The following is a 72,089-nucleotide window of genomic DNA, read 5'->3' on the forward strand; positions in this document are numbered from 1 at the left end:
CCATGGGGCAGGCTTTGTCCAGGATTTCATGAGGTGACACTCCCCATGTTCAGGGTTTGATTCCATCGGTCTCTGTGAGACTGGCCGTGACAGCAGGTAGAGATTTTCACACAATTGTTGATTGTGGAAATGAGCGAAGATATTTTAGCTGCTATAAATCCATTTATAATTTTTAAATTAAACGGTTGGGGTGTTTTTTTTCTGGATTTTTTTGAAGGACATTAAGATGTAGTCCAAACATCGAATGGATTTTTTTTGTCACCTCCTCGCCCTGCCCCCCCCCCATCCCGCCTCACCCTGCCCCCCCTCCCGCCTCGCCCTGCCCCCCCTTCCTGCCTCGCCCTGCGCCCCCCTCCCACCTCGCCCTGCCCCCCCCTCCCGCCTCGCCCTGCCCCATCTTGTTCTGCACCCACCCCCCCCCCACCTTGTCCTCCCTCACCCCCCTCTCCCTGCTCACTATTCCCCTCTGTGTCACGGAGTAGGATTTCTGGCTGTCTCTCTGGGTTTGTTTCCCATGCGGGTGGACCCATGGAACTGGATCATCAACAACAACAACCTACGTTTCACATTGAAGACCAGGCAGCGAGAGAGAGGAGACTTTCTCCTTTCAGTAGAGGCTGGAATGATGACTCAGAACCTCAAAGGGAAAATTGCCTCTGAATCCCGTGGTCAGATCATTTTTTATGATGCAAGGATTGGTTTTGCCCTTTAGTGCATGATGCGGAATGAGGGAGGGGACGTACCCGGGATTGGACTGGGATCATTCAGTTCCAAAGGGAATTTAAAGCCCAGTCTGACACTGATGAGTGCAGGTTTAGGGCATAGAGATGGGAGCGATCATGCCGAGACTGCAGGGAGACCGACTAACACAATCCTGTCTAGAATGTACCAAAGTGAAACTCTGACAAGGCTGAGCTTCTACTGATGAGCTGTGACCAACACAGCTAGCACAGGGAAGGTGGGATTAGCCTGGCATGGACACAATGGGCCAAATGGTCTCCATCTGGGCTGTAGACCTTCCACCATTTCTAAGCAATGGACAAAGAAAAGTAGGAATAGGAATCAGTACGCTTCCCTCAATGCTTAACATTAAATAAAAAAACTTCATCAAAAGACTCAACATCATAAATAATTCTGTCTGTTCTTGATGCATTTCAGACATTTACTCTTTACAATTATGTCTTTTAATTAAAAGAAAAGTTTGAATTTCCTGATCTGAGTGGACTATCCCCTTGTAGGGATTTAGTTCCACAGAAACCAACTGCTCAAATGACAGTCCACCATCAGCGGTGACTATGGACCAGATATTTGATCCAGAAATTTCCTGTCCTCGCTCAAATCCAACTGATTATTCCCCGTCCCCTGCCTCCGCCCCCTGCCGCACAATTCTGAGATTGGAGGGTGAACAAATGATATTCTGGGCCACCGGAGATCAGATCCCTGAGCCCAGAGCAAGTCAGTGAGGCTACACCCTTGTTCCCTTTGTGTAACTTGTCTCACAACACCAGGTTGTGATGAAGGAGCAGCGCACCGAAAGCTCGTGATTCCAAACAAACCTATTGGACTTTAAGCTGGTGTTGTGAGACTTCTTACTGTGCCCACCCCAGTCCAACGCCGGCATCTCCACATCTTTGTGTAACTTGGCAATATTGTAATTGGTGATGATCAGCATGCCTTTCAAACGCTTTAATCTGATTAACTGAGCCCTCACCGGCAGCTGTCAATCCTCCACGACTATTGGCTTGTGTTCAATAATCCTGGTGTGTTTTTTGCTTCAGACATCTCTCCTTACACCCAAGTCAAACTGTTATTGAAAGCAATTGTTTGGAAACACTTAGTGTTTCAGTGCCAGCTTGTGAAGATAGCTGAATAATATTTCAGTGTCCAGATACTGAACCAGGCTGCTTCTTATTTTTATTCTTTCACAGGATGTGGGCATCACTGGCTAGATCAGCATTTATTGCCCATCCCTAATTGCCCTTGAGAAGGTGGTAGTGAGCCACCGCCTTGAATCGCTGCAGTCCCTGAGGTGTAGGTCCACTCACAGTGCTGTTGGGAGGGAGTTCCAGGATTTTGACCCAGCGACAGCGAAGTTCCAAATAAGGGTGGTATGGGGTTTGGAGGGGAACTTGCAGATGATGATGTGTCCATGCATCTGCTGCCCTTGTCCTTCTAGGTGGTAGAAGTCGTGGATTTGGAAGGAGCCTTGGTGAGTTGCTGCATTGCATCTTGGCCAGCACTGCTGCTACTGTGTAGACGGTGTAGGGAGTGGCTGTTAGTGGTGGATTGAGTGCCAATCAAGTCGACTGCTTTGTCATCATAGAATCCCACAGTGCAGAAGGAGGACATTCAGCCCATTGAGTCTACACTGACTCTCGACAGAGCACCTTACCCAGTCCAAACCCATCCCTGTAACTCCATACACTTACCCCGCTAATCTTTGGACCCTAAGGGGCAATTTGATTTGATTTATTATTGTCACATGTAGTAGCATACAGTGAAAAGTGTTGTTTCTTGTGCGCTATACAGACAAAGCATACGGTTCATTGAGAAGGAAACGAGAGAGTGCAGAATCAGTATTACGGTTATAGTTAGAGTGTAGAGAAAGATCAACTTAATGCAAGGCAGGTCCATTCAAAAGTCTGATGGCAGCAGGGAAGAACCTGTTCTTGAGTTGGTAGGTACGTGACTTCAGGCTTTTGTATCTTTTTCCGAAAGGAAGAAGGTGGAAGAGAGAATGTCCGGGGTGCGTGGGGTCCTTAATTATGTTGGCTGCTTTGCCGAGGCAGCGGGAAGTGTAGACAGAGTCGATGAATGGGAGGCTGGTTTAGCATGGCCGATCCACCTAACCTGTATTGGATTGTGGGAGGAAACTGGAGCACCCGGAGGAAACCCACGCAGACACGGGAGAACGTGCAAACTCCACACAGACAGACACCCAAGGTTGGAATCAAACCCGGGTCCCTGGCGCTGTGAGGCAGCAGTGCTAACCACTGTACCGCCCTGGATGGTATTAAGCTTCTTGAGTGTTGTTGTGCATTCATCCAGGCAAGTGGAGAGAATTTCATCACACTCCTGACTTGTGCCTTGTAGATGGTGGACAGGCTTTGGGGAGTCAGGACGTGAGTTACTCACCACAGGATTCCTAGTCTCTCTCCTGCTCTTTTAGCCACTATATTTCAATGGTTGGTGCAGTTCCATTTCTGGGTCAATGGTGGATGTTGATAGGGGGTGGAGTGCAGGGCTCAGTGTAGAGGTGCTGCTGTGTCATCATTTCTCTTTCTCTGCCAGGATCTGCCTAGGTGAGGATTAGACTAGTTCGATGCTGCCTCTATAGGGGATTTGTATACAAACCTATAATGAGCAGCTGGTTCTCACCCAGACCCACAACATGATGCAATAGCGTTGTTCTAAATTGATGCCTCCCACATCAAGCATTTCACAGGTGATTCCGGTCAAACAGATAAACATCGATCTTCCTCTTCACACTCCCCAGTGAACTCCCCCAGGTCAGGTACAGCACGGGGAAAGATACAGAGTAAAGTTCCCTCTACACTGTCCTCCATCAAACGCTCCCAGGACAGGTAGAGCATGGGGTTAGATACAGTATAAAGCTCTCTCTACACTGTCCCCATCAAACATTCCCAGGACAGGTAGAGCATGGGGTTAGATACAGAGTAAAGCTCCCTCTACACTATCCCCATCAAACATTCCCAGGATAGATACAGCACGGGATTAGATACACAGTAAAGCTCTCTCTACACTATCCCCATCAAACACTCCCAGGGCAGGTACAGCACGGGGTTAGATACACAGTAAAGCTCTCTCTACACTGTCCCCATCAAACACTCTCAGGACAGGTACAGCACAGGGTTAGATACAGAGTAAAGCTCCCTCTACACTGTCCCCATCAAACATTCCCAGGACAGGTACAGCGCGGGGTTAGATACACAGTAAAACTCTCTCTACACTGTCCCCATCGAACCCTCCCAGGACAGGTAAAGCACAGGGTTAGAAACAGAGTAAAGCTCCCTCTACACTGTCCCCATCAAACACTCCCAGGACAGGTACAGCATGAGGTTAGATACACGGTAAAGCTCCCTCTACACTGTCCCCATCAAACACTCCCAGGACAGGTACAGCATGGGGTTAGATGGAGCGTAAAGCTCTCTCTACACTGTACCCATCAAACACTCCCAGCATAGGTACAGCACGGAGTTAGGTAAATGGATATTTCATTCTATCTGACGAATTGCATTAAGGTGACTATCGTTTCCATCTCCACAGGAATTGTACAGATGTACAGATATGGATTGTGGATGTACAGATGTTGATTGTGAAGAATAGTTCAGGACAGATGTCAGAAAACATAGGGAGTGACCAGCAGCTGGATGGGGCTAGCAGGCAGGGCAGATTGGTCTCAGACAGAGCTTGATGCGGTGATGAGGAAAGGGTTTGGGATGGAATAATGGAAATATCAATGGATTTGAACCTCCCATTTCCCCTGCCAAATCCTGCAGCCAATCTGAGCATGCTTGACGATTATGGTTCGATATTTGTCAGAGTAGTGAGGGAGCCCATACCCACCGAGCAACAACTACCCTTGAGAATGTGGTGGTGTCTTGAACTCGCTCTCCTATTGGTCATTTCAGAGCACAGTTAGGAGACGGCCAATCATGGGCAGATCAGACTGGATAAGGAAGACAGATTTCCTTCTTAAAGGTCACTGGATAAACCAACTGAGATTTCACAACAATTTGGTAGTTTTATGGCCACCATTCCTGATCTTAACATTTTACTCAATGTTTATTCAATTATCTGAATTTTAATACTCCAGTTGCCAAGGTTGGATTTAAACTTTCGTCTCCAGATTTTTTGTCCGAGCCTCCGGATTATGGTACTCGTCTAGTCAGAGAATCATTGGGCGGGATTTTACAGCCTCTCTCGGACAAGACCGGAAATTCCCGAGGTCAACGAAGATTTCCGTTGTCGGACCCTCGCCCACTCCGATTCCATGGCGGGCAAGATGGTAGAGCACTAGCCTTTTATGTCGCCAACTGTCTAAATCCATTCAGTCGAGGAGTTTGATCCTTGTTATAAATCCAGGTAGATCAATCTCCCCGTACCTCACAGCACAGGGACCCAGGTTCGATTCCAGCCTCGGTGGCTGTCTGTGCCGAGTTTACACATTCTCCCCGTGTCTGCGTGGGTTTCCTCCGGGATCTCTGGTTTCCTGCCACAGTCCAAAAGATGTTTGGATTGGGTGGATTGACCATGCTAAATGTGCAGGGTTATGGGGATAGAGCAGGGTGGTGGGCCTGGCTGAGATACTCTCTCTGAGAGTCGGTGCAGATACAATGGGCCAAATGGCTTCCTTCTTGCACTGACGGGATTCTATGATTGGTCTGATCAATAAACTCTAAAGCCACTTGTGAGCCATATTCTGTTAGCTGAGAAAGTGTGTGTTTCTTGCCAGTTGTCTGATTTGAAATTAGATTCTGGAGTGAAATGGAAAATGATCCCTCTCGACTCTTCACATTTTATTTAAAAATATCACATGTGTCGCACATTGTTCTATTTTTAGCAGGATCGAGTTCTGGACACTCCGGGTTTCTGTTACTGGTTCAGTGGGAACAAATCCAAAGCCCGACAAGACACTTCCCTGAACACCATTGGCAATGGTTTCCTGTAACTTGCTGGTTAGACTGTGGCTGCACCAATCCCTGGCCCCTCGCTCCTTGGCCTTCTGCTAATCATAGAATCCTACAGTGCAGAAGGAGGCCATTTGGCCCATCGAGTCTGCACCGACCACAATCCCACCCAGGCCCTATCCCCATAACCCCATGCATTTACCCTCGCTAGTCCCCCTGACACTAAAGGGTAATTTAGCATGACCAATCCAACTAACCTGCACATCTTTGGACTGTGGGAGGAAACCAGAGCACCCGGAGGAAACCCACGCAGACACGGGGAGAAAGTGCAAACTCCACACAGTGACCCAAGCTGGGAATCAAACCCAGGTCCCTGGCGCTGTGAGGCAGCAGTGCCAACCACTCTGCTACCCTGCAGTGGGCATGCCTGCTTCTCCTCCCAGTTGTGGATTACCTGCTTGTGAAGCAGGCATGCCCACTGCAATACAGCCAGCCTCGCTGAGGTGGCACTTCCTGCTTCTGCCCTGTACTCAGCTGCCCACCAACCCCAACCAAGTTGACTGAGATAGGAAATTCTTGAGTGCAGAGGAGCACAGGAAAGAGTCTGAACCTTCAAACGACAAAAGAAATTCAGCATGGTGCAAAGGTGTCCTAACCTTTAGAGCACTAACAAACTATATGGAGTGTGTTTTGTTGATGAGTCTAGGGTTAATTCATAACCTTTATGTTTAATTGAAGAAAATACCTAATTTCCTCAAAGGAGCCACGTGGTTAATAGTTTTGAACTTTATTTTTCAAATGAATGTTCTCCCTTATCGCATGGGAGGAAAATTGTTCTGGGATTCTCTGATGTTAATTGGTCCCAGCAGGTTTTCTGGCTCGGTTGCCACACACCTACCTCTGGACCAGAAACTCTGTGTTCAAGTCCAATACAGAAAGAAGTCTAACAACACCAGGTTAAAGTCCAACAGGACTTTTGGACCTGTTGTCCTGTTAGACTTTAACCTGGTGTTGTTAGACTTCTTACTGTGTTTACCCCAGTCCAATGCCGGCATCTCCACTTCAAGTCCAAGGCCAGGACTTGTTGGTCATTGGAACGAATGTTCATATTGAGGTTCAACGGGTTGAGAATCAGCCCAGAAATTCTTCCCCCAATATCCCTCCAAAAAGGAAAACTAGTTTGGGTGTGAAGATGTGCTGAACAAAATAGTTCCCCCACTCTCCACTGTGGAATCGCCTCCCTTAATCTCTCTCTTTCCCTTAAGAAAGTCTTCAAACATCTTTTCCCAAAGGTAGGGACTCTAAAACTAGAGGGCATAGGTTTAAGGTGAGAGGGGAGAGATACAAAAGGGTCCAGAGGGGCAATGTGTGAAACACAGAGGATGGTGAGTGTCTGGAACGAACTGCCAGAGGTAGCAGTAGAGGTTGGTATCTTTTAAAAAGCATGATGTGGAGATGCTGGCGTTGGACTGGGGTAAACACAGTAAGAAGTCTCACAACACCAGGTTAAAGTCCAACAGGTTTGTTTGGAATCATGAGCTTTTGGAATGCTGCCCCTTCTTCAGATGAGTCCTGAAGGAGCAGGTGCACTGAAAGCTTGTAATTCCAAATAAACCTGTTAAACTTTAACCTGGTGTTTTAAAAAGCATTTAGACCGTTACATGGGTATAGAGGGATATGGGCCAAAGGGGGGCAATTGGGCAGCACGGTAGCACAGTGGTTAGCACTGCTGCTTCACAGCTCCAGGGACCCGGGTTCAAATCCCGGCTCGGGTCGCTGTCTATGTGGAGTTTGCACATTCTCCCCGTGTCTGCGTGGATTTCCTCCGGGTACTCCGGTTTCCTCCCACAGTCCCAAAGATGTATAAGACCATAAGACCATAAGACATAGGAGCGGAAGTAAGGCCATTCGGCCCATCGAGTCCACTCCACCATTCAATCATGGTTGATTTCAACTCCATTTACCCGCTCTCTCCCCATAGCCCTTAATTCCTCGAGAAATCAAGAATTTATCAATTTCTGTCTTGAAGACGCTCAACGTCTCGGCCTCCACAGCCCTCTGTGGCAATGAATTCCACAGACCCACCACTCTCTGGCTGAAGAAATTTCTCCTCATCTCTGTTCTAAAGTGACTCCCTTTTATTCTAAGGCTGTGCCCCCGCGTCCTAGTCTCCCCTGTTAATGGAAACAACTTCCCTACATCCATCCTATCTAAGCCGTTCATTATCTTGTAAGTTTCTATCAGATCTCCCCTCAACCTCCTAAACTCCAATGAATATAATCCCACGATCCTCAGACGTTCATCGTATGTCAGGCCTACCATTCCTGGGATCATCCGTGTGAATCTCCGCTGGACCCGCTCCAGTGCCAGTATGTCCTTCCTGAGGTGTGGGGCCCAAAATTGCTCACAGTACTCCAAATGGGGCCTAACCAGTGCTTTATAAAGCCTCAGAAGTACATCCCTGCTTTTGTATTCCAAGCCTCTTGAGATAAATGACAACATTACATTTGCTTTCTTAATTACGGACTCAACCTGCAAGTTTACCTTTAGAGAATCCTGGACTAGGACTCCCAAGTCCCTTTGCACTTTAGCATTATGAATTTTGTCACCGTTTAGAAAATAGTCCATGCCTCTATTCTTTTTTCCAAAGTGTACGACCTCGCACTTGCCCACGTTGAATTTCATCAGCCACTTCTTGGACCACTCTCCTAAACTGTCTAAATCTTTCTGCAGCCTCCCCACCTCCTCAATACTACCTGCCCCTCCACCTATCTTTGTATCATCGGCAAACTTGGCCAGAATGCTCCCAGTCCCGTCATCTAGATCGTTAGGTTGACTGGCCATTCTAAATTGCCCCTTCGTGTCCCGGGATGCATAGGTTAGTGGGTAAATATATGTGGATAGGGCCTGGGTGGGATTGTGGTTGGTGCAGACTCGATGGGCCGAATGGCCTCTTTCTGCACTGTAGGATTCCATGAATTGGGACTAGTTTAATGGTAAAAACTGGACGGCATGGACAAGTTGGGCCGAAGGGCCTGTTTCCATGCTGGAAACATCTATGACCCTAAACTTATCAAACTTTTGACCATCTGCCCTAATATTGTTTTATGTAGCTAGCCTCTAAATTTGCTTTCTAATGCTCCTATGAGGCACCTTTGGATGTTTTACGTTAAGGCTGCTTTATGAGTACAATTTATTGAAAATATATGTTTGATGTTTCTGCAGTTCCGTACTTGGTAAAAGAAGTGTGTAATTGAACCATGCAGATTGTCAATAAATTGAAGCTGTTACAAACTTGCTGGGTAGAGGTGAGTGTAGCGATTCCGATGTTGGAATGGCTTATAAAGTCAATTCAGGACTGAGAAAGTGAGGTAATCTTGCCAGTTTATAAATCATGGATGTAACTGCACTTAAAATAGTGTGCACAGTTGTGTTTGCTACTGTACTAAAAGGATATTGCTGCAATTGGAAGGATACTAAAGGCACTGATCAGACTGATTGAGAGGATAGCGGGATTAGATTGTAAGGAGTCATTAGAATCAAGGTTAGTTCACACCAACAGAGACTGGTATTCTTACAACAAGAACATGCATTTATATAACAACCTCAACATAGTAAAATGTCCCAGACTGCCTCACAGGATTTTGATTCTGATTTGATTTATTATTGTCACATGTATTAGTATACAGTATTGTTTCTTGTGCACTTTACAGACGAAACATACCGCACATAGAGAAGGAAAGGAGAGGGTGCAGAATGTAGTGTTACAGTCATAGCTAGGGTGTAGAGAAAGATCAACTTAATATAAGATGGTCCATTCAAAAGTCTGATGGCAGCAGGGAAGATGATATTCTTGAGTCGGTTGGTATGTGATCTCAGACTTTTGTATCTTTTTCCCGACAGAAGAAGGTGGAAGAGAGAATGCCTGGGGTGCGTGGGGTCCTTGATTATGGTGGCTACTTTCCCGAGGCAGCGGGAAGTGTAGACAGTGTTTTATCAAACAAAAATTGAAATTGAGCCACACAGGACTTTGAGGACTGATAATCAAACTGATGGTCAAAGAGTTAGGTTTGTCCATTCTGATGGAAGGTCATTGACCTGAATCATTAGCTCTGTTTTTCTCGCTACAGATGCTGCCTGACCTGCTGAGTATTTCCAGCATTTTCTGTTTCAGATTTCAAGCATCTTATTTTGCTTTTGTACAGGGCTCTTAAGGAGCTTCTTAAAGGTGAAGAGGGAGATGGAGGAGATTGTAGATTAATGCAAATCGTGCTAAAAGAGCAGGGCTGGGGGGTTGCAGAGATCTCGGAGGGTTACAGAGCCGGAGGAGGTTACAGAGATGGGGAGAAGGCGTGAGACTATGAAGGGCTTTGAAAACGAGGATGAGAATTTTGAGATTGAAGAGGACAGTGGAAGTCAGTGAGCCCTGGGACGATGTGAGAATGGGACTTGACCTGAGTTAGGAAAAGAGCAGTAGAGTTTTGGATTCGTTTACAGTTTGGAGAGATGGGAGTCTGGCCTGACCTTTGCCCCAGCTGATGCGTGAGGTATTACAAGATATTCTGAGTCCCTGTTACTCAAAATACAGTAATTCACCACTGAGCCTGGTCTGGGAGTGTCCTCCAGTACATTACACTGCAAACAGCTAAACTCCAGTTCCATTTAAGTTCCACAGAGGTGTGGCTGTGGGGGGAATTGAGTGAGTGTGGTTGTGAAGAAGTGTTTGGTTAACTGGTGATCCCTAATGGAAGTACGTTTCTGTTAGCTAATGGTCTGAGGCTAAATAATATTGTGTATCTCTGCCACTTCCCAATACCTGCTGTAAGACCAGAGTCTGCAGTGAGACAGATACAAAGCAAGGTGACTCCAATGACACTAAACCCACTCGCACGGAGACACTAAAAGATGAAATGAATCAGCAATTCAAACAGTAACTCTTTTTTTATCGTTTTAATTCTGTATTTGTGAAGGGCAATAAAAATGAATTAAGACATGATCCGGTAATGCTGCAAATTGTCTGGACAGTCAGGGTCTCCTGTTAAAGCTTACAGACTGTACATTTTGTTATACATCTCTGTAACCTCTACAACACTCCAAAGTCTCTGCGCCCTTCCAATTCCTGTCTCTTGCACATCCTTGATTTTAATCGCTTCGCAATTTGTGTCCGTGATTTCAGCTGCTGAGTCCCTAAACTCTGGAATTCCCTCCCCGAACCTCTCGGCTTCTCCCTCCCTGAACCTTAAAGATGCTTCTTGAAGCCTTTGTCTGACCAAGCCTTTGGTCATCTGCCCTAAGTATCCTAGTTTCAAATGATGTTCACCCCTGTCGAGCACCTTGGCTGGGTAAGGATGCTCAGTGCAAGTTGTTTTTGTAGAATCTTCTCAATAATCTTCCTTTCATTGCAGAATTGCTTTGGGTTTTTTTAGGAGTCAGCTTGTCACTGAGTAGCCACACCTACCTCTGGGTCAAGAAATCATGGATTCAATTCCCAGTTTAGTGACTTCAGAGCAAAATCAAAATATCCGTGCAATGTAATCAGACAACATTCCTCATGGTCAGATTGCCTCGGGTCTTTGTTCAAAGACATTGGTCATGGACACTCATCATGGCGAATTGAGGACAATCACCCAGAAAGTGAGAGACTCCGGATAATTCATACATCTTTTGTACAATTTCATTCCCATTCTCTCCCTCAAATAACATGGAAATCACAGCAGGTCAGTCATAGAATCCCTACAGTGGCCCATTGAGCCTACACTGATGACAATCCCAGCCAGGACCAATCCCTGTAACCCATAAATTTACCCTGCTGATCTCCCTGACACTTGTGGACAATCTACTTGGAGCCTCTTGGAGTACTGTGCTCAGTTCTGGTCGCCTCATCACAGGAAGGATGTGGAAAAGATTGAAAGGGTGCAGAGGAGATTTACAAGGATGTTGCCTGGATTGAGTGGCATGCCTTATGAGGATAGGCTGAGGGAGCTCGGTCTTTTCTCCTTGGAGAGACGTAGGATGAGAGGAGACCTAATAGAGGTGTATAAGATGCTGAGAGGCATAGATCGGGTGGACTCTCAGAGGCTTTTTCCCAGGGTGGAAATGGCTGCTACGAGAGGACACAGGTTTAAGGTGCTGGGGGGTAGGTACAGGGGAAATGTTAGGGGGAAGTTTTTCACACAGAGGGTGGTGGGCGAGTGGAATCGGCTGCCGTCAGTGGTGGTGGAGGCAAACTCAATAGGGTCTTTTAAGAGACTCCTGGATGAGTACATGGGACTTAATAGGATGGAGGGTTATAGGTAGGCCTAAAAGGTAGGGATATGTTCGGCACAACTTGTGGGGCCGAAGGCCTATTTTGTGCTGTAGTTTTCTATGTTTCTATCTAGCATGGCCAATCAACCGAACCCGCTCATCTTTTGGATTGTGGGAGGAAACCGGAGCACCCGGAGGAAACTCATGCAGACACGGGGAGAACGTGTAAACTCCACACAGACAATGACCTGAGGCCGAAATTGAACCCGTGTCCCTGACGTTATGCAGCAGCAGTGCTAACCACTGAGTCACCGTGCCGTCCCTAAAAGGAACTGGACAGGGTGGCACAGTGCTTAGCACTGCTGCCTCACCGCGCCAGGCACCTGGGTTCGATTCCCAGCTTGGGTCACTGTCTGTGTGGAGTTTGCACATTCTCCTTGTGTCTGCGTGGGTTTCCTCCAGGTGCTCCGGCTTCTTCCCACAGTCCAAAGATGTGCGGGTTAGGTGGATTGGCCATGGTAAATTGACCTTAGTGGCAAGGGGTTTGGCAGGGTAAATATGTGGGGTTACGGGGATAGGGCCTGGGTAGTTGGTTCAGACTCGATGATCCGAATGGCCTCTGTAGGGATTCTATGATTCTGTTTCCTCCGGGTGCTCCGGTTTCCTCTCTGTCCAAAGATGCGTGTGTTAGGTGCATTGGCCATGCTAAATTGCCTCTTAGTGTCACAGGATGCATAGGTTGGAAGGATTAGCGGGGTGTGTATGTGGGGTTAGGGGGATAGGGCCTGGGTGGGATTGTTGTCGGTGCAGACTCGATGGGCCGAATGGCCTCCTTCTGCACTGTAGGGATTCTATGAGATGTTTGAGCTGTACTCTTTGTTGTTCCCTCAAAGGGTGGTCTGTTTTCCCACTCTGTTAGCCAGGCAACGTGTTTTGCTGTTTTTAACCTGAACTTTGTGTCAGGCGAGACTGGAAGTACCAGACCTCGTGTGCGTGCGTAACAGCAACGGGTCACAAGCACCATTCTCATTCTATTCATTTGCCGCTTTGATTTGCTTCAGAACCTGTAGCACAGGGAATTTGTACTGTGATCGTCTGAAACAAGACAGTGCTATTGATCACACAGCTGTCAGGCCTGTCTGCAATGGCTGGACATCCTGGAGCTAACTGCCCATTAAGCCGAACGATATTGCAATCAATAACTTGCTTAAGGACCAGTCTTGGGAATATTACCAAATGGACAGTCAGATGTGGACAATTTTCCCAGCCCCTGGATCGAGCACTCCTCTCCTCGATGAGGACAAAAGAACAAATGAAAGCAATTCTTCCAACTGATGCTTTATCCTAAACCCATCACAAACTCCAGCTCTGGTCTGTATAGTGGCTCCTGCCCTCACACTTGCTTGTGTTCCTCTTACTGTATTCCTGCAACACCAGTTTGTGACTTGGGGTGGGGGGAGGTTTGAGGAAATCAACAGAAAAAATGGACCACAAAATCTAAACAAGTCAGGAGATTAATGGAATACTCTCCACTTGCCTGGATGGGTGCAGCTCCAACAACACTCAATTCGACACCATCCAGGACCAAGCAGCCTGCTTGATTGCTACCTCTTCCACAAACATTCATTCCCTCTATCACCGATAATAGTTACAGCTGTGTGTACCATGTACAAGATACACTGCAGGATCTCACCAAGGGTCCTTCGGCAGCACCTTCCAAACCCCCGCTACCATCCAGAAGGACAAGGGCAGCAGATACCTGGGAACACCACCATCTGAAAGTTTCGCTCCAAACCACTCATTATCCTGACTTGAAAATATCATAGAATCATAGAAACCCTACAATACAAAAAGAGGCCATTTGGCCCATCGAGTCTGCACCGACCACAATCCCACCCAGGCCCTACCCCCATATCCCTATATATTTACCTACTAATCCCTCTAATCAACACATCTCAGGACACTAAGGGCAATTTTTAGCATGACCAATCAACCTAACCCGCACATCTTTGGACTGTGGGAGGAAACCGGAGCACCTGGAGGAAACCCATGCAGACACGAGGAGAATGTGCAAACTCCACACAGACAGTGACCCAAGCCGGGAATCGAACCCAGGTCCCTGGAGCTGTGAAGCAGCAGTGCTAACCACTGTGCTACCGTGCCGCCCTTAGAATATATCGCCGTTTCTTCACTGTCGCTGGGTCAAAATCCTGGAACTGCCTCACTAACAGCACTTTGGATGTACCTACAGCATAGGGACTGCAGCGGTTCAAGAAGGCAGCTCACCACCACCTTCTCAAGGGGCAATTGGGGATGGACAATAAATGGTTGTCTAGCCAGCAACGTCCAGTTATAAAAACATTCAGTCGCTTGGTTGCACAGAACTTGGGTATTGCTTAAAGAGAGACATTGCTGAGGTTTTTCATCTTGCACTCATCATGACAAGTGCAAGAATGTAGGGGCGATTCTTCCAGCGGAGACTGTGTAGCGGGTTTCCTGCCGGGCACCTCAACCTCAGCTCATCTCCAGTTGCTGGATTTCTGGGTCGGGGCTGCCAATGGGAGAGAGATCGGGACTGCCGGGGTGGGTGTGGGGGTCAGAGCCTGGAGATTTCCAGGAGGCCAGTGATCGGCGTTGGGGGGGGAGGGAGGGATTGGAGGGGCAGTGTTCCGGGGCTGGCCACCGATCGAGTTGGCCAGCGATCGGGAGGCCGGCAGTGTGGGGCTAGTGTGCATGCGCCGATCTCTGCTCTGACAGATCGGCGCACGCGCAGTGGCCCGCTCAGCGCTATGCTGCCGGCCTCTCCAGCGGGAATCAGCCCCGCCTGCAGCTATTCATTGTGATTCACGCTAGGGTTCTCTGTGATGCACAGAGTGTGGGAGATTCATTTTGAAAATCCCACTGAAAAAAAAGCAGCGGGATTTACTCCAGTTTTTCTGCGAATTCGGCACCTGGAACTTTTTGGGGAGAATTCCATCCGTCAAATTTCAAACAATGACAACAATTTATACAGTAAGAAGTTTAACAACACCAGGTTAAAGTCCAACAGGTTTATTTGGTAGCAAAAGCCAAATAAACCTGTTGGACTTTAACCTGGTGTTGTTAAACTTCTTACTGTGTTTACCCCAGTCCAACGCCGGCATCTCCACATCATAACAATTTATACCACAGGTGAAAAGGTGCTGATTAGTTGTCTCTTTTTCTCCTGTAGTGTAAATTGTTGGAATCATTTGAAATTTGGCAAATGAACTTTTCCAAAAGCAGCAGATATAGGAAGTTCCCTGAAGACGGAGTTCGATGTGTCCACAGCCTCCCCACCTGGAGCACCATGTTTCACTGTCGATACTGCTCCTCGGCAAGGATGTATTAGCCTTGGAGTGGATACATTTCATATTCATGAAAATGATACAGGGGCTAAAATTGTTAAACTGAGAAAACTTTGTGTAGACTACTCCCTTTGCATATAGACTACGCTTGTATTCTCTTGAGCTGAGGTGGTTGAGGGGTGATGTAATTGAGGTGTTTACAATGCTAAACAGGCATGGAATAGATAGAGAGAAATTACTTCCTCTGAGGGAAGCGGCACGGTGGCACAGTGGGTTAGCACTGCTACCTCACAGCGCTAGGGACCCAGGTTCGATTCCCAGCTTGGGTCACTGTCCACTCAGAGTCTGCACATTCTCCCCATGTCTGTGTGGGTTTCCTCCGGGTGCTCTGGTTTCCTCCCACAGTCTGAAAAACGTGCCAGTTAGGTGCATTGGCTATGCTAAATTTTCCCTTGGTGTACCCGAACAGGTGCCGGAGTGTGGCGACTAGGGGATTTTTACAGTAACTTCATTGCAGTGTTAATGTAACCCTCTTTGTGACACTAATAAATAAACTTTGAACTTAGTCTTGGCCACAAATTTAAAATCCTGTTTAAACTGGAGCTAGCCCACTCTGGGATGAAATTAAACATAGAAGATCGGAACAAGACGAGGCCATTCAGCCCATCGAGCCTGTTCCACCATTCATTACGATCATGGCTGATCGTCCAAATCAATAGCCTAATCCTGCTTTCTCCCCATAACCTTTGAAACCATTCGCCCCAAGTGCTATATCCAGCCACCTCCTGAATACATTCAATGCATCAACTACTTCCTGTGGTAATGAATTCCACAGTGAAGCAATGCTTCACATAAAAAGTTTGTGGAAATCTGGAATACTCTCAGCCCAAAAGTCCTTTTGATTTGATTTGATTTGATTTGATTCATTATTGTCACGTGTATTAGTATACAGTGAAAAGTATTGTTTCTTGTGCACTATACGGACAAAGCATACCATTCATAGAGAAGGAAAGGAGAGGGTGCAGAATGTAGTGTTACAGTCAGAGCTAGGGTGTAGAGAAAGATCAACTTAATGCAAGGTAGTCTGATGGCAGCAGGGAAGAAGCTGTTCTTGAGTCGGTTGGTACGTGACCTCAGACTTTTGTATCTTTTTCCCGAAGGAAGAAGGTGGAAGAGAGAATGTCCGGGGTGCGTGGGGTCCTTGATTATGCTGGCTGCTTTGCTGAAGCAGCGGGAAATGTAGACAGAGTCAATGGATGGGAGGCTGGTTTGCGTGATGGATTGGCCTTCGTTCACGCCCTTTGTAGTTCCTTGCGGTCTTGGGCAGAGCAGGAGCCATACCAAGCTGTGATAGAACCAGAGAAAATGCTTTCTATGGTGCATCTGTAAAGGTTGGTGAGAGTCGTAGCTGACATGCCAAATTTCATTTGTCCTAGATGTTGGGGATCAATCAGAATCTTGAAAGGATGAGTAAAAGAATTATCTGTTGATTAAAGGTTCCAGGGGATAATGTGCAAAGGTTGTAAGATGGGATTGAGGCACAGATAGACAATGAGCTAGTTCAATGGTAGACCAGACTCCCAAGGGCTGAATGGTCTCCTTCTGTTTCTGCATGCTTGGGTGCAAAATGAAGGGTGAATCTGCCCCTCCAATCAGTGCTGGCAGCTGAGTGAGACAGCCTCTGGGATCATGCTTTCACTTTCTGAAAGTTCCCATGGATTTTTCTTCCAGCAACAATGCATCCAGCGACCAAACAGAGTCATAGAGGTTTACAGCATGGAAACAGGCCCTTCGGCCCAACTTGTCCATGCCATCCTTTTTTTTTAGTCACTAAGCTATTCTCAATTGCCCACGTTTGGCCCATATCCCTCTATACCCATCCCACCCATGTAAATGCTTTTTAAAAGACAAAATTGTACCCACCTCTACCACTACCTCTGGCAGCTTGTTCCAGACACACACCACCCCGTGTGAAAAAATTGCCCCTCTGGACCCTTTTGTATTTCTCCCCTCTCACCTTAAACCTATGCCCTCCAGTTTTAGACTCCCCTACCTTTGGGGAAAGATGTTGACTAACTAACGAATCTATGCCTCTCATTATTTTATAGATCTCTATAATAGATTAAGCCTAAGTCTCCTAGGCTCCAGGGAAAAAAGCCCGAGCCTATCCAGCCTCTCCTTATAACACCTACCATCAAGTCCCACAGGGTAGGGTAGCACCCTAGTAAACCTTTTCTGCACTCTTTGTAGTTTAATAATATCCTTTATTTAATAGGGTGACCAAAACTATTCCCAGTATTCCAAGTGTGGCCCTACCAACGTCTTGTACAACTTCAACAAGACATCCCAACTCCTGTATTCAATGCACAAATTCTTGGGACAGTCTTCATCTGAGTCATGCTGGGACCAGAGTCCTGGCGAATTGTATAACTAAGGCTTTAAAGTAAATAGTGGGGGGGAGGGTTAAGTTATTTGGAGAACTAGAAAATCAAAGTTAAAGGAGAGGGTAAAAGTGCAGGTCAATGATGAGGACTTTCAACTAGTTAAAGGAGTCGAGGGCTCAGGAGAGGTTAGTAAAGTTTCCAGACCACGTAACAGAACAGAGAGTATAGAAGGTGGCAGGAACCTAACTTCAGCAGAGCAAAAAAGGTGACAAGTATGAGAAGGGAGGTGGTCAATGCAGGACTGAGGGTGTTGTACCTAAATGCGTGCAGTATACGGAACAAGGTAAATGAGCTTGTTGCATACATTGAAATTGGCCAGTATGATGTTGTGGGCATCACAGAGACATGGCTGCAAGGGGATCAAGGCTGGGATCCAAATATCCCAGGATATGTGTCCTATCAAAAGGACAGGCAGATGGGCAAAGGAGGTGGGGTTGCATTGTTAGTGAGGAATGAAGTTAAATTGATAGCAAGAAGCGATATAGGATCAGAAGGCAAAGTGTCTCTGTGGGTAGAGTTGAGGAATCGCAAAGGTAAAAAGACCCTGATGGGAGTTATGTACAGGCCCCCCAGCAGTAGTCAGGATGTGGGGCAGAAAATAAATCAGGAGATAGAAAAGGCATATAAAAAAGGCAACATTACAATAATCATGGGGGACTTCAATATGCGGGTGGACTGGGAAAATCACGTAGGTAGTAAATCACAAGAAAAGGAATTTGTGGAATGTCTAAGAGATGGTTTTTTGGGGCAGCTTGTGACAGAGCCTACTAGGGAACAGGCAGTTCTGGATTTGGTGATGTGTAATGAAGCAGACTTGATTAGGGAACTTAAGGTGAAGGAACCCTTAGGGAGCAGTGACCACAATATGATAGAATTTACCCTGCAGTTTGAGAGGGAGAAGCTGGAATCAAATATTACAATTAAATAGAGATAACTACAAAGACATGAGGGAGGAGCTGGCAGGAGTTGATTGGAAAGGAAGCCTAGCAGGGAAGACAGTAGAACAGCAATGGCAGGAGTTTTTGGGGATTATTCGAGAGGCACAACAGAAACTCATCCCAAGGAGGAGGAAACATGCTAAGGGAAGGACGAGGCATCCATGGCTGATGAGGGAAGTCAAGGGCAGCATAAAAGCAAAAGCATACAAAGTGGGAAGGCAGAGGATGGGGAAGCCTTTAAAAGCGAGCAGAGAACAACTTAAAAAGCAATAAGGGGGGAGAAGATGAAATGTAAGCTAGCTAGTAATCTAAAAGAAGATGGGAAGAGTTTTTTTCAATATATAAAAGGTAAGAGAGCGGCAAAAATAGACGTTGGACCACTGGAAAATGAGGCTGGAGAGTAACAATAGGAAACAAAGAAATGACAGAGGAACTGAATAGTTACTTTGCATCAGTCTTCACGGAAGACACCAGTGGGATGCCAGAGCTCCAGGAGAATCAGGGGGCACAGGTGAGTGTAGTGGCCATCACTAAGGAGAAGGTTCTGGGGAAACTGAAAGGTCTGAAGGTGGAAAGATCATCTGGACCGGATGGACCCTGGATTACCCAGGGTTCTAAAAGAGATAGCTGAGGAAATTGTGGAGGCATTGGTGGTGATCTTTCAGGAATCACTGGAGGCAGGGAGGGTACCAGAGGACTGGAAAGTAGCTAATGTAACACCGCTGTTTAATAAGGGAGGGAGGCAGCAGATGGGAAATTATAGGCCGGTTAGCCTGACTTCGGTCATTGGAAAGATTTTAGTGTCCATTATTAAAGATGAGATCGCAGAGTACTTTGAAATGCATGATAAAGTAGGACTGAGTCAGCACGGCTTTGTCAAGGGGAGGTCATGTCTGACAAATCTGTTAGAGTTCTTTGAGAGGTAACAAGGAAGTTAGATAAAGGAGAACCAGTGGACGTGATTTATTTAGATTTCCAGAAGACCTTTGACAAGGTGCCGCATAGGAGACTGTTAAATAAGATAAGAGCCCATGGTGTTAAGGGTAAGATCCTGGCATGGATAGAGGATTGGCTGACTGGCAGAAGGCAGAGAGTGGGGATAAAGGGGTCTTTTTCAGGATGGCAGCCGGTGACTAGTGGTGTGCCTCAGGGGTCAGTGCTGAGACCACAACTTTTCACAATATACATTAATGATTTGGAGGGAGGAACTGAAAGCGCTGTTGCTAAGTTTGCAGATGATACAAAGATATGTAGAGGGACAGGTAGTATTGATGAAGCAGGGGGGGCAGCAGAAGGACTTGGACAGGTTAGGAGAGTGGGCAAAGAAGTGGCGGATGGAATGCAATGTGGAAAAGTGTGAGGTTATGCACTTTGGAAGGAGGAATGGAGGCATAGACTATTTTCTAAATGGGAAAATGCTTAGGAAATCAGAAGCACAAAGGGACTTGGGAGTTCTTGTTCAAGATTCTCTTACGGTTAACATGCAGGTTCAGTCGGCAGTTAGAAAGGCAAATGCAATGTTGGCAATCATGTTGAGAGACCTAGAATACAAGAGCAGGGATGTACTTCTGCGGCTGTATAAAGCTCTGGTCAGACCCCATTTGGAGTATTGTGAGTAGTTTTGGGCCCCGTATCTAAGGAAGGATGTGCTGGCCTTGGAAAGGGTCCAGAGGAGGTTCACAAGAATGATCCCTGGAATGAAGAGCTTGTCATATGAGGAACAGTTGAGGACTCTGGGTCAGTACTCGTTGGAGTTTAGAAGGATGAGGGGGGATCTTATTGAAACTTACAGGATACTGCGAGGCCTGAATAGAGTGGATGTGGAGAGGATGTTTCCACTAGTAGGAAAAACTAGAACCAGAGGGCACAACCTCAGAATAAAGGGATGGTCCTTTAAAACAGATGAGGAGGAATTTCTTCAGCCAGAGAGTGGTGAATCTGTGGAATTCTTTGTCACAGAAGGCTGTGGAGGCCAGGTCATTGAGTGTCTTTAAGACAGAAATAGATAGGTTCTTGATTAATAAGGGGATCAGGGGTTATGGGGAAAAGGCAGGAGAATGGGGATGAGAAAAATACCAGCCATGATTGAATGGCGGAGCAGACTCGATGGGCCGAGTGGCCTAATTCTGCTCCTATGTCTTATGGTCTAAAATGTTTCTCTGCCTCTTTTAAGATAATTTGCCAATTATCTTAAATCTGTGACCTCTGGTTACTGATGCTCCAGCCACTGGAAACAGTGTCTTCTTGCTTCATTGTCGAGTTGTAGCAGTACAGAAGGGGGCTATTTGGCCCATTGAGCCCAGCCCACTCTCTCGAGAGTGCTCTCCAGTCAATCCCGCCCCCCCCTCCCCCCACCAAAGCCAGGTCTATCCCGAAAGCCCAACAAGTTTATGTCCTTTGAGTACCAATCCAATTTCTTTTCCAAATCGTTGATGCTCTCCACTTCCACCCCCTTCATGGTGCGATAGAAGGATTTTTGATCAGTAATGGAATGAAGGCTAATGGGGAAAGGGCAGGAAAGCAGACGTGAGGAACATCATTGGAGCAACCCTGATCCTATTGAATGGTGGAGCAGGCTCGAGGGGCCGAATAGCCTACTCCTGTTCCTATTTCTTGTGGCCTTATAATAGTCTTGTGGGCAGCTTATTCGAGCTCATTACCATTCGCTGTGTGTAAAAAAACAAGATCTTCCTCACATCCTGTATCTCTTGTCCAAAATTCTAGGGAAACATTTCACATCTTGAAGACTTCCATTCAATCTTTTTATTAATTTGCTTTTTTCACAGAATGTGGATGTCGCTGGCTAGGTCATCCCAAACTGCTCTTGAGAAGATTTTGTTTAGCTGTACCACATCCTCCTCCCCTCTATATTTCAATTCTCTGGTTCTAAACACTAACACATTCCATTAGCCTTTTGATTATTTACGTACCTCTCTCTCTCCTCAGGAACACATGTACAGTGTAGGAACCTCTTGAATCCATTTAAATTGTCACTCAATGCTTTTCCCTCATGTTTTATTCCACAACTCAATATATTCTGAGTGCAAAGCCCAAAAAGGTTTCTGAGGTTCTGGCATTGTCTGACTATCAATGTTGGAAATGCAGATCCCTTTAAGAGTAAATCATGAATATCCTTGCAGTGAATTGAGAGCAGGTGATGCTCACTTAAGCTTGTATTTAGGAGTTGGGTTTGAATCATAGAATCCCTACAGTGCAGAAGAGGCCATTCAGCCCAATGAGTCTCTGACAGAGTATCTTACCCAAGCCTCTTTCCCCGTCCTGTACCTGTAACCCCACACATTTCCCATTGTCAAACCACCTAACCTACACATCTTTGGAATGTGGGAGGAAACCGGAGCACCCGGAGGAAACCCACGCAGTCACAGGGGAGAATGTGCAAACTCCATAAAGACCGAGGCCGGAATCGAACCCGGGTCTCTAGCGCTGTGAGGCAGCAGTGCTAACCACTGTGCCACCGTGTCGCCCATTGGGGAAGGGTTCCTGGACAGGGAGAGGACCCAGAAAGGAAGGGGAGAAATTAGTATTTGTACTGAACTATTGTATCATAAAATTGTTGCGAATGTCTTCTGCCCTTTTGCTTGGTAAATGGATGTTTCTCTATTTGGCGTGGCTACCTGGGGTGACGGTGTTACAGCTCACTCGGTGTTGGAGTTGCAGTGGCAACATGAGATTTTACATGCGTGTTGGAGCGTGTAGCTTGGGATAGTGATGGTCGAGGCTCCAACTTTCTTTCCGCCACATGGCTAACCATCTATTATTGCCTGTCATCGTCGTGTGTTGGAGGATTTGATGGCTGCATTAGTGGAAGATAGTGAGCTGCAGCCACTGCAGTCCATCTATAAATGTGAACTGGACCGTGACTGCCCAAATGATCTCTGTTTAGAACTCAAACCACTGGCAGTCAAGGGAAGCTCTCGGGACTGGATGTAGAGATGCATTTTAACCAGTTCCAATGCCTCTGAACCCTCTCGCCAGTGGAGAATTCTTTGTCTGTTCTCACAAAGTAATGATGTGGAGATGCCGGCGTTGGACTGGGGTAAACACAGTAAGACGTTTAACAACACCAGGTTAAAGTCCAACAGGTTTATTTGGTAGCAAAAGCCACACAAACTTTCGGAGCCCCAAGCCCCTTCTTCAGGTGAGTGGGAATTCTGTTCACAAACAGGGCATATAAAAACACAGACTCAATTTACATGAATAATGGTTGGAATCGCATTCCAACCATTGTTCATGTAAATTGAGTTTGTGTCTTTATATGCCCTGTTTGTGAACAGAATTCCCACTCACCTGAAGAAGGGGCTTGGGGCTCCGAAAGCTTGTCTGGCTTTTGCTACCAAATAAACCTGTTGGACTTTAACCTGGTGTTGTTAAACTTCTTACTGTGCTCACAAAGTAAACCAGACACGAGTCAAACCATTGACTCTGCACTCTCCGCTGCCTCGGCAAAGCAGCCAGCATAATCAAGGACCCCGTGAACCCTGGACATTCTCTCTTCCACCTTCTTCCTTCGGGAAAAAGATGCAAAAGTCTGAGGTCACGTACCAACCGACTCAAGGACAGTTTCTTCCCAGCTGCCATCAGACTTTTGAATGGACTTACTTTGCATTAAGTTGATCTTTCTCTACACCCTAGCTATGACTGTAACACTACATTCTGCACTCTCTCGTTTCCTTCTCTATGAACGGTATGCTTTGTCTGTATAGCGCGCAAGAAACAATACTTTTCACTGTATACTAATACATGTGACAATAATAAATCAAATCAAATAAGGATTTGTGACAGGAAGCTCTGGGTGATTGATTTACTGTGGAAAGCAGCAAGGCCACACTGGGAAATACCAAAATCTGCTGACTAGTAATTTATGTAGACTCTGAAAGTTAACCTGTTGGTATTTTGAAATCCGAGTCTTTATTTAGAGTTAAATCTATTGTTTATCACGTCACAAAATTCTTCCAAAGACAGGAGTAATCCATTACCCAGTCAGCTCCCCGTAAACCCACACAAAATACCTGAAGAAAATAAAAATTGATACATAAAAATATGGGGAAGTGTGTTTTTTTTCTGAACTTGACCTTGGGTTGTGGGCGGCACAAAACATCCTCTCATTCCTGGTTACTCTGGGAAGATGGTAGTTGACCATTTAGTTAGTCCAGGAGGGTTTGTGGTATCGTTACTGCCTCTGTGCCAGATCTCCGGATCTGGCGGCACAGTAGCACAGTGGTTAGCGCTGCTGCTTCACAGCTCCAGGGACCTGGGTTCAATTCCCGGCTTGGGTCACTGTCTGTGTGGAGTTTGTACATTCTCCTCGTGTCTGCGTGGGTTTCCTCCGGGTGCTCCGGTTTCCTCCCACAGTCCAAAGATGTGCGGGTTAGGTTGATTGGCCATGCTAAAAATTGCCCTTAGTGTCCTGAGATGCATAGGTTGGAGGGATTAGTGGGTAGATATGGGGGTGGGGCCTGGGTGGGATTGTGGTCGGTGCAGACTCGATGGGCCGAATGGCCTCTTTCTGTACTGTAGGGTTTCTATGATTTCTATGAGTCCTACCCCAGGACTTGATGGTCAATGGCGGCACAGTGGTTAGCACTGCTGCCTCAAAGCGCCAGGGACCCGGGTTCAATTCCAGCCTTGGGTGATTGTCTGTGTGGAGTCTGCACGTTCTCTCCATGTCTGCGTGAGTTTCCTCTGGGTGCTCCGATTTCCTCCCACAGTCCAAACATGTACAGGTTAGGCGGACTGGCCATGCTAAATTTCCCCTTAGTGTCCCTAGATACATAGGTTAGCTGGATTAGCCATGGGATAGGGTGGGACAGACAGCCTGGATCAGATACTCTGTCAGAGAGTCAGTGCAGACTCGATGGACTGAATGGCCCTTTTCTGCACTGTAGGTATTCTATGATTCTATAAAGAGAGGTGTGTTCATAACATAATGTATATATCTTTCCAACGCACACCAGTGGCAAGCGGTAAGAACTGGTCACACAGGTGATGGAAAGCAAGTTGGCACATCTACCATTGCTATCCATAGCTCCAGGCTCCAACATGCATGTAAAAGTTCATGTTACCACAGCAACTTGGACTTCCTGAGAGTGAACTATAACATGGCATCGCCACAGGTAGCAGGATAATGCCAGAACGTCAGAAACCTCTTTGGGCTTTGCACTCTGAGAATATATTGAGTTGTGGAATAAAACATGAGGAAAGAGCATTAAGCGACAATTTAAATAGATTCAAGAGGTTCCTACACTGCACATGTGTTCCTGAGGAGAGAGAGAGGTACATAAATAATCAAAATTGCTAATGGAATGTGTTAGTCTTTATAACCAGAGAACTAAAATACAGAGGGGAGGAGGGAACCTGTTACAGCTGAACAAAATCTTGGGCAGATTATGTCTGGAGTGTAGATCAACCTTGATCTCTCTCAGTGGCACAACTTGAGGGGCTGAATGGCCTCTTTCTATTCTGATTGAGGTGGCAAGAAAGGTTGGGTAATCCATCTGGGCATCACATCTTTGGATGTATTGACCTGGGAGGGAGGGCAGTCTCGTTTCACCAGAATTATTACCGGGATTACAAGAGTTGGGATTATGTGGAGCAATACTATGAACTGGGCTTGTGGTCCCTAGAATATAGAATTATAGAATCATAGAATCCTACCGTGCAGAAGGAGGCCATTCGGCCCCTCGCGTTTGCACCAACCACAATCCCCACCCAGGCCCTATCCCCATAAACACCTTGCATTTACCCTAGCTATTCACCCTGACACTAAGGGGCATATTAGCATGGCCAAACCACCTACCCGCACACCTCTAGACTGTCGGAGGAAACCCATGCAGACACGGGGAGAACGTGCAAACTCCGCACAGACAGTCACCCAAGCCGGGAATCGAACCCGGGTCCCTGGCGCGGTGAGCCACTGTGCCGCCAAAAAATATAAAAGGCAAAAGGATGAGTTGATTGAGAATTTTTAGGACTAAGCAGCACCGGGTGTTTTTTCTGCTGGTATGAGGATCTCCCACTCCACCTGACGAAGGGGCAGCGCTCCGAAAGCTCGTGGCATTTGCTACCAAATAAACCTGTTGGACTTTAACCTGGTGTTGTGAGACTCCTTACTGTGTTTACCCCAGTCCAACGCTGGCATCTCCACATTGAGGCAGTGGGACCAGGGGACATAACCTTAAAATCAAAGGCAGGCGATAAAGTTTGGAGCTCTCTCTAAAAGCAGTAGATGCTAACTTAATTATTTTATATCCAAGATTGATAGATTTTAAAGTGTTGCTAGTCAAAGGTACAAAAGCCAAGATGGGCAGATGGAGTTAATCATAGACTCCCTACAGTGCAGAAGGAGGCCATTCAGCCCATCGAGATGCACCGGCCACAATCCCACCCAGACCCTATTCCCGTAACCCCACATATTTACCCTGTTAATCCCCTGATACTAGGGTCATTTTACCATGGCTAATTAGTCTAACCTGCACATCTTTGGATTGTGGGAGGAAACCGGAGCACCCAGAGGAAACCCATGCAGACATGGGGAGAATGTGCAAACTCCACACAAACAGTGACCCAAGCCAGGAATCGAACCCAGGTCCCTGGCACTGTGAGGTAGCAGTGCTAACCACCGTGCCACCCTTAAGTACCAGCTCAACCATGATCCCATTGAATGGCATAAAAGTTCGTCTCCTGTTCTAATTAAGAAATGGCGAGAAGGTTGGCTGATCGTTGAGTGGGCCCCGGACTGACTGACTGCCTCTACAGGATTGAGGTTTACTGTAGAGCATTGGCTCGCTTGCTCTCTCTTTGATCTTCATCCTCTCAGTGCCAATAGCTGGAGCCTGACATCATCCTAATGAGAGAGAGAGACGATTCTGTAGCAAGCGCACGAAGGCTGCTGTGTGCATTGTCACATTAAATGATGCTTTTAAGAACTATACTCGCTAAACATCGTGTTCGGATTCGAGTCTATAATGGAGGGGGCACGGAAGTCACCTTGGATGTGTCGATCGCATCAGATCTTTGCCTCGGTATTGTGTCTGCTTTGTTAGAAACTGAATCCAACAATGCAGTGCCTAGCTGTGACATTCAGAAAGATCCCATTGATACTTGCCACAGTCGAGAGAACTGTCACAGTTATCTTGAAGTGGAGATGCCGGCGTTGGACTGGGGTAAACACAGTAAGAAGTTTAACAACACCGGGTTAAAGTCCAACAGGTTTATTTGGTAGCAAAAGCCACACGAGCTTTCGGAGGAAGGAGCTTGGAGCTCCGAAAGCTTGTGTGGGTTTTGCTGCCAAATAAACCTGTTGGACTTTAACCTGGTGTTGTTAAACTTCTTACTGCAGTTATCTTGCTCAGAGAACCATTCAGGCAGTATTTGGATCCAGGGTTATGTTGCTGCATCACTGGGTGATTATGGACAGTCAAATATTTCAATTTGCTGCTGCGCTACCCCTGGACAGGATGGATTCATTGTCACCAATGTCTCTCCATCTGTACTAGGCAATGGACCTGCAGCTAATCAAATCCATTGGCGATGGGGTAGCTTCATACTCTTCACCGATGGTGGAAGAGGCGAGTCGGTGAGGGGCAGCTTTTGCCGCAGTGCCGCCAATGAAGTGGTTGTCAGGTGTCTTTGGGGGTTACTGATTTTGGTGTTGGCAAATCGCTGTGGCCGCGAATCAACATGCTGGAACAAGCCGGTCACAGGTGATGATGCCCTTTTCCCTCCGTTGTCGGCAAGTGTCTCCCGGCGGAGGGAATTGATGTTTAGGGTCTTCACATCACAGTCCAAATATGTGCGGGTTAGGTTGATAGGCCATGATAAATTTCCCCTTAATGTCAGGGGGATTATGAGGGTAAATATGTGAGGTAATGGGGATAGGACAGGACATGGGTGGGATTGTGGCCGGTGCAGACTCGATGGGCCAAATGGCCTCCTCCTTCACTGTAGGTTCTATGATCACTTGTGAACATCTTTGCCGTGGGGCTGTGGACATCCAACTGGCTGCTGTTACCTCACCACATTGAAAATCTTTGGCTATAGGTTACCGGGGATGGGCGGCAATGTGGAGTTGAGGCCATTGAGCAATCAGCCGTGACCTTATTGAATGCTGGAGGCAGCCCCAAGGCCGAATGGCCTATTGTTCCTCGGTGAAATGTTTGTATGCCATGGTCTTCCATCCAATCCAATAAAATGGCCTCTGCTTGTTGAGTGCCGATATACTTGGAAGATTTGCCTTTGAGAGGTTCGTGATTTGATTTTTAATATTTTGATTTGATTTATTATTGCCACGTGTATCGGGATACAGTGAAAAGTATTGTTTCTTGCGCGCTTTACAGACAAAGCATACCGTTCATAGAGAAGGAAACGAGAGAGTGCAGAACGTAGTGTTACAGTCATAGCTAGGGTGTAGAGAAAGATCAACTTATTGCGAGGGAGGTCCATTCAAAAGTCTGATGGCAGCAGGGAAGGAGCTGTTCTTGAGTCGGTTGGTGCGTGACCTCAGATTTTGGCCAGAATTTCACCGGCCCGCCCGCCCGAGTCTCGTAAGATCGCGCCCGATGCCAACGGAGAATGCCGTTCTGCGAGCCTCGGGCGGGCGTGCTGGTAAAATCAGGACCTTGGTGTCTTTTTCCTGACGGAATATTTATCTTTCCAGGAGATGCTCAGAATGTGCTGCAAACAGCGGAGGTGAACGTTGTTGTATTTCCTTTTTCAACAGCTGGGAGTGTGTGACAGCCAACAGCAAGGTGCTGAGAACACGGGCCTCGTAAAGCAGCATCTGTTTGCTTTCACAAGATCCCTCATTTCTGTGTAGCAGCATTTGAATCTGAACCAAATGTGGTTTGCAACTTTATCATGTTAGTGCAAAGAAATAAATGGCATTTCCTCCCGGATAATGTAACTATTGTCAATCCTTTCGATCTAAACTCTGTCTACAAGTAGTTTTAGATCTTAACAGGTCTCTTCATCGTGCGCACCGTGCTAACACTTGTGTCATTGTGAACAAGTCGGGGCGGCACGGTGGCACTGTGGTTAGCACCGCTGCCTCACAGTACCAGGGACCCGGTTCGATTCCCGGCTTGGGGTCACTGTCTGTGCGGAGTTTGCACGTTCTCCCCGTGGCTGCGTGGATTTCCGCCGGGTGCTCCAGTTTCCTCCCACAGTCCACAGATGTGCGGGTTAGGTGCATTGGCCATGCTAAATTGATCCATAGTGTCAGGGGAACGAGCAGGATAACTACCTGGGGTTACGGGGTTGGGGTCTGGGTGGGATTGCGGTCGGTGCAGGCTCGATGGGCCGAATGGCCTCTTTCTGCACTGTAGGGATTCTATGATTCTAAGTCCCTAGGTATTAGTCTATACAAACTTCAGAATGGTCAGTGTGTTTGTCATGAAGCTCGGCGTTGATTCTGCCTGGTTATTGTTAATGTACTTTTGTTATTTAACATCACGATGTGGTGACAAAGGGAGACCAATGATCATGAACCACAGAGTTTTCTCCTGAACGGTCAGTTCAACTCTACCCGAACACTTGACACGCAAAAGCACCCTGAAAATGAATATTATTGCAAGGTGCTATATAAATTCAGAACCATTTATGATTAAAAAGAAAGCAGAAACCTTAATCGTGAGATTAAACCAAATTCTAACCCAATGCATTTATGTGTCCATGGAGTAGCCCATTTCCGAACGCAGCAAGACCTACACAATATCCAGTCTTGGGCTGATAAGTGGCAAGTAACATTTGTGCCGCACAAGTGCCAAGCAATGACCATCTCCAATAAGAGAGAGTCTAACAATCCCCACCCCCTTGACATTCGCTTTACCATCGCTGAATCCCCCACTATCAACGTGCTGGGGGTTTCCATTGACCAGAAACTCGACTGGACTAGCCATAGAAATACTGTGACTACAAGACTAGATCAGGGGTTTAGAATCCTGCGGCGAGTAACTCGCCTCCTGACTCCCCAAAATCTGTCCACCATCTACAAGGCAAAGTGTGGATGGGTGCAGCTCCAACAACACTCTAGAAGCTTGACACCATCCAGAACAAAGCAGTCCACTTTATTAACAACCCAACCATAAACATTCACACTCTCCACCATCAGTGCACAATGGCAGCCGTGTGTACCATCTACAAGATGTACTGTGGGAACACGGCAAGGCTCCTTCGACAATATCTTCCAAACCATGACTGATACCATCTAGAAGAAAGAGGGCAGCTGGCACTTGGGAACACCACCACCTGGAGGTTGCCCGCCGATCCCCACACCATCCTGACTTCGAAATATATCACTGTTCCTTCATGATCATCAAATCAAAATCCTGGAACTTCCTCCCTAACAGCACTGTGGGTGTACCTACACCACATGACTGCAGCGTTTTAATAAGGCAGCTCACCACCATCCCGGGGACAATTAGGGAATGGCAATAATTACAGGCCGAGACAGCAGCACCCACGTCCCTTGAATTAATTTGAAAAACATGACTAGGTATCTTAGACTCGTCTGAGATCTTAAATCACATGATCTATCTGGCACTTTTGCTCCATCCCGTTCTGCAGTCATCCTATCCCATTGGACTTTGTAATGTCCAACTACTCATTCCCCAACTCCATAGGGCTTCATCTCCAAGCAACTGCCTATCAGAGAATGTGGTGAGTGATAGCACATTTTTTTGTTAATTCACTTGTGCGACATGGGCATTGCTGGCTAGCAGTTATTGCCCATCCCTAGTTGCCCCTTGAGAAGGTGGTGGTGAGCTGCCTTCTTGAATCACTGCAGTCCACGTGCTGTGGGTTGACCCACAATGCCGTTAGGGAGGGAATTCCAGGATTTGACCCAGCGACTGCGAAGGAATGGCGATATATTTCCAAGTCAGGATGGTGAGTGGCTTGGGGGGGAACGCGGAGGTAGTGGTCTTCCCAGGTATCTATTGCCCTTGTCCTTCTAGATGGAAGTGGTCGTGGGTTTGGAAGGTGCTGTCTAAGGATCTTTGGTGATTTGCTGTAGTGCACCTTTTTAGCTAGTACACATTGCAGCTACTGAACATCGGTGCTGGAGCCTCTTGATCCAATGGCAGTATTTCTCAATGATTGATTGAAAGGCATTTTGCTTGTTGTGATCAGTGTCGGTCGCGGAATCATAGAATCCCTCCAGTGCAGAAGGAGGCCATTCGGCCCATCGAGCCTGCACCAACAACAATCCCACCCAGGCCCTATCCCCACATATTTACCCTGCTAATCCCTCTGACACGAAGGGGCAATTTAGCATGGCCAATCCACCTAACCCGCACATCTTTGGAGTGTGGGAGGAAACTGGAGCACCCAGAGGAGACGAGGAGAGATGGTGCAGGCTCTGCACAGACAGTCACCCAATTCATCTGAATTGAATCCGGGTCCCTATCACTATGAGGCAGCAGTACTAACCACTGTTCCACCGTGCTGCCCCCTTTCAAGAGAGTGGAGGGCGTCAAAAAGATGCATCTTCTGGGCAAAGTTCGCCCCACCCTGACCAAGTTTCCTGCCTGCAACTTTTTAAGCCTTGTTTCCAACATGGTGAAGTGATGGCTAATGGTATTATTGCTGGGCTTTTAATCCAGAAACTCAGCTAATGTTCTGGGGACCCGGGTTCGAATCCCGCCACGGCAGATGGTGGAATTTAAATTTAATAAAAAATATCTGGAACTAAGAATCTACTGATGACCGTGAAACCATTATCAGGAAAAACCCACCCTTCGGGGAAGGAAATCTGCCATCCTTACCCGGTCTGGCCTACATGTGACTCCAGAGCCACAGCAATGTGGTTGACACTCATCTGCCGTCAGGCAACTAAGGGTGGACAATAGCTGGCAAACAACGACGTCACTGAATGAAAACAATGAGGTAAAAGGACAGGTGACCAAATGCTCAGGTTGGTTTTAAGAAGCATTGTAAAGGAAGAGAGAGAGAGAGAGAGAGGTTTTAGGAGGAAATTCTGGAGCCGGTGACTCAAACAGCTGAAGACTCGGCTGCCAATAATGGAGTGATGAAAATTGCTGTTTAATTGGTGAACATATTTGTCAACTAAGACAGCAGTGGAGGGAGATGGCCTCTTGAACGTTAGACATTGGTCTTAATATATTAGATCCTTAAGGATTAGTAAAGGATTAATAATTATTGTTGCGAACTCTGGATGCAGTTTTGGAGGTTTCACTGTGTGACTGTCTATCTCCACATTCCACACTCCCACCATTAATTCCTCATGATTTCCAACCTCCATAGGGTCCAACCATCTCGAGACCATTCAGGGAGCAGGCAAGCTCTTCGTTACCTAGCTTTTAAAAAATTTTTCACAGGATGTGGTCTTCATTGGCTGGGTCAGCATTTGTTGTCCATCCATAATTGCCCTCGAAGGTAGTGGTGAGCCGCCGCCTTAAACCGCTGCAATCCCTGTGGTGTAGGTGCACCAAATGTTAGGGAGGGAGCTCCCCAGCGCCAGTGAAGAAACGGCAATATGTTTCCAAGTCAGGATGGTTTGTGGCTTGGAGGGGAACTTGCAGGTGATGGTATATTCCCATGCACCTGTTACCCTTGAGGTGGTAGAGGTTGAGGAGAAGGCGCTGTTGAAGGAGCCTTGTTGAGTTGCTGCAGTCCATCTTGTAGATGGTACTGGGTGATTTCTCCTTTGGCTCTTGATCTAACAGCTGTGCCCCCCCCCCCCCTCCCGCACCCCCCCACTTCAACCGGTATTTGTAAATTTATTTTTAAATGCTGCTTTGATTTTTCTCCCGAATGTTGCCCATAGCCAAGTCCTGGAGATCAATCTCCATTAGATGGGGCTTCGAGGAGAACCCAGGAAGGAACACAGCTCGGTGAATGTGTCACAGACGAAGGCTGTTTATAATGAAGGCACTGGACTGAAGCTGTTTTATCATTGAGTTGAGTCTGGGCAGGAAGCCAAGTCATTTTTCTTATTTAAAAAAAAAATGATGGCTCCTTTGGAATATGTTGAGGAGACTATTCCATCGCTCAAGAATTGTGGAGTTCTAATTCAGTACTTTGAGCCCAGCCAAGTGAAGATACAATAGTCCCACAGCCTAATCGGCCTTTTCATGTACACAAACGGATCCTCTCTGTAATTTTCTGCTGCCCTTGATGCTTCTCCTCTGTAATTTGAAATATCCTCTTCCAAATGCAAAAAAAAATGCATCCAGAGCATTCTAGAAAACAATATTTTGCTGAACGTTAAGGGAAAGCACAGTGCGGGGAATTATGGTGATGCATGTGTTTAATTGACTAATTTCAGTGATACCCTCAACTTATAGAATCATAGAATCCCTACAGTGCAGAAAGAGGCCATTCGGCCCATCGAGTCTACACCGACAACAATCCCACCCAGGCCCATTCCCCGTAACCCCACGTATTTTACCCTGATGATCTCCCTGACACTAAAGGGCAATTTTGCATGGCCAATCTACCTAACCTACACATCCTTGGAGGCACTGTTTTAGATAATGAACAAAATATCGAATTTGGCATTTCCTTACTTTTCTCTACCCATCAAACACTCATAGGGCAGGTACAATACAAGTTAGGGATGCAGAGTTAAGCTCCCTCTACCGTGTCCCTGTCGAGCACAACCATAGGAAGATTAAGCTTGACCTAATACAAAAGTAGGGAGATTATGCCTCAGTTATATTGAACATTGATAAGACCACATATGGAGCACCTTGTACAGTATTGGTCGCCTTATTTAAGGCAAGATATAAATGCGTTGGAAGCCATTCAGAGAAAGTTGATTGAACCAATACCTGGATTGAGTGGGTTGTTTTATGAGGAAAGGTTGGACAGACTATGCTTGTATCCACAGCAGTTTAGAAGAATAAGAGGTGACTTGATTGAAAACATACAAGATCCTTAGAGGGCCTTGACAGGGTTGATGTGGAGAAGATGTTTCCTCTTGTGGAAGATTCTAGAACAAGAGGCCACTGTTTAAAAATAAGGGGTCAACATGGTTTTGTGAAGGGGAAACCACATTTAACCAATTTATTAGAGTGCTTTGATGAAGTGCACTGTGGATAAATGGGAACTGATGGATATACTGTACTTAAATTTCCAGAAGGCTGCCACATCAAAGGTTATTGCAGAAAATAAAATCTCATGGAGGGAGTAACATATTGATATGGATAGAAGATTAGCTGAGTTGGCATAAATGGGTCTTTTTCAGATTGGCAGGATGTGGTGTGGTGTACCACAGGGATCAGTACTGGGACCTCAACATTTTATAATTAATATTAATGACTTCGATGAAAGGATTGAAGATATGGTTGCTAAATTTGCTAATGACACAAAGATAGGTAGGAAAGTAAGTCGTGAAGTGGTCATAAAGAAGCTACAAAGGGATTTAGATAGGTTAAGTAAATGGACAAAGATCTGGCAAATGGAGTATAATGTGGACAGATGATGAGAGATTGCAAAGCAGAGCTCCAAGGTGCAGAGGGTTCTGGTTGCCTAGTGCGTGAATGAAAAAGGCTAGTATACAGGTAAGCAAGTAATTAGGATAGCTAATGGAAAGATATTTATTACTCTTATGTGAGGAATAAAAGAATGACCAGGGTGAGGTTAGGGCCGGTCAAGGACAGTAGTGGGAACTTGTGTATGGAGTCAGTAGAGATAGGCGAGGTGATGAATGAATACTTTTCTTCAGTGTTCACCAAGGAGAGGGGCCATGTTTTTGAGGAAGAGAAGGTGTTACAGGCTAATAGGCTGGAGGAAATAGATGTTCGGAGGGAGGATGTCTTGGCAGTTTTGAATAAACTGAAGGTCGATAAGTCCCCTGGGCCTGATGAAATGTATCCTAGGATTCTTTGGGAGGCAAGGGATGAGATTGCAGAGCCTTTGGCGTTGATCTTTGGGTCCTCGCTGTCCACGGGGATGGTGCCAGAGGACTGGAGAATGGCGAATGTTGTTCCTCTGTTTAAGAAAGGGAATAGAAATGACCCTGGTAATTATAGACCGGTTAGTCTTACTTCGGTGGTTGGTAAATTGATGGAAAGGGTCCTTAGGGATGGGATTTACGACCATTTAGAAAGATGCGGATTAATCCGAGATAGTCAGCACGGATTCGTGAAGGGCAAGTCGTGCCTCACAAATTTGATAGAATTTTTTGAGGAGGTAACTAAGTGTGTTGATGAAGGTAGGGCAGTTGATGTCATATACATGGATTTTAGTAAGGCGTTTGATAAGGTCCCCCATGGTCGGCTTATGATGAAAGTGAGGAGGTGTGGGATAGAGGGAAAGTTGGCCGATTGGATAGGTAACTGGCTGTCTGACCGAAGACAGAGGGTGGTGGTCGATGGAAAATTTTCGGATTGGAGGCAGGTTGCTAGCGGTGTGCCGCAGGGATCGGTGCTTGGTCCTCTGCTCTTTGTGATTTTTATTAATGACTTAGAGGAGGGGGCTGAAGGGTGGATCAGTAAATTTGCTGATGACACCAAGATTGGTGGAGTAGTGGATGAGGTGGAGGGCTGTTGTAGGCTGCAAAGAGACATAGATAGGATGCAAAGCTGGGCTGAAAAATGGCAAATGGAGTTTAATCCTGATAAATGTGAGGTGATTCATTTTGGTAGGACAAATTTAAATGTGGATTACAGGGTCAAAGGTAGGGTTCTAAAGACTGTGGAGGAACAGAGAGATCTTGGGGTCCATATCCACAGATCTCTAAAGGTTGCCAGTCAAGTGGATAGAGCTGTGAAGAAGGCCTATAGTGTGTTAGCTTTTATTAACAGGGGGTTGGAGTTTAAGAGCCGTGGGGTTATGCTGCAACTGTACAGGACCTTGGTGAGACCACATTTGGAATATTGTGTGCAGTTCTGGTCACCTCACTATAAGAAGGATGTGGAAGCGCTGGAAAGAGTGCAAAGGAGATTTACCAGGATGCTGCCTGGTTTGGAGGGTAGGTCATATGAGGAAAGGTTGAGGGAGCTAGGGCTGTTCTCTCTGGAGCGGAGGAGGCTGAGGGGAGACTTAATAGAGGTGTATAAAATGATGAAGGGGATAGATAGAGTGAACGTTCAAAGACTATTTCCTCGGGTGGATGGAGCTATTACAAGGGGGCATAACTATAGGGTTCGTGGTGGGAGATACAGGACGGATATCAGAGGTAGGTTCTTTACGCAGAGAGTGGTTGGGGTGTGGAATGGACTGCCTGCAGTGATAGTGGAGTCAGACACTTTAGAAACATTTAAGCGGTTATTGGATAGGCACATGGAGCACACCAGGATGATAGGGAGTGGGATAGCTTGATCTTGGTTTCAGCTAAAGCTCGGCACAACATCGTGGGCCGAAGGGCCTGTTCTGTGCTGTACTGTTCTATGTTCTATATTGAGTTGAATGCAACACTAGGGAGGATATACATCTGTTGTATAGGGCATTGGTGAAGAGATCACATTTGGAGTGCTGCATGCAGTATTGGTCTCCCTATTTAAGGAAAGGTGTAAATTTGTTCAGAGATGGTTTACTTGATTTACTAATACCTGGGTGGATTGTCTCATGAAGAAAGGTCCAATTGGCTAGGCCTATAACACTGGAGTTTAGAAGAAGAAACTTGATTAAAACATTTAAGATCTTGACAAGTTGCAGGTGGGAAGGATGTTTTTTCTCGTGGGAGAATCTAGAACTAGGGTGTCTCTGTTTCAACATAAGGGGACATTCATTTAGGACAGAGATGAGAAAAATTTATTTCTCTTAGAGGGTCATGAGGCTTTGAAATGGTTTTGTTCTCATAAGGCAGTGGAAGCAGAGTCTTTGAATGTTTTTAAGACAGAGATGGATAGATTCTTGAGAAGAAAAGGGTGGGGTGAAAGGTTATCGGTGCATTGATTTATTATTGTCACATGTATTAGTAGACAGTGAAAAGTATCGTTTCTTACACTATACAGACAAAGCATACCGTTCATAGAGAAGGACATGAGAGAGTGCAGAATGTAGTGTTACAGTCATAGCTAGGGTGTAGAGAAAGATCAACTTAATGTGAGGTAGGTCCTCTCAAAAGTCTGATGGCAGCAGGGAAGAAGCTGTTCTTGAGTCGGTTGGTACATGACCTCAGACTTTTGTATCTTTTGCCCAATGGGAGAAGGTGGAAGAGAGAATGTCCGGGGTGCGTGGGGTCCTTAATTATGCTGGCTGCTTTTCTGAGGCAGCGGGAAGTGTAGATGGAGTTGGTGGATGGGAGATTGGTTTGTGTGATAGACTGGGCTTCATTCACGACTCTTGGTAGTTTCTTGTGGTGTTAAGCAGGAATGTGCAGTTGACTTTACAATCAGGTCAGCCATGATCTTATCGAATGGCGGAACAGGCTCGAGGGGCCAAGTGGCCAACTGCTGCTCCTAACTCTCATTTTCATACATATGTTTTTAAGATATGATGATTGGGGTGGCACGGTGGCACAGTGGTTAGCACTGCTGCTTCACAGCTCCAGGGACCTGGATTCGATTCGCGGCTTGGGTCACTGTCTGTGTGGAGTTTGCACATTCTCCTCGTGTCCGTGTGGGTTTCCTCCGGGTGCTCCGGTTTCCTCCCACAGTCCAAAGATGTGCGGGTTAGGTTGATTGGGCATGCTAAAATTGCCCTTAGTGTCCTGAGATGCGTAGGTTAGAGGGATTAGTGGATAAATATGTAGGGATATGAGGGTAGAGCCTGGGTGGGATTGTGGTCGGTGCAGACTCGATGGGCCGAATGGCCTCTTTCTGTACTGTAGGGATTCTATGTATTAATCCCATGACTTGCAGTCTGTCTGTAAGCAGCAGTGGTTGCGGTTAGATATGTGCCTCACAGCCTCCCAGTGAATAATCTTATCTTCAAATACTGAACTAACATTATTGTTTCACTGATCCTTGTGTCTGATTGGTAGATTTACATCAGAGAGATGGAGATAACACTGACTGGGTGGAAACATGGATTTTGAAGATTTGACTGCAGAAAATGTAAAAGCTTCAGATCTTCACAGTTGGTGTGATAATGAAACAATGAATAAAGCTCACCGTGTACAGATCCCGCAGATTTGTAGGGATCTACACACTGTATCGCCCCATTCTGGGATCACACCTTGCTCCAGGCAGCAGGCGTAGGGTTCTGGTTAATCTGGGAGAGCTTAGTTAGTAAAAGTCTGACTGTTTCAAAGTTTAAGCAGGAACAGAATCTGGAGGATGTCTCGATGAATTTTACAGGAGAATTCATTACTGCTCAAGAATTTAAGTTTCAAGTTCATTTATTTGTGTCACAAGTAGGCTTACATTAACACTGCAATGAAGTTACTGTGAAAACTTGTTAAATAATGCAGACTGAGCTGGGAAGAAAACTCCATCCAGTAACAACTCCTATCAGCTGAATGGAATCTGGAAACGGAAAAGGATTTTTTCACTCTTTGCTTTCACTTTTGAAGCCATTTTCCCATCAGAATCACTGCTATGTGAGCAGAGCTTCAAGCTAAACACAGCTTTGTAGTGCTACCACTGTTGTCATGTTAAGGCAACAGTCACTAACAGTACTGGAAATCAGCTAAATTAACTCTCAAAGAGCTGGAGGAAACCTGCGTGACTGCCCAAAGCTCCAGATATCATTAAAAATCCTGCAAAAAGATGACCACAAGATGACCACACAATTTCCAGCATTCCATTGGATCTCCGATCTGAACTCATTTTGTTCTGACAATTGGCAAACTGTGTCTCATTATTTCTGAATCAAGTAACCAAACTATCAAAACTAAAATTGCTGCAGGTGATGATGAGTCCACGGACTGAGCACATCGCGTCTGTCCAATGACCAAGTTAAGGATCCTGGAAAAGTATGGTCAACACTCGAGAGTGAAGCTCAATTTCAGGACACATCGTCTGGAATTCATGTCTTTTAGGCAATAACCCACAGAGACATTGACCAATTCATTAGTAGATGCAGAGTTGAGGGGGTACGATTAGGACTTTATGATAGCAGAACTGGTCAACACAGTATTTGAGCTTGTGATAGCAGTGAAAGTGTTCCAAAAGACCTCCTGGACTAACAACAAAGGCTTCACTGTGGAATCATCACTAAAATTGGATGCAAATATAAAACCACACCAAATGGATAAACAGAGTCTATGCGTAATTTATCCACAATTGGCACAATGGCCATACACGCCGGCCTGGTAAGCAATGTGGGTGGTGCAGCCTTATATGTGCACCCAGAAAAAGCACAGCTTTCCAGAGTATGTGCAAGGCACGTGACGCCAGAGGACGTCAGAGAAGCACCAGTGAAGAAAGCAACGGACAAAACAAGTGGCTCAACCCCATGGAAAGTCACAACCAGGAACCAAACCGGTTCAGCGTTCCCAACAACCAAGAGCCAGTACCAAACAGCGTCAAGACAAGGTGCACAAAACATCAAACCACACCACCCAGTCAGAAAATGAGGATGATCAGATTATCAACGCACAATGAGAGTCGATGTTTATCGCGGTGAACATCAAAGGCTGTACAGGCACAGTGATATCAACAGAAGCCTTTTCCACCATCCAGACTGTATATTCACAGAGGAAAGATTTACATACCGTGTATGCAAAACTGGACACAGATGCAAATGTCCTTCCCGTTCGCACCTTCAAATGTACGTACTCAGAGATGGGACTGATGATTCAATCAGTCAATGTCAAACGCGCTGCGTACGGTGGCTCAGAGATGCCACCCTGGGATCCATTACAGTCTGAGGATTCAGGGTTAGACCATTTAGGACGGAGGTGAGGAGACATTTCTTCACCCAAAGAGTGGTGAGCCTGTGGAATTCATTATCACAGGAAGTAGTTGATGCCAAAACATTGAATGTATTCGAGAGGCGGCTGGATATAGCATTTGGGGCGAATGGGATCAAAGGTTATGAGGAGAAAGCAGGATTAGGTTATTGAGTTGGATGATCAGCCATGATCGTAATGAATGGCGGAGCAAGCTCGAAGGGCCAATTGGCTTCCTCCTGCTCCTATCTTCTTTGTTTCTATATATTACACTCAAAAGTGTGGCTACAAAAAAAAAAATCACCCTGGTTACTTCAGATGTTTCATGTTGTGAACACCATAGCTCCAGTGATCGTAGACCTAGCGCTGAGCAAAGACCTGTCCATGGTCACCATTCATGATATTGTCAAGACAATGGCGAAGGCTAGAGATCACGAGGAGCACCACTGGAGACCCCGTGCTGACACTGGGAGAAGAACACCTAACTCTGCAATGCAGATCCTCAGTCAATAGGTTACAGGACATTATTTAAACCGAATATGTATACCCATTCTGAGCTGGCAAACGTCGCACTGCGGAACCAATTAGGAATGACTATTTAGCAAACAACTGTGGACAAACTTTCCCAGGAGCCAATACTCCCAGGAGTACTTGATGAATTACTCAAAAACAGCAGGGGAAGAAGAAAGTTGTCCATGACCAAAACTTGGATAGTGAATTTTCCAACCTGAACATGGGGCAAAAAGTTCCAGTCCAACACCAAAATGATGGCACCTGGAATCCAGCAGAAATCATCAGCATATACCCAGAACCACAATCGTAGCAAGTACGAACACCGGACGGTATCACCATGTGATGAAACAGTAATCAGATCAAAACAATACCACAAGTCAGAGGCTTTTTCCCAGGGTGGAAGTATCAATTACAAGAGGGCACAGGTCCAAGGTGAGGGGGGAAAGTTTAAGGGAGATGTGCGGGGGGAAGTTTTCCATGCAGAGAATGGTGGGTGCCTGGAATGCGCTGCCAGAGGAGGTGGTGGAAGCAGGCACACTAGCAACATTTAAGAGGCATCTGGATGGGTCCATGAATATGTCCAAAGATGTCCAGGTTAGGTTGATTGGCCAGGTTAAAAATTGCCCCTTAGAGTCCTGAGATGCGTAGGTTAGAGGGATTAGCGGGTAAATATGTGGGGGTAGGGCCTGGGTGGGATTGTGGTCGGTGCAGACTCGATGGGCCGAATGGCCTCCTTCTGCACTGTAGGGTTTCTATGTTTCTAATAGGGAGGGAATAGAGGGTTATGGACCGAGTAAGGGCGGAAGGTTTTTTTTAGTTTAGTGAGGGCATCATGATCGACACAGGCTTGGAGGGGCCGAAGGGTTTGTTCCTGTGCTGTACTGTTCTTTGTTCTTTGTTTGTGGTCAACCAGAAAGTCCTGAACATGGTGTCAGACACAACACAAACAAAGCGTCGTTAATCAGCATTCTGAAAGTGCACAGCAGCCTCCAGCAAAGATCACCATAACTAAATCAGGCTGGATTAGCAAACCGCCAATATTCTCTTTCAGAGATTTGTACATGTGTTGCTCTGTGTTCAAGTAACATGCAGACACAATATTATTTTCTTGTGCTGTCGTATGCATAGTTTGATTCTTTAAAGGCAGATCTTTAGTTTGGAAAAAGAGTGACCACCTGGCTCCAATAGCCACACCTCCTCATTTGCCTATCGATTACCCAACCTATCCAGTGTCAACCAATCAGAAGGCAAGCAGGCTCCTCATTATTGGATTGGTTGGTTTCCGACTGTCGATCAAACCCACTGTCCCCTTTCCGCATGTTTATACTGAGTAACTCAAAGTAATTAAAAAATACACATTTTGCTTATTATGACTTTTGGCACAGTGGTCAGCACTGCTCCTCACAGCACCAGGTACCCGGGTTCGATTCTCGGCTTGGGTCACTGTCCGTGCGGAGCCTGCATGTTCTCCCCGTATCTGCGTGGGTTTCCTCTGGTTTCTCCGGTTTCCTGCCACAGTCCGAAAGACATGCTGGCTAAGTGCACTGGTCATGTTAAATTCTCCCTCTGTGTACCCGAACAGGCACCGGAGTGTGGTGACTCGGGGATTTTCACAGTAACTTCATTGCAGTGTTAATGTAAGCCTACTTGTGACACTAATAAATAAACTTCTGGGTTTCATAGCAGGTACTGAAAATTAACCTACAATTCCTGAAGACGCCAGGACAATCCCAGGAGAGTTGGCAACACGGCTAGGAATTTGTCTGGGATGGGATATATGGAACCAATCTGCTCACTGTTCCTGAATGTAGACCTAAGCACTCGTATTTCCTCAGTAACATGGGCAGATATTTCATTGTGTTGTTTCAAATCACTTTGGTTTTTTCTGGGTGCAAGCTGTCAGAAATCATAGAAATCATAGAAACCCTACAGTGCAGAAGGAGGCCATTCGGCCCATCGAGTCTGCACCGACCACAATCCCACCCAGGCCCTACCCCCACATATTTTACCCGCTAATCCCTCTAACCTACACATCTCAGGACTCTAAGGGGAAATTTTTTAACCTGGCCAATCAACCTAACCCGCACATCTTTGGACTGTGGGAGGAAACCGGAGCACCCAGAGGAAACCCACGCAGACACGAGGAGAATGTGCAAACTCCACACAGACAGTGACCCGAGCCGGGAATCGAACCCGGAACCCTGGAGCTGTGAAGCAGCAGTGCTAACCACTGTGCTGTGGTTGAAGCATCCATGAGGGCTCCCCTGTAACACTGTCCAGGTGTCCGGCGAGGGGCATCCGGCAAGGGGTGTCCAGCGAGGGGTGTCCAGCGAGAGGTGCACAAGTTCTGCCTGTACTCTCAGTCGAGGCAAAGTTACCCATTCTAGAAATTCTTTCATTTTAAAGCTCTGCTGTTTTTATTTATTTTTTAGACACCATGGAAGCCTGCATGTTTGTTCTGTGCTGTGGGCTGGTTCATCTGGCTGGTAAGTGACGTACCCAAGGTAACTGCACGCTGGGAAATTGCCCACTCCGGTTTGTTACCGGTGTCCTGTCAGTTACTAGATCTGGTTCCATGTGCAAGACGTGAGACACCAGGTGCACTCGGCACACTAACACTGACACTATTCCTCTCGCACACTCTGTCACCTCGATACTATCCAGATTTCATTTCACAAAATTAGTGTCAAACCTTCAACCGTCATGTTCAGAATCAGACAGTGGGCACACAAAATCTTCTCTTAAATGTTACAGTGAGGGGTGCGGGGTATATCAGTGTTACAGTGTGGAGTATATCAGTATTACAGTGAGGGGTATGGGGTACATCAGTATTACAATGAGGGGTGCAGGGTGTATCAGTGTTACAGTGAGAGGTGTGGGGTATATCAGTGTTACAGTGAGGGGTGCGGGGTGTATCAGTGTTACAGTGTGGGGTTTGGGGTATATCAGTGTCGCATTGAGGGGTGCGGGGTGTATCAGTGTTACAGTGTGGGGTTTGGGGTATATCAGTGTCGCAGTGAGGGGTGCAGGCTATATCAGTGTTACAGTGCAGGGTGTGGGGGATATCACTGTCGGGGTGCGGGGTATATCAGTGTTACAGTGTGGGGTTTGGGGTATATCAGTGTCGCAGTGAGGGGTGCGGGGTATATCAGTGTTACAGTGTGGGGTTTGGGGTATATCAGTGTCGCAGTGAGGGGTGCGGGGTATATCAGTGTTACAGTGAGGGGTGCGGGGTGTATCAGTGTTACAGTGTGGGGTTTGGGGTATATCAGTGTCGCATTGAGGGGTGCGGGGTGTATCAGTGTTACAGTGTGGGGTTTGGGGTATATCAGTGTCGCAGTGAGGGGTGCAGGCTATATCAGTGTTACAGTGCAGGGTGTGGGGGATATCACTGTCGGGGTGCGGGGTATATCAGTGTTACAGTGTGGGGTTTGGGGTATATCAGTGTCGCAGTGAGGGGTGCGGGGTATATCAGTGTTACAGTGTGGGGTTTGGGGTATATCAGTGTCGCAGTGAGGGGTGCGGGGTATATCAGTGTTACAGTGCAGGGTGTGGGGGATATCAGTGTTGCAGTGAGGGGTGCGGAGTATATCACTGTCGCAGTGAGGGGTGCGGGGTATATCAGTGTCGCAGAGCGGGGTGTGTTATCTTGTCTTGGTTAATAAAGGTGATTTTACGTGGTCCCAGACGGTGAAAACATCCAAATGTGAATTTTGGACACTGGATTTGTTTATTTTTACTGTTTCAAATTGTGACACCTCTTGTTTCTTGCTGTTTCTTGTGTGTGTGTCTTTGCGTCCCTCTTTGTCGATGTTTTCTCTGTCTCCTGCTCTCTGTTACTCTCTGTGGTCACTCTGTCTCACTACAATCACACTCGACAGTCCCAGCTTTCTGCCACTTGAGATGTGCTCAGATAGCCATGTGAGTATTCAGAGTGTATTTTATAGATTATTGTGCGTGCGAGTGTCTCTCTCTATCCATCACTCTGTGTTTCTCCTCTATCGCTTCATGTCTCTTCCTCTCTTTGTCTCTCTCTGGTACCAATTCGCTTCGGTATTGAGTCACTTGCTACAGTGACATATCTCACCCATCAGGGGAAATAGCCACTCCACACTAATGATCTGAACCTAATGTAAGTATTCTGTACTTTTATATAATCAGCCTGTGTCCTGTCTCTCTGTTGTATCAAATCAATAACAGTGGATTGGGTCATGTGGCACAATAATGGACTCCTTGTGAAAAAAACTCTCCAATCCAGTTCCATTCAAATGTAAGGATTTGGATGTTGTACAGAATAATGAATGCTTGTAGATTATCTCTATTTTAATTGAATTTCCACGAGGAATCCATCAGAAATTGAATTCCAAATTCAGAATCTATGTTTAATTCCATTATTGATCATTGACATTTAATTCCTTTCCTTTACAGTTGCCGGGAATTCAACCAACATGGGTAAGCATTCCATTAGCTTTGTTCCCAATTGGTAGGGGCTGGGGTGAAAGAAATGATCTTGTCCGAGTGATGAACTGTGTCTTTTAGTAAGGCTATATCCTCCCAAACATCATCTGGTGAGATAACATAAAGTAAAGTTTATTTATTAGTCACAAGTAGGCTTCCATTAACACTGCAATGAAGTAACTGTGAAATTCTCCTAGTCGCCACAGTCCAACACCTGTTCGGGTCAATGCACCCCAACCAGCACGTCTTTCAGACTGTGGGAGGAAACCGGAGCACCCGGAGGAAACCCACGCAGACACGGGGAGAACGTGCAGACTCTGCACAGACAGTGACCCAATCTGGCAATCGAACCCAGGTCCCTGGCGCTGTGAAGCAGCTGTGCTAACCACTGTGCTGCCATGCCGCTCCTTGATCAGGAATAGCTGCTGTGTGAGAAGCAATTCGAAAAGGTTCACTCCACTCCCTCCTGGGATGATGGACTAACGTCATGAGGGAAGATTGGGCAGGTTGGGCCGATACCCACTGGAGTTTTTTTTAATACTTTTCCAATTCAATCAAATCAAATCCAATTCAGAGTCTCAACAAGTTGAGACATTTCAGATCCAGGCTGACAAGACAGGACGGGAGACCAAAACCACCCTGTCCTGGGCCTGATCTACATGAGTCAAGCTGATTGGAGAAGGGGGAATTTCCTCCTCCAAGACTTGAGCTCATTTGCATCTTAGCCAAAAGGCCGAGATGCCGCTTTTAAAAATTGCTTTATATGAAACATATGAAGCCTCAGCGTAACCTAATGACCTCAACCAAGTGCAGGCGATCCATACTACACTTGATCTTAGCCAAAAGGCCGAGAAGCGATATACTGGAGTTTAGTAGAATGGGAGGCGAGCTTACTGAAACATATAAGATCCTGAGGGCATTTGTTAAGCTGGATACCAGGAGGATGATTCCACTTCCGGGCGAGACTAGAAACAGAGACAGTTTAAGAATAAGAGACCTGCCGCTTAAGACAGAGATGAGGAGAAATGTTTCCTCCGAGAGTCATTAGTTTGTGGAATTCTCTTCCCCAGAGAGCACTGGATGCTGGGTCACAGAATTCATTCAAGGCTGAATTAGACATTTGATAGACGAGGGAATCAAGGATTATGGGGGAACGGGCAGGAAAATGGATTTGAGACCACACCCAGATCGACCATGATCTTACTGAATGACAGAGCAAGCTCAAAGGGCTGAATGGCCTACTCCTCAACCAAGTCCGATGTTTCTATGCTCTAGATGATAAAAGCTAGAAGCAGTGAAGGTTCAAAGAGAGTTGAGGGCCCAGGTACGTAATTGGGTACAGTTACAGAAGATAATCAAAAAGGCTAATGGATTGCTAGCCTTGCCATCTGGAGGATTAGAATACAAGGGGATTGAGGTCATACTTCAGCTATACAAAGCCTCTGGTCAGACCACACCCAACCATCAACAGGTCAAGGCAGCGGGTGGTCCAGAGGGTCTTTCCGTCTGACTGACTGCCTCTTTCCACATTCTGAAACTTACAGAATACTGAAAGGCATGGATAGAGTGGACGTGGAGAAGATGTTTCCATTAGCAGAAGAGACTAGGAACTGAGGGCATAGCTTGGATTAAAGGCTTTAGTAAACCCTTTAGAACCGAGATGAGGAGGAATTTCTTCAACCAGAGAGTGGTGAATCTATGGAATTTATTGCCACAGAAGGCTGTGGAGGACGGGTCATTGAGTGCATTTAAGACAGAGATAGATAGGTTCTTGATTGGTAAGGGGATAAAGTGGGAGAATGGGGTTGAGAAACATATCAGCCATGATTGAATGGTGGAGCAGACTCGATGGGCCGAATGGCCTAATTCTGCTCCTATATCTTATGGTGGCTATGTCCACACCAGGGTATCCATGGAGAGGGGGGCGTGTCTGGTGGTAGCGTTCCATGTTTAATGGGCGCCAATGGGCATCACCTTTGCCAGAAATGTTACTCTAGTTTGCTAAATTCCCTTTACAGTTTTGTTCTTTAATTCTTGCAATTTATTAACGGTGCCCCTTTCCGTAGGGGACACTAATCACCTCCGAATTAGGAGTTAGGCCGCACCCGGGACATTGTGAGCAGTTCTGGGCACCATCTTTTACACTGGTTTTGTAGAGAATTATTTGTTGTGACTGCTGCAAACAAATGAACTGATATTTTTGCATTATTTTCCCCACACGCTGCACCTCAAGAGAAAGATGAGTTTTATTACGGTGAGTGACTCAATTACTTGTTCCTCAGCCTTCCATTCAACCAGAATCTTTAGTTCATCTTTTTTTTAAGCACTTGGTTGCATTTGTCTGAACGTCTCCTGGATTCCAGTCACTGTCCCTCTGGGGGGGGGGGGAAATTCTCCCGTCCCACCCGCCAGGGGAATTGTAGCGGGCAGGTCACGCAAAGGTCCATTGACCTCCATTGAGGACCCTGGGTCTGGACTCGTTGGAGTTGAGAAGGATGAGGGGGGATCTTATTGAAACGTACAGGATACTGCGAGGCCTGGATAGAGTGGACACGGAGAGGATGTTTCCACTAGTAGGAAAAACCTAGGACCAGAGGGCACAACAAGAACAAAGAACAACAAAGAACAATACAGCACAGGAACAGGCCCTTCGGCCCTCCAAGCCCGCGCCGCTCCCCGGTCCAGGATTGAATCCTGAATCCAGGATCCCCGCCCAATTTTCCAGCCTATCTACATCCTAATATCCTATCCACCGAGCTGTCCCTCACAGCTACGATGCTTTGTTCATCACAACCTATTAACTCACCCCCACCCCCCCCCCCATTCCAGACCATGTGATCTCCAGGCTAAAGGGACAATCTTTTAAAACAGAGATGAGGAGGAATTTCTTCAGCCAGAGAGTGATGAATCTGTGGAACTCTTCGCCAGGCCAGGCCATTGAGTGTCTTTAAGGCAGAGATGGATAGGTTCTTGATTAATAAGGGGATCAAAGGTTACGGGGAAACGGTGGGCGAATGGGGATGAGAACGATATCAGCCATGATTGAATGGCGGAGCAGACTCGATGGGCCGAGTGGCCTAATTCTGCTCCTATGTCTAATGATCTTATGGATTTGGGATGAGCGCGGCTGGAGAATCCCACTCCTGGTTTCTCTCTTCCTTCCTCCTCAAATAATGGAACAACAACAGCAATTTTCCGACCTAAAGGCACAAATCCTAAATGTGGAATTTCTTTTGGAAAATTAGGTCCACTGCATCTGTAATTCCCCCGTCTGCCTCTTTTGATTTGATTTATTATTTTCACATGCATTGGGATACGGTGAAAAGTATTGTTTCTTACGCGCTATACAGACAAAGCATACCGTTCATAGAGAAGGAAAGGAGTGCAGAATGTAGTTTTTTTTTGTTTTATTTATTAATGCCACAAGTAAGGCTTACATTAACACTGCAATGAAGTTACTGTGAAAATCCCCTGGTCGCCACACTCCAGCACCTGTTCGGGTACACTGAGGGAGAATTTAGCATGGCCAATGCACCCTAACCAGCACGTCTTTCAGTCGTAGCTAGGGTGTAGAGAAAGATCTCCTTAATGCGAGGTAGATCCATTCAAAAGTCTGACAGCAGCAGGGAAGAAGCTGTTCTTGAGTCGGTTGGTACGTGACCTCAGACTTTTGTATCTTTTGATGAAAGGGATAGATCGAGTGAACGTTCAAAGACTATTTCCTCGGGTGGATGGAGCTATTACAAGGGGGCATAACTATAGGGTTCATGGTGGGAGATATAGGAAGGATATCAGAGGTAGGTTCTTCACGCAGAGAGTGGTTGGGGTGTGGAATGGACTGCCTGCAGTGATAGTGGAGTCAGACACTTTAGGAACATTTAAGCGGTTATTGGATAGGCACATGGAGCACACCAGGATGGTAGGGAGTGGGATAGCTTGATCTTGGTTTCAGATTAAGGTCGGCACAACATCGTGGGCCGAAGGGCCTGTTCTGTGCTGTAATGTTCTATGTTCTATGTTCTATGTTCTTTTTCCTGACGGAAGAAGGTGGAAGAGAGAATGTCCGGAGTGTGTGGGTCCTTGATGATGCTGGCTGCTTTTCTGAGGCAGTGGGAAGTGTAGACAGAGTCAATGGATGGGAGGCTGGTTTGCGTGATGGACTGTCGAGAAAGCACCAGCTTTCTAAAGCACAGCAGAAAATTCACCAGCGATGGAATTAGAACATAGAACATAGAACAGTACAGCACAGAACAGGCCCTTCGGCCCACGATGTTGTGCCGACCTTCATCTGAAACCAAGATCAAGCTATCCCACTCCCTACCATCCTGGTGTGCTCCATGTGCCTATCCAATAACCGCTTAAATGTTCCTAAAGTGTCTGACTCCACTATCACTGCAGGCAGTCCATTCCACACCCCAACCACTCTCTGCGTGAAGAACCTACCTCTGATATCCTTCCTATATCTCCCACCATGAACCCTATAGTTATGCCCCCTCGTAATAGCTCCATCCACCCGAGGAAATAGTCTTTGAACGTTCACTCGATCTATCCCCTTCATCATTTTATAAACCTCTATTAAGTCTCCCCTCAATCTCCTCCGCTCCAGAGAGAACAGCCCCAGCTCCCTCAACCTTTCCTCATAAGACCGACACTCCAAACCAGGCAGCATCCTGGTAAATCTCCTCTGCACTCTTTCCAGCGCTTCCACATCCTTCTTATAGTGAGGTGACCAGAACTGCACGCAATATTCCAAATGCGGTCTCACCAAGGTCCTGTACAGTTGCAGCATAACCCCACGGCTCTTAAACTCCAACCCCCTGTTAATAAAAGCTAACACACTATATGCCTTCTTCACAGCATATTCAAATTCATGGCTGAATTTCCTCCTGGGTTAAATCTTAGAACCGTAGAACCCTTACAGTGCACAAGGAGGCCATTCGGCCCATCGTGACACTGATCTCAGTTATACAACCCTGTACCAGTTCAGAGGTTAGCTAATTTGGGGATTAAAGACCTCGCCACTGTATCGTATGTGGCTCTGTGGCCACATAGGGCAGTGAATCCACCCTGATGACCGTGGAGGAGATGTTTTATTATTTGTATACAGCTTCGACACACTCTCACACTCGAGTTGTTGTGATCTGGAAGGCCCTGCTGAGAGAGTGGAGTAAGAAGATTCAACAGGAACTTGCAAAAGGGAATTGGACAAATGGCTTCTTTTATTTTTTTTGTCAGGGTTGTGGGAAAAGTGCGGGGCTTGTGGGACTAATTGGATGGTTAGTTCAGTGAGCTAGCACAGGCATGATGGGCAGAACAGGCTTTTTGAACTGTATAATGCTACACACAGTCTCCCCAGTCCACCCCCCCACCCCAGTTTAATCCCATTTTACTGGATTCCGACAGACCTGAGTAATTTGCCTTGATTTATTTGCAGATTACGAGACTTTGCGAATTGGAGGTCTGGTCTTTGCTGTCATACTCTTTACTCTGGGAATCCTGCTGATCTTGAGTGAGTAGAATCTGATGGTGCATACTAATCCTGTTGTAAATCTGCTGTGTATAATCCTTCACTTTACCGCCACTATCTCTCAATCCTGTCCTTTCCTTGCAGGTCGGAAGTGCCGTTGCAGCTTCAATCAGAAGACCAGGTAATGTCACAGAGCCGACAGGGGAGGGTCTTAGCAGAGAAAAGGGGCAGAGACAGAATCGGGGATTTTTACACAGAGGGTGGTGGGTGCCTGGAACTCGCTGCCGGGGGAGGTAGTGGAAGCAGATATGCTAGTGACCTTTAAGGGGCGTCTTATCAAATACATGAATAGGATGGGAATAGAGGGATATGGTCCCCAGAAGGGTAGGGGGTTTTAGTTCAGTCGGGCAGCATGGTTGGAGCAGGTTTGGAGGGCCGAAGGGCCTGTTCCTGTGCTGTAATTTTCTTTATTCTATGAGGAGTCTGGTCAAGGTAATGTCCTCAGCACAGGTATCTGACCACTCTTCCCACTGTCTCTGATTCCTTATCTACACGGTTACCTTTCCACTGCTGGAGATAAAAGGCCTTTACCTTAAAACTGGAGCCAAGCCATTCAGGGGTGATATGGGGAAGCAATTTCTTTCACAGAAAGTGGAGAAGGAATCTGGAACTTTATCCCCCAGAATGCTGTAGATGACGTTCCAATTGGATGCTGAGACCTTTACGAAATTCAGAGTAGTAAAGGACAAAAAGCCACAGAGAATGAAAGGAGACACACTTCTCTCGGATCTATAACGATGTGTGATGTGAGGTTAATAGAACAAAGGCATTCTTTCAAAGCGTTTGATTTATTCCTGCATTGTACCCAATCGCTGCATGCAATATAGGCTCACATTACTCACTACTTCTAATTGACCAGATGTTTTTGGACAATGTAGAGAGAGCATTACTCTGTATCTAACCCTGTGCTGCACCTGTCCTAAGAGTGTTTGATGGGGACAGTGTAGAGGGAGCTTTACTCTATATCTAACCCCGTGCTGTACCTGTCCTAAGAGTGTTTGATGGGGACAGTGTAGAGGGACCTTCACTCTGTATCTAACCCCGTGCTGTACCTGTCCTGGGAGTGTTTGATGGGGACAGTGTAGAGGGAGCTTTACTCTGTATCTAACCCCGTGCTGTACCTGGCCTGGGAGTGTTTGATGGGGACAGTGTAGAGGGAGCTTTACTCTGTATCTAACCCCGTGCTTGGCCGCGCTGGGAGTGCTGACACTGACAACCTTCATAAAGTAAATAAACCTCATAAAAGAAACACAATCGAGAATGACACTGTTGTGATTGCCTTTTTGCATTTTCTATTTGTTTCCTGTCAGGTCTCCAGGTGATGAGGAAGCTCAGGCTGAAACTCTGATCACCAACAAAGGTGAGATAGACAGAACTGTGTCAGGCAGTGAGACACAAACCTTGCGACTGCTCAGAAAAAATAGCCGTTGTGATGAGGGGGCTGGGTGAGGGGGAGGTGATGGCCTAGTGGTATTATCGCTAGATATTAATCCAGAAACTCAGCTAATGTTCTGGGGACCCGGGTTTGAATCCCGCCACGGCAGAAGGTGGAATGTGAATTCAACAAAAAAGTATCTGGAATTAAGAATCTACCGATGACCATGAAACCATTGTTAATTGTCGGAAAAACCCATCTGGTTCACTAATGTCCTCCTAGGGAGGGAAATCTGCTGTCTTCACCTGGTCTGGTCTACATGTGACTCCAGAGCCACTGCAATGTGTTTGATTCTCAACTGCACTCGGGCAATTAGAGATGGGCAATAAATGCTGGCCAGCCAACAACACCCATGTATCATAGAATCATAGAATCCTACAGTGCAGATGGAGGCCATTTGGCCCAGCGAGTCTGCACCAACCGCAATCCCAACCAGGCCCTATCCCCATAACCCCATGCAGTTACCCTAGCTAGTCGTCCGGACACTAAGGGACAATTTAGCATGACCAATCCACCTAACCCACACACCTTTGGACTGTGGGAGGAAACCGGAGCACCCGGAGGAAACCCACGCAGACATGGGGAGAATGTGCAAACTCCACACAGACAGTGACCCGAGGCCAGACTCGAACCCGGGTCCCTGGTGCTGTGAGGCAGCAGTGCTAACCACTGTGCTACCGTGCTACCCCATGTACCACGAATGAATAAAGAAACACAGAGAAGACAGATTGCCTTCCTCATTGGGAGACGGTTTTGTGTCTTGAAGATAAACATCGATGGGGAGGAACAGGGCCGCCCGCTGGAACCAGCCTCTCTGACGTCACTCTGACGTATTGGGTGGGATTTTCCCGCTGCGCTCGCCCCAAGACCGGAAAATCCTGCCAAGGGCAATCGACCTTTGCCTTCCACACCCCACCCCTCTCCGCCCGCCCGCTACAATTCCTGTGGCGGGCGGGACGGGAAAATTCCACTCCTTGTGTTTCACAGGGTGGCACGGTGGCACAGTGGTTAGCACTGCTGCCTCACTGCGCCAGAGATCCGGGTTCAATTCCGGACTTGGGTGACTGTCTGTGCGGGGTCTGTGTCTACATGGGTTTCCCCCGGAGGCTCCGGTTTCCACCCACAGTCCAAAGGGGGATTAGCGGGGTAAATACAAAGGGTTAGGGACATAGGGATTGTTGCCGGAGAATCGGCACAAACTCAATGGTCCGAATGGCCTCATTCTGCACTGTGGGGATTCTTCAATATCTTCTTTAATATCTTTAATAAAAGCTACACTTGCCACCCAAGAAAAAGCCGTGTGATCTCTCGGGGAGGCCAGAAACCCAGAGGAATGTGTGAGTGGACAAATCTCGGCAAGTTCTCCCTGACACCCTTAGATAATCTAAATTAGCCAAATATATCACATCAGATCTACTTCACATCAGATCTACTTCACATTTGAAGGTACCAAGCTCTTGTCTAAGGTGATGCCTACCCTAATCCAAAACAGGTCCAACTTTCCTTCATAGGGGAAGTGGATTCCACATGCAGGTCCCGCCTTCTCTGGGAGAAGAACGTGTCCACATGCATGCCCCAAACCCACCCTGGACTCTCCCCAGCAGGGGCCCTGACTACGTAACGCAACTACCAGCACCATCTCTTTGGAGTTAGCGCCCTGGCCCCAAAGTCTTCCAGATGTCCTGCTGCTGGAGCCACAGTGAGGATTGGCTGGGTAGAGGCAGCAGTTAGACTGCGAGTTCTGCACTGTAACCTGCAGAAAGATAACTCTTAGCGCCAGCGCGTTGGAGTTTCACTCAGCAACATGGAGCAAAGGTTTTAATCTTTGAGAAAAGTTGACTGTCCTCCAAATGAGGATATCAAACGGCACGGTGGCACAGTGGTTAGCACTGCTGCCTCACAGCACCAGGGACCTGGGTTCGATTCCCGGCTTGGGTGACTGTCTGTGTGGAGTTTGCACATTCTCCCTGTGTCTGCGTGGGTTTCTTCCGGGTGCTCCAGTTTCCTCCCACAGTCTGCAAGATGTGCAGGTTACATTGATTGACCATGGTAAATTGCCCCTTAGTGTCCAAAGATATGTAGTTAGAGGGATTAGTGGGTAAATGTGTGGGGTGATGGGGATCAGGCAGGGGGTGGGTCTGGGTAAGATGCTCTAATGGAGAGTCAGTGCAGGTTCAAAGGGCCAAATGGCCTCCTTCTGCACATAGGGATTCTATGAGATCTGTCCTTGCTCAAAAAATATTTGTAAAGATGGCATTGCTGTGATTGGAGATTTGTGACATGGTTCTGCCATTGTATAACAACAACTTGCATTTATATAGAACCTTTACTCGAGTAAAACATCCATAGGGAGGTATATCGACAGTTAGAGAGGGGGTGAGGGGTGTGGTGGGGGGGGGGGGGGAGGGGGTGGAGGGTGTGTGAGGAGTTTGGTTGGAGGGGGGGTGTGGTTCAAGACCTCGTCCACTCCTCTTCCAACACTTAACCACATTGAGATGGCGCCAGGATAAACTTTTGTTGTTTCTCTTTGGTCACAGCAATGGAAGCCGCTGCCAAGGTGGAGAACTGATCAGGACCAATCACGTAAGACATCTACTCTGTTTGTCTGTCAGTCTCCCCACCCGCCCGCCCGCCTGGGGGCTGCCTGTCACCATCTGTGCCTGAGCTGCTGGATTTCCAAACCATGCTGACTCTTGCCAATTCCCTTGTGTTTTCCTAAGGCTCCAGCTATAACCACCTTAATGGTTGATTCCAGCATCTTCCCCATCACAGACATTAAGCTCACTGGCCTATAGATTCCTGTTTTTTTTTACCTCCCTCCTTTCTCGAGTAGAGAACCACACTCGCTACTTTCCACTCTGATGGAACCTTCTCAGAATTTGGCGAATTTTGGAAAATTAATGCAAATGTATCAATTATCTCACGAGCCGCTTGTTTTAAGACCCTAGAATGAAGTCCATCTGAACCCAAAGACCTGTCAGCGGCAGCTCCCTCAGTTTGCTCAGAATCACTTCCCTAGTGATTATAATTTCACCAAGTCCCCCTCTCCCCTCCACCTCCTGATTTACTGGAATGTTTTTTGTATTCTCTATTGTGAAGACAGAAGCAAAATATCTGTTCATTTTATATGTTATGAACTATTAACTCCCCCATTGTCACTCTCTGGAGGACCAACTTTACTTACTCTCTACCTTTTTACATCCCGATAGAAATTCTTACTCTTTACATTTTTAGCTAGCTTCCTCTAATTTCTTTCTCCTCATTCACCTTTTAGTCATTCTCTGCTGTTCTTTATATTCTCGATGTGGAGATGCCGGCGTTGGACTGGGGTAAACACAGTAAGAAGTTTAACAACACCAGGTTAAAGTCCAACAGGTTTATTTGGTAGCAAAAGCCACACAAGCTTTCGAGGCTCTGAGCCCCTTCTTCAGGTGAGTGGGAATTCTGTTCACAAACAGAACTTATAAGACACAGACTCAATTTACATGAATAATGGTTGGAATGCGAATACTTACAACTAATCCAGTCTTTAAGAAACAAAACAATGGGAGTGGAGAGAGCATCAAGACAGGCTAAAAAGATGTGTATTGTCTCCAGACAAGACAGCCAGTGAAACTCTGCAGGTCCACGCAACTGTGGGAGTTACAAATAGTGTGACATAAATTCTGATTCTAGGATCGCATGATAAAGACTCAGGAGGAAAAAAGCAGAAATATTTATGTGAAATAGTGTGACATAAACCCAATATCCCGGTTGAGGCCGTCCTTGTGTGTGCGGAACCTGGAGAACGCTTACCCGAATATCAGAGGCCGAATGCCCGTGACCGCTGAAGTGCTCCCCAACAGGAAGAGAACAGTCTTGCCTGGTGATTGTCGAGCGGTGTTCATTCATCCGTTGTCGCAGCGTCTGCATAGTTTCCCCAATGTACCATGCCTCGGGACATCCTTTCTTGCAGCGTATCAGGTAGACAACGTTGGCCGAGTTGCAAGAGTATGTACCGTGTACCTGGTGGATGGTGTTCTCACGTGAGATGATGTCGACACAGATGCCATCATCTCACGTGAGAACACCATCCACCAGGTACACGGTACATACTCTTGCAACTCGGCCAACGTTGTCTACCTGATACGCTGCAAGAAAGGATGTCCCGAGGCATGGTACATTGGGGAAACTATGCAGACGCTGCGACAACGGATGAATGAACACCGCTCGACAATCACCAGGCAAGACTGTTCTCTTCCTGTTGGGGAGCACTTCAGCGGTCACGGGCATTCGGCCTCTGATATTCGGGTAAGCGTTCTCCAAGGCGGCCTTCGCGACACACGACAGCGCAGAGTCGCGGAGCAGAAACTGATAGCCAGGTTCCGCACACACAAGGACGGCCTCAACCGGGATATTGGGTTTATGTCACACTATTTCACATAAATATTTCTGCTTTTTTCCTCCTGAGTCTTTATCATGCGATCCTAGAATCAGAATTTATGTCACACTATTTGTAACTCCCACAGTTGCGTGGACCTGCAGAGTTTCACTGGCTGTCTTGTCTGGAGACAATACACATCTTTTTAGCCTGTCTTGATGCTCTCTCCACTCCCATTGTTTTGTTTCTTAAAGACTGGATTAGTTGTAAGTATTCGCATTCCAACCATTATTCATGTAAATTGAGTCTGTGTCTTATAAGTTCTGTTTGTGAACAGAATTCCCACTCACCTGAAGAAGGGGCTCAGAGCCTCGAAAGCTTGTGTGGCTTTTGCTACCAAATAAACCTGTTGGACTTTAACCTGGTGTTGTTAAACTTCTTACTTTATATTCTCACCAAACATCTGAACTGCCACACTCAGCTTCATGCATTTATATGTTTTTTTCCTTGAATTTGATAACTTCTTTAGTTAACAATGGATGGTGGGTCCATCCCTTAGTATTTATCTTTACTTTAGGAATATACTTAATCTGAGTATTCTGAAATATTCCCTTAAATGTCTGCCACTGCTCCTCTATCAATATGAGGGCACAACCTCAGGCTAAAGGGACGATCCTTTAAAACAGAGATGAGAAATTTCTTCAGCCAGAGAGTGGTGAATCTGTGGAACTCTTTGCCGCAGAAGGCTGTGGAGGCCAGGTCATTGAGTGTCATTAAGACAGAGATAGATAGGTTCTTGATTAATAAGGGGGTCAGGGGTTATGGGGAAAAGGCAGGAGAATGGGGATGAGAAAAATATCAGCCATGATTGAATGGCGGAGCAGACTCGATGGGCTGAGTGGCCTAATTCTGCTCTTGTGTCTTATGATATATCCCCTAGTCCAGTATCCCAGTTCATGTCAGCTGGCACAGCTTTCATGCAAACATAGTTGCCCTTTTTAAGTTTAAAATACTTGACTTTGACCCACTCTTCTCCCTTTCAAATTAGAAATAAAATTCAATCATATTGTGGTCACTGTTACCTAGGGCTGCCTTTACTCTGAGGTCATTAATTAATCCTGTCACATTATGCAATACCAAGTCAACCTGTTCTCTGGTTGGTTCCAGAATGTGCTGCTCTATGAAACTATCTCGAAAACATTCTATGAACTCCTCATCCAGGCTACTACTGCCAATCTGATTTTTCCAGTTTAAATACCGATTAAAATCATACAGTATTGCCATCCCTTTATCACAAGACCCCAATATTTCTTCTTGCACACTTTGTCCTACACTGTGATTTCTGTTAGAGGGCCTGGAGGCCACTCCCACTAGTGACTTCTTTCCCTGACTATTCCTCATCTCCGCCCAAACTGGGCAGTGGGCCTGGGTAAGATGCTCCTTTGAAGAGTTGGCGCAGACTCGATGGGCTGAATGGCCTCTTTCTGCACTGTAGGGATCCTATGGAATCTCTAACTATTGCAACAATGCCATCCTTAATTAACAGTACTACCCCTCCACCTTTACCGAGCTTCCTATTCTTCTTGAATGTGATTATAACCCTCAATGTTCAGGACCCAATCCTAGTCCAACAACCAGGTCTCTGTAATGGCTATCAGACCATTACTTCAATGTGCGCTATCAATTAATTTACTTTATTATGAATGCTGCGCACATTCAGATACAGGGCCTTAAGTTTTATCTTCTTGTTATCTTTGTAACATCTCAGTCTTGACTGTTGGTGTATCCTTAAATTTTTTTCTCTCTGTCTTTGCCATTCTCTGCCCTCATTTCTCCTGGATTGCGTCTACCCCTTGATTTGTTACATCTCCCTAAGCATTGATCCTTTAACACCCTTGTTTACTTTAAAGCCCTCTCTACGTCCCTGGGTACGTGGCTCGGTAGAACACTGGTCCCAGTGCAGTTTAGATGGAGACCCGACTTTCCCCATCACGAATGTCAGTGACCCATGAACCAGATCCCACTTTCATATTGGGCGGCACGGTGGCACAATGGTTAGCACTGCTGCCTCACAGCGCCAGGGGCCTGGGTTCAGTTCCTGACTCGGGTCACTGTCTGTGCGGAGTCTGCACGTTCTCCCCGTGTCTGCGTGGGTTTCTTCCGGGTGCTCCGGTTTCGTTCCACAGTCTGAAAGACGTGCTGGTTAGTTGCATTGACCCGGAATGTGGCAACTAGAGGAATTTCGCAGTAACTTCATTGCAGTGTTAATGTAAGTCTTACTTGTAAATAAATAAACTTTAACTTTTAACTTTAACTTTCTCCCACACCAGTCTCTGACCCACACCTTCGTTTCTCTAATCTGATTTCTCCCATGCCAATTTGTAAGTGGCACTTGTTGCCTCCGAGGTTCTGCTTCTTAATTTGGTGCCTAGCTCTTCACACTCACGATGCAGAACCTCCTTTCTTGTCCTGCCTATATTGTTGCTACCCATGTGGAACATGGCAACTGGATCCATAGAACCATACAGGGCAGGTGTACAGGGCGGCACAGTGGAATAGTGGTTAGCACTGCTGCCTCTCAGCACCAGGGACCCAAGTTCAGTTCCTGGCTTGGGTCACTGTCTGTGCAGAGTCTGCACATTCTCCCCGTGTCTGCATGGGTTTCCTCTGGGTACTCCCGTTCCCGCCCACAGTCCGAAAGACGTGCTGATTAGGTGCATTGGCCATGCTAAATTCTCCCTCCGTGTACCCAGACAGGTGCCGGAGTGTGGCGGCGAGAAGAATTTCACAGTGACTTCATTGTAGTGTGAATGTAAGCCTATTTGTGACTAATAAATAAACTTTATGGAGGCCATTCAGCCCACCAAGTCTGAACTGACTCTCCTAAAGAAGATCTTACCAGGCCCACCCCCTCCCCATAACCCCATGCATTTACCATGGCTAATTCCCTTAATCTACACATCTTAGGACATTAAGAGGCAGTTTAGCATGGCCAATCCACCTAACCTGCACATCTTTGGACTGTGGGAGGGAACCAGAGCACCTGGAGGAAACCCGCACAGACACGGGGAGAACGTGCAGACTCCGCACGGACAGTGACCCGAGCCAGGAATTGAACCCAAGCCCCTGGCGCTGTGAGGCAACAGTGCTAACCACTGGGTGGCCCAAATCTCCCCCTCCCAGTGCAAGATCCGCTCCAACCTGGGACAAATGTCCCGAAGGAGGAAAACAAATTCACAAATCCAACTCTTTTTTAAATGTTTAATTATTTCAAGCACCGTTTCTCTCTGTTTTGCCCTGACAGGAAGATGTCAACGAGAGACCTGAGGCTGTTGAACTCTTTGGCAGGTTTTTGAAGACCCCGCTGACATCACTCCAGATGGCGCTCGCTGCACGGAGACTCAAAGCTTCGTTCAGTTTGTCTCCTGGTTCATGAATTCAAATATATAAATATTGATAGCCGTGAATGATGTACGAATCTTGTGACGTGCCATTAGCTTGTCGAACTCCACCTTGTGTCGGTCATCCAAAAGATGTGTAGTATTGTCGGGTAGAAAGTGGCGTTTGTGTTAGTTTGGTATTTTGCAGTCTTGCTGGACCGTACTTCTGTAACAGTGGCTGGATGTGTCCGTGTACATGTGAGTGCGTGTGCGCGTGTGAGGGCAAACACATGAGTAGCTGAAGATGAGTGGAATTCTTACACTCAGCCCTTCACCCAGCTGATGTTTCTACAGTGATGTCTCTGTGTTCTATAGAGTGTATTTAATAATGATATATAACACTATGAATTAGTTGCTGTGTTCGCTCATTATAAAGTCACTTCCACTCGATCAAAGAGCTGGTGTGAGAAGGCACTATTGTAAAAAAAAATAATAATAAATGAGACTGTTAGTGATACCCACAACAATAAAGGACAGAGTTGCTAAACTGGGAATGAATTGGGAGCTGTGTGTCTTGTTTGGGACTGGGTTAGATCACGGGTATCAACATCGATCATTCTAAAAGGTCCAATTTCACACACAATAATTCAACTGAGAATCTAGACCAATCTAAAGCATGTAGTCCAAGTAATACTTACAGTTTCTTACGTAGGAATTAGGAGCAGGAGTAGAAAAATTCAGCCCTTCGAGCCTGCTCCGCCATTCAATCAGATCACGGCTGATCTCTCCCTAGTCTCAAATCCACCTCCCCACCTGTTCCCCATATCCCCTTCTCCCTTTTTTAAAAATCAGAAATATATCTATTTCCTTCTTGAAACCATTCAATGATTCAGACTCCACCGCGCTCTGGGGCAGCGAGTTTCACAAACTCACCACCCTCTGCGAGAAGTAGTTCCTCCTCATCCCAGTTTTAAATCTACCGCCTCTCGTTCGAAATTGCCCCATAAGAGGAAACATTTGGTCTACATTTACTTCATCAATCGCTTTCAATATTTTATATACCTCCATCAGATCCCCCTCATCCTTCTAAACTCCAGTGAGTACAAGCCCAAACTTTTTAATCTCTCCTCATACGTCAACCCTTTCATCCCCGGAATCAATCTGCTGAATCTCCTCTGAACTGCCTCCAATGCCTCCACATCCTTCCTCAAATAAGGAGACCAAAACTGGACACACTACTCCAGACGTGGTCTCACCAACACCCTGTACAATTGCAACAACACTTCTCTTATACTCCAGCTCCTTTCAATAAATGCCAACATCCCGTTTGTCTTTTTTATTACATGCTGCGCCTGCATCCCAACTTTCTGTGATTCATGAACCCAGATCCCTCTGCCCAAACGCATCGTGAATTTGCCCAAACGCATCGTGAATTTGTTATCTACTTAGGCAATAATTTGCCTTTCTGTTTTTTCTGCCAAGATGGACAGCCTCTCACTTATCCACATTAAACTCCATCTGTCAAATTTTGGCCCATTCGTCTCGCCTATCTGTATCCATCTGTAAGATCTTTATATCCTCTTCACTGCCTGTTTTCCCACCTGTTTTAGTATCATTTGTAAATGATGCTGTGTTACACTCTGTCCCTGCTTGCAGATCATTTATATAGACTGTAAACAGTTGAGGTTTGAAGACTGACCCCTGCGGCACCCCGCCAGTTACATTTCGCCAGCCAGAGAAGGACCCATTTAGCCCGACCCTCTGCTTTCTGTCAGTCAGTCATCCAATCCAATACTCTACCCCCAACCCCCTACAATCTCACCTTCTGGACCAATTGTTTATGCGGCACCTTGTCAAACACCGTCTGGAAGTCCAGATATACCACATCCACACGTTCCCCACTGTCCACCTTGCTGGAACTCAAAGAACTCGAGTAAGTTTGTCAGGCATGACTTTCCCTTCGTAAAACCGTGCTGAGAATGGTGGATTGAGCTTTGTCTGTCCAACTTTCTTGATTAGTAATTTCCCTTCTGTTCCCTGTATTGTCCACTGAACATTTAAAAATGTTCCACCAACTAATGTATGGTACAAGTCTGAATGAAGAAGTGAGCCAATTTATTTTAAAACTCTCATGATGGCCAGTATTTCAGCACCCTTCTTCTTACCCCACTTGGACCAGAGAATTCAGATATTTTTCCATTCGTTCGTGGGACATGCGCATCGCTGGCTGGCCAGTATTTATTGCTCATCCCTAGTTGCCTAAGGGCAGTTTACATTGCTGTGGCTCTGGAGTCACATGTAGGCCAGACCAGGTAAGGACAGCAGATTTCTTTCCCTAAAGGGCATTAATGAACCAGATGGGTTTTTCCGACAATCGACAATGGTTTCATGGTCATCAGGAGATTCTTAATTCCAGATATTTTTTATTGAATTCAAATTCCACCATCTGCCGTGGCGGGATTCGAACCCAGGTCTCCAGAACTTTAGCTGAGTTTCTGGATAGTCTAGCAATAATACCACTAGGCCATCACCTCCCCATAATATGTTCATTATTATTTCCCAGTTGACTGTCTCCTCTTCCCAATGCTTTTTCCACCTTTTGCCACTTATGCTACCCGGAGCCTCACCTCAATTCCACTTAATAACTTGGGTGCCATTCCATGTTTTTTCTCCCAGCATTCCTGCGTTATCTGAGTCTGGATTTGTTCTGTGAAAATCCAGTGTTGAGTAGTGGGGCTGTAAAGAGTTCCATGATACAGATTGGCAATGTTAATGGTAGCAATAATAGAAAGACAGATTATTACTTGGATGGATGGAAATTGAGAGAGGTGGATACTCAGTGAGACCTTGGTGTCCTAGTTCATCAGTTGCTGCAAGTAAGTGCGCAGGTGCGGCAGGCAGTAAAGAAGGCAAATGGTATGCTGGCCTTCATAGCGAGAACTGATGTGAGGAGAAATTTCTTCACCCAGAGAGTGGTGAATGTGTGGAATTCACTACCACACAAAGCAGTTGAGGCCAAAACATTGTGTGATTGTATGGAGAAATTAGATGTAGCTCTTGGAGCTAAAGGGATCAAGGAATATGGGAGGAAGGGGGGGATCAGGGTATTGAATTTGATGATCAGCCATGATCAAAATGAATGGCAGGGCAGGCTGAAAGGGCCGAATGGCCTACTCCTGCTTCTAGTTTCTCGGTTTCTATGCCTCACATGGCCTCCTAGCCCTTTGAGTAAATCCCTCGAGTTTGATCATTATACCAATTCGTGAATGAGTTTGAGTTCTTCATGTTTTGGGATTCTTGCCAAAACTTTGGGGCCAACACCAGGAATTTCCTTGTGGAGTCACTCTCTGCTTTGCTCCCGTAACTTTGACAGAAACCTTCTTTGGTTCCCACTAATGTTCCTCCCAACTTACGCTGAAGTGGCAAGGGAAATTCCCAATGTCCCCACAGCAGGCACGTTAGGATAGGCAGGCAGGAAGGGAGCAGACATTGTATGTGTATAACTGGCTGGTCAAACGTTCGCTGTGTTTCTTTCTTAGATTTGTTAAGAAATCAAGATAGAACTCCAGGACATCTTTGACCTTCCCAGGACAAGTATCCAAAAATAAAGAAAAGCCTCTCCGCTTGGTTGCATGGAACACACCAGCATTAGTGTACATGGGTTAATGCACACATTGGAATTTTATATTTAACACAGGGACAGCTCTGTTAGGATGAGCTTGGAGTTTATTAGAATGTCATGTCTAGCTGAGTGGACAGCTCTCTCTCTCTCTCTCTCTCCTTGGTGGCAGTAGTTTATGGCTTCAAGACCTGCAACTTGCGAAATCTGAGGCCAGCACTCTCGTGCAGTCGTGAGGAAGTGCTGCAATGTCTGAGGACCCATCTGCCCCCTGCTGTGGGCTGAAAAGATTGCAGGGCATATTTTGAAGAAGCGCAGGGTGGTTTTCCCCAGTGTCCCAGCCAATATTTATCCCTCCGTCCAACATCACCAAAACAGACCATTTGGCCCTTATCTCAGTGCTGGTACTTGTGCTCATTTGCTGAAGTGACGAAAGGCACTATATAAATACAAATCTTTTTGTTCTTTCCTATCTCCTCTATCAACACTAACTCTGTGCTTCTAGTATTGATGATGTGGAGATGCCGGTGTTGGACTGGGGTAAACACAGTAAGAAGTGTTGAGCCAGTGTAATTGGAAACATTTGGATTTTTATAACATTCCAATAGCTTCATTAACAATATAGCAATGACCTGTGCCCTCCTGTTAACACATTCTGTTATTTTACCTTTATGTCACCATTAGCACATTCTATAGTCGATAACACTGCCATTAACACGTTTTGTCTTGTACCCTGAACAATTTTGTGTGATCTCTCCTTTTTCACACCTATCATAGAATCCTACAGTGCAGAAGAAGGCCATTCGGCCCATCGAGTCTGCACCAACCACAATCCCACCCAGGCCCTACCCCCATAACCGCACATATTTACCTTGCCAATCCCTCTAACCTACACATCCCGGGACACTAAGGGGCAATTTAGCATGGCCAACGCACCCTAACCTGCACATCTTTGGACTGTGGGAGGAAACCGGAGGAAACCCACGCAGACACGGGGAGAACGTGCAGACTCCGCACAAGCGGTGACCCAAGCTGGAATCGAACCCGGGTCCCTGGAGCTGTGAGGCAGCGGTGCTAACCATTGTGCCGCTCCATTACTGACCTATTTTGCTCCACCACGTCTTAAACGGTATATGATCCATGACATTCCTCCCTCTCTTTAATGCTGATGAAGAGTCACACGGACTCGAAACGTTAACTCTGTTTCTCTCTCCACAGATGCTGCCAGACCTGCTGGGGTTTTCCAGCACTTTCTGATTTTACTTCAGACTTCCGGCATCTGCAATATTTTGCTTTTATTTCATCTTCGTTAACAGCATGGATGTAGCTGTTGAAGGCACATTTGGAAATGATACGTTGTGGATTATTCTAAAGCTGGGCTGTTGGGGGTGAAGAGGAAACTGGATCTGAGGAGGAAGCCAGGGATAAACTGTGTGGGTTCCCGTCCTGTCATTGGGACTGTGTGAGTGTAAAAGGTAGAACTTAATACAAATAAAACTGGAACCAAAAATGGGCAAAGTGAAGTGAATGGTGTCAAAATATCAAAAGGTGATGTTTAGAGATTTGGGGCCTTTTAGTTGTTTAATTGGTCCAATCATAGAGTCATAAAACTTTACAGCACAGAAAGTGGCCGCTCGGCCCATCATGTCTGCACTGGCCATCCGGCACCTGTCGATTCTAATCCCATTTTCCAGCACTTGGTCCATGGCCGTGTATGCTATGACATTTCAAGTACTCGTCTAAATGCTTCCTAAATGCAGGGTTCCCATATCTACCACCCTTTCAGGCAGTAAGTTCCAGATTCCCCCCAACTTCTGGGTGAAAAAGTTGTTCCTCAAATTCACCTCTAAATCTCCTGCCCCTTACTTAAAATCTCTGCCCCCTGGTTATTGACCCCTCCCCAAAGGGGAAAAGTTCCTTCCTATCTACCTCTCATAATTGTGTATGTCTCGATCAGGTCCCCCCTCAACCTTCTCTGCTGTGAGGAGAACAACCCCAGCCTCACCGGCCTCTCCTCATAGCTGAAACGCTCCAGCCCAGGCAACATCCTGGTGAATCTCCTCTGCACCCTCTCCAGTGCAATCACATCCTTCTTATAGTGTGGTGATCAGAACTGCACACACTACTCCAGCTGAGGCCTAACAAGTATTTTATACAGCTCCATCATAATCTCCCTGCTCTTTTGTTCTATGCCTTGGCTAATAAAGGCCACTATCCCCTATGCCTCCTTAACCACCTTATCAACCTGACCTGCTGCCTTCGGGAATCTTTGAACAAACAAAGAACAAAGAACAATACAGCACAGGAACAGGCCCTTCGGCCCTCCAAGCCCGCGCCGCTCCCCGGTCCAGGATTGAATCCTGAATCCAGGATCCCCGCCCAATTTTCCAGCCTATCTACATACCAATATCCTATCCACCGAGCTGTCCCCCACAGCTACGATGCTTTGTTCATTACAACCTATTAACTCACCCCCACCCCCCCATTCCAGACCATGTGATCTCCAGGGAGAGGCGAAAACCCAGAGTGAAAAACCCCAGGGCCAATATGGGGAAAGAAAAATCTGGGAAATTCCTCTCCGACCCCCTGAGGCGATCGAAACGAGTCCAGGAGATCACAATGGCCCTGATCGGAAAATGCTTCCCAACCCTAGTCATTTCCACTTCCACGAGAAACAAGGAACAATTAGCCCGCGCCGCTCCCTGGTCCAAACTAGACCACTCTTTTGTATCCCTCCATTCCCACTCCGTTCATATAGCTGTCTAGATAAGTCTTAAACGTTCCCAGTGTGTCCGCTTCCACCACCTTGCCCGGCAACACATTCCAGGCCCCCACGACCCTCTGTGTGAAATATGTCCTTTGGACATGCACCCCATGATCTTCTGCACTTCCTAGCGTCCTACCCTTCATTGTGTATTCCCATGGATTGTTAGTCCTCTCAAACTGCATCACCTCTCACTTTTCAGGGTTAAGTTCCACTTGCCACTATTCTGCCCATCTGGCCAGCCCGTCTATATGGTCACTGCAGTCAATTGAGCCAGTGGAACACTACTCTCTATCCAAATCCATGCTGGGGACATCTTATCCTGCTTTTGATTCTGGTCGTAACTTGTTCTAAGCGGTAGATCAGCTAAACTCGAATGCTCAATCATTTATAGAAACCACTTGTCACTGTCTCATTAATAACTAACCTCAGTAATAATGCAGAGAAGGTTAATCAGCAGCAGGGAGTGATGAACACCCCTGTTCTGCCAAGGGATCTCTGCTGTGAAACACTAACCTGTCTGTCTGCTCTCTCGCTGACCTGCTCTGAATTTCCCAGTTTGTAAGATTTCGAGCCATTACCTTCCTTTTAGAATCTTTGCTCGCTTCCAGTTTTAACTCTCTGAGCACTTCCCATGCCATTGGCCCATTGGAACTCCCGAGGAAATCCTGTGTTTGCCCATTCCTCTGCCGAGTAAAACTTCCTGGTGTAGGAGCTAAACTAGCGAGGAGTGTTGGGTGGCACAGTGGTTAGCACTGCTGCCTCACAGCGCCAGGGAGCCGGGTTCAATTCCCGGCTTGGGTCACTGTCTGTGTGGAGTTTGCACGTTCTCCCCCGCGTCTGTGTGTGTTTTCTCCGGGTGCTCCGGTTTCCTCCCATGAGCCAAAGATGTGCGGGTTAGGTGCATTGGCTGTGCTAAATTGCCCCTTGGTGTCAGGGGGTCTAGCTGGGGTAAATGCTTCGGGTTGTGGGGATAGGGCCTGGGTGGGTCGGTGCAGACTTGATGGGCCGAATGGCCTCATTCTGCACTGTAGGGATTCTATGATTCTAAATCCAGGTGAAGCCAGTGCACTGAGCTTTGGGAGTGACAGGAATAATCGACGTGGATGGGACAATGCTCTGTAACCACGTCTGGAGGCTTCATCGTCTGTCACAGTGGAGGGAGCATTCCTGGTGGGAGTGGGGTTTATTTCTCACACTGTTGGCATCCCTGGCATTTATTGCCCTTCTCTAGTTGGTCTCAGAATTTGGTGGTGATGGGCCACCTTCTTGAACCATTGTACTTATTCTTTCAGAAAATAGGAGTTTGGCTTTCTTCGTGACTGGTAATGGGCGCACCTGGGAGGAACAAGAAACTTTGGATCAGTGGTTCCCAAAACTGTCCCCCAATTGGGAATTTTCTTTACCTCATATCCCACGGCACAGTGGTTAGCACTGGTGCCTCATAGCGTCAAAGACCCGGGTTCAATTCCAGGCCTCGGGTGACTGTGAGGAGTTTGCACGTTCTCCCCGTGTCTGCATGGGTTTCCTTCGGGTGCTCCAGTTTCCTCCCACACTCCAAAGATGTGCTGGTTGGGTGGATTGGCCATTTTGAATTACCCCTTTTGCCCCAAGATGTGTAGGTTTAGGGGGATTAGCCATGATAAATGTACAGGGATAGGGGCGGGCCTGGGTGGGATGCTGTTTCGGAGAGTCGGTGCGGACTCGATGGGCCGGATGGCCTCCCTCTGCACTGTAGGGATTCTATAGATAGAATCTATGATTCTATACCTGGGTCTGTTGTAAACTCATTGATAGAGATTAATCACTGTGACTGGTCAATAACTTTATTACGGTATCCAAGATGACCAAGATGGTAGAAGGAGAACACATTGAATCTTCGTCATTTTTCAATACTTTTATGTCTATTCTTCAAAGTTCCTTAATACAATCAAGCCACGAAGAGTCACATCAGGACTTGACCAGGTAAGGACATCAGGCAGTAGTGGGGTTTTAATGACAATTTGACAGCTTCATGGTCGCTTTTACCGAAAACAGCATTTTATTTCCAAATATTTTTAAATTTAGAATTTTTAAGTTTCTGATGCAGGATTTGAAGTCAGACCCTCTGGATCACTCGCCCAGTAACATAACCGTGACGCTAATACCATGTCCACAATCGACAGATAATCAGGCTGTCTCAAACGTTGGACTTTACCCACAGAAACCTCAGGATGGGCAGGAAGGTGTGTACAACGCAAATTCGGCAAATGGAATTTGTATGTGCTGCAAAGTGGGATTAAGTGGGACTGGGCAAGTCTGGGGTGAGGTGCATCGAAACAGTGTGTCATGTAAGGCTCCTCACTCAATTTAAAACAAGAAACGTAGCAAGTTGTGCTAAAGCAGTTAAAATGCACGGGAGATAGAGGGGACTGAATCAAAATTGTTAGAAGGTCGTCTATTTGAGAACTTGCATCACTGAATTGAACTCAATTTGATGTGTATGCCATTCAATTCTGAAACTTTCATCAACAGAGTGTCATATTTTAGGTTGAATAGTGAATTAGTAATGGCGAATGGTAAAGTAAAGTTTATTTATTAGTGTCACAAATAGGCTTACATTAACACTGCAATGAAGTTACTGTGCAAATCCCCTAGTCGCCACACTCCGGCACCTGTTTGGGTACACTGAGGGAGAATTTAGCATGGCCAATCCACCTAACCAGCACGTCTTTCAGACTGTGGGAGGAAACTGGAGCACCCGGAGGAAACCCACGCAGACACGGGGAGAATGTGCAAACTCCACACAGGCAGTGATCCAAGCCGGGAATGTGTGGGTTAGGTGGATTGGCCATGCTAAATTGCCCCTTAGTTTCAGGGGGACTAGCAGGGTAAACACATGGGGTTACGAGGATAGAGCCTGGGTGGGATTGTTGTCGGTGCAGGCTTGATGGGCCAAATGGCCTCTTTCTGCACTGTAGGATTCTATGATTCTATGATCCTGACTGCCATCCACAGACCTCCCATCCCAACTCCAAGTGTACATGATGGGTGAAGGAATGAAGGCCACACCTGCATTTGTAAAGCCCCTTTCACAACTTCAGGACATTCCAAAGTACTTTACAGACCATTTTGGCATGTACCTATTGTTATGTAAAGAACCTGGGAGCCAATTTACACACAGGCAGATCCCACTGACAGCAGAGAGACAACTGACTGATTTTATGACGTTAGTTTAAGGGATTAATTTTACTGGTACGTCCTCAGCTCTTTGAACAGTACCATGGACATGGGGTGGGGGGGGAGCAGGGTGGGATGGGGGGATTCACTGGCCACATATAAAGTTTAAACCCCTGTCCCCATGTATTCCTGAGTGTTTTCCACATGGTCGTTACTGACGGATCCTGGGTTGCTCATCCCAAGACGGACAAAATTCAACCTCTAAAGATCACCAAAATGCCAGGTTGAGCGGATAGAGCTACAACAACAACCTGCGTTTACACAGCACCTAGTAAAATGTCCCAAGCTGCTTCACAGGGAAAAAAAATTGATACTAAGTCACATAAGGAGATGTCAGAGCAAAAGCTTGATCAAAGAGGAACATCATAAAACATCAACAAACTGATTATCAGACAAGAGTTTATCTTGTGCTGTGGGAGGTATGTGACTCTAACCTTACCTACGCACGGGTGGCACAGTGGTTGGCACTGCCGCCTCACAGCTCCAAGGACCCAGGTTCGATTCCCAGCTTTGGATGACTGTCTCTGTGGAGTCTGCACGTTCTCCCCGTGTCTGCGTGGGTTTCCTCCGGGTGCTCCGGTTTCCTCCCACAGTCCAAAAGATGTGCTGGTTAGGTGCATTGGCTATGCTAAATTCTCCCTCAGTGTACCCGAACAGGCACCGGAGTGTGGCGACTAGAGGGTTTTCACAGTAACTTCATTGCAATGTTAATGTCAGCCTACTTGTGGCAATAATAAAAAAAGTCACTGGGGTTCATCTCGATCACTTGCTGTGGTAGTGAATTCCATATTCTAACCACTCCCTGCGGCAATAATAATGTACAAAGTTGCTGGAAGAAAGAATCAGGAGATTTTCTTAATTCATTTTAGCGAATGAGGAAGTCGCTGGCTAGATCAGCATTTATTGGCCACCCCTAGTTGTCCTTGAGAAGGTGGCGGTGAGCTGCCTTCTTGAACTGCTGCAGTTCCTGAGGTGCAGGTGCACCCACAGTGCTGTTAGGGAGGGAGTTCCAGAATTTTGACCCAGTGACAGTGAAGGAACATCAATATATTTCCAAGTCTGGATGGTGAGTGACTTGGAGGGGAACCTCCATGTGGTGGTGTTCCCAGATATCTGCTGCCCTTGTCCTTCTTTGTTGCCACAAGAGGTCACAGGTTTAGGTTGCTGGGGAGTAGGTACAGAGGAGATGTTAGGGGTAAGTTTTTCACTGAGAGGGTGGTGGGTGCGTGGAATCGGCTGCCAGTAGTGGTGGTGGAGGCAGATTCGATAGGGTCTTTTAAGAGACTTTTGGATAAGTTCATGGAAGTTAGTAAGATAGAGGGTTATAGGTAAGCCTAGTAGGTAGGGACATGTTCGGCGCAACTTGTGGGCCAAAGGGCCTGTTTGTGCTGTAGCTTTTCTATGTTCTATGGTAGAGGTCGTGGGTTTGGAAGGTGCTGTCTAAGGAGCCTTGGTGAGTTCCTGCAATGCATCTTATAGATGGTACACGGCTGCCACTGATTGTTGGTGGTGGAGGGAGTGAATATTTGTGGAAGAGTTAGAAATCAAGTGGGTTGCTTTGTCCTGGGTGATGTCGAGCTTCTTGAGTGTTGTTGGAGCTGTACTCATCCAGACAAGTGGGGAGTATTCCATCACACTCCTGACTTGTGTCTTGTAGATGGTGGACAGGCTTTGGGGAGTCAGGAGGTGAGTTACTCATCGCAGTATTCCCAGCCTCTGACCTGCTCTTGTAGCCGCAGTATTTATATGGCGAGTCCAGTTCCGTTTCTGATCAATTATAACCCCAGGCTGTTGATGGTGGGGGATTCAATGATGGTAATGGCATTGCATGTCAAGGGACAATAATTAGATTCTCTCTTGTTGGAGATGGTTATTGGCTGGCATTTATGTGGCGCAAATGTTACTTGCCAGTTGTCAGTCCCAGCCTGGATATTGTCCAGGTCTTGCTGCGTTTGGACATGGGCTGCCTCAGTGTCTGAGGGGTCGCGAATGGTATCTTGACCAGTGGTCATTTCCAGCACCCCCTCATCCCCCCCCCTCACTTCCTCATATTTCTTGCACTGTCTTTTCCACAGCAAATTAAATGATCTGACTGTCGGAGAGGTGTGAACCCAGCCAAGGGACAACAGTCTGTTGGTGGCCCGGTGGCACAGTGGTTAGCACTGCTGCCTCACAGCTCCAGGGACCCGGGTTCAATTCCAGTCTTGGGAGACTGTCTGTGTGGAGTTTGTACACTCTCCCCGTGTCTGTGTGGGTTTCCTCCGGGTGCTCCAGTTTCCTCCCACAGTCCAACAATGCACAGGTTAGGTGGATTGGCCATGATAAATTGCCCCTTAATGTCCCACGATGTGCCGGTTAGGTGGATTAGCCATGGGAAATATGTGGGGCTACAGGGATAGAGCGGTTATGAGGCCCTGTATAAGATCCTCTGTCAGAGAGTCGGTGCAAACTCGATGGGCTGAATGGTCTCTCCTGCACTGTAAGGATTCTATGATCTATGAGTCTGTACTATGTTTTGAGGTTAGCAGTTAGTGACATGCAGTCACTCTCCAGGTTCGGTTACTGGTCAGTGTTGGGTAAGATGATCATCTCTAGGGAGGGGGAACAGCATCCTGTGATGCAGAGAGAAAAATCCAACTCAACTTTCACCTGCGAATCCCTCCTCCTCACTGGAGACAGGAGTGGGTCAAGTGAGGACAATGAGGCCCACCATAGCCGAATGGCCTGACATGATGACGCTCAGGATTGGCTGCCTGAGGAGGACTGACACCAGTGGGATGGATAAGGACAGCATGTGGGCTCTGCAATTTGAGACGCGGCCGAGGAGAAAATCAGAAACAATTAAAATGTGGAGCATGAGGTACGTGGGAACTGCAAACTGTTCCTTCTCTCCCTCCCTGACGCTCCGGGCTGTGGTTAATTATTTGGCTGTCACAGTTTCTGAACTCGCAGTGAAAGGGGAACTTGGGCAGATTTTTCATGTGATTGTAGTCACACATAAATTTCTTTAACAGCTGCCGTGTGACTGGGACGAAGATTACCCAGCCTATTAATGTTTAATTTATTCCTGTCTGACACAGTTTTACACCCACCCAGGGTTCTAACCAGAACATCCATTGCCACTCGCTCGCTGACTCTCTCTGTCGCTGGTACATCTTTTCAGCAGCATGACAAACGGTGAGTACGCACACGGTGTACACACGGCGAGTACACACACGACGTGTACACATGGCGAGTACACACACGGCGAGTACACACATGGCAAGTACACACAAGGCGAGTACACACACGGCGAGTACACACAAGGCGAGTACACACACGGCGAGTACACACACGGCGAGTACACACACGGCGAGTACACACACGGCGAGTACACACACGGCGAGTACACACACGGCGAGTAGATACACGGCGAGTACACACACGGCGTGTACACACACGGTGAGTA

At 46.7% G+C, this 72,089-nt stretch overlaps 1 protein-coding gene and 1 pseudogene across 3 annotated transcripts; one reads left to right on the plus strand and one right to left on the minus strand.

Moving 5' to 3' along the window:
- The first annotated feature begins 596 nt into the window (after nt 1-596).
- LOC144488594 (FXYD domain-containing ion transport regulator 6-like) lies at nt 597-60,570 on the plus strand. 3 transcript variants are annotated; one of them, XM_078206651.1, is made up of 9 exons: nt 597-668; nt 42,312-42,365; nt 44,308-44,331; nt 46,571-46,591; nt 49,772-49,846; nt 49,949-49,985; nt 51,175-51,224; nt 53,837-53,882; nt 58,964-60,570. In XM_078206651.1, the coding sequence occupies exons 1-8, from the start codon at nt 623-625 to the stop codon at nt 53,866-53,868; spliced, it is 339 nt and encodes a 112-aa protein (XP_078062777.1). In that variant the 5' UTR covers nt 597-622; the 3' UTR covers nt 53,869-53,882; nt 58,964-60,570. The 3 variants fall into 3 exon arrangements, with proteins under 3 accessions (XP_078062777.1, XP_078062779.1, XP_078062778.1); XM_078206653.1 differs by lacking the exon at nt 597-668 and adding an exon at nt 37,514-37,588; XM_078206652.1 differs by lacking the exons at nt 597-668; nt 46,571-46,591 and adding an exon at nt 37,514-37,588 and having other exon boundaries at nt 44,308-44,362.
- Nucleotides 44,996-45,196, minus strand: LOC144488595 (U2 spliceosomal RNA; annotated as a pseudogene).
- Nucleotides 60,571-72,089: the final 11,519 nt, after the last annotated feature.

The sequence above is a fragment of the Mustelus asterias genome, unplaced genomic scaffold, assembly GCF_964213995.1.
Source record: "Mustelus asterias unplaced genomic scaffold, sMusAst1.hap1.1 HAP1_SCAFFOLD_1694, whole genome shotgun sequence".
Lineage (NCBI taxonomy): Eukaryota > Metazoa > Chordata > Chondrichthyes > Carcharhiniformes > Triakidae > Mustelus > Mustelus asterias.

Bases quoted from the DNA above. Each gene is read 5' to 3' on its own strand.
- LOC144488594 (XM_078206651.1), top strand. From the start codon at position 623: ATGATGACTCAGAACCTCAAAGGGAAAATTGCCTCTGAATCCCGTG. The intron at 42,366-44,307 runs GTAAGTGACGTA...TTTCCTTTACAG, and splicing joins TGGGCTGGTTCATCTGGCTG to TTGCCGGGAATTCAACCAAC. The intron at 51,225-53,836 runs GTGAGATAGACA...CTTTGGTCACAG, and splicing joins AACTCTGATCACCAACAAAG to CAATGGAAGCCGCTGCCAAG.